This window comes from Pteropus alecto, unplaced genomic scaffold, assembly GCF_000325575.1.
Source record: "Pteropus alecto unplaced genomic scaffold, ASM32557v1 scaffold81, whole genome shotgun sequence".
Classification (NCBI taxonomy): Eukaryota; Metazoa; Chordata; class Mammalia; order Chiroptera; family Pteropodidae; genus Pteropus; species Pteropus alecto.
Window position 1 is genome coordinate 1,464,884 of NW_006433378.1, and position 72,089 is coordinate 1,536,972.

At 30.4% G+C, this 72,089-nt stretch overlaps 1 non-coding gene across 1 annotated transcript; it reads right to left on the reverse strand.

Annotated features, from left to right (window-relative positions):
- Positions 1-28,646: 28,646 nt before the first annotated feature.
- LOC112476921 lies at positions 28,647-28,772 on the reverse strand. Its single transcript, XR_003045253.1, has one exon. It is a non-coding gene; the product is annotated as a small nucleolar RNA SNORA25 (small nucleolar RNA).
- Positions 28,773-72,089: the final 43,317 nt, after the last annotated feature.

Consider the following 72,089-nt stretch of genomic DNA (forward strand, 5'->3'; position numbering starts at 1 on the left):
TTGGAGAAATACACTGGACACAAATAAATATCCATTAGGAAACATTTCCAACAGCCAAATGCTTTTGTTTAATTTTTTCTGGCTAATGACATTAAAATATTTGTAGAAATAAATCATTGTTGTTTTAAAATACAATTAAGGAATACAAAATAGTAGGGGGGAAAACACTTCTCAAATATTAATAATGCGATTTTCGCCATGTAATTTCATGTTTCTGTGCTTCAGAATTTTCAGGGTCATACTAGTGACAATAGTCAAGCAAATAAATTAACAGAATATAATTTGCCATCAAAAATTTTAAAGCTGTGTTGTCACTGTTTGTAAACTCAGAACAGCCCATGTTACCATTCCATCTGGGCTTTACAACTTTTAGGTCTGTTCTTCTTCTTTTCATGTAAATTTTGAGATTACCCTTCAGTGTCAATCAATGGAAATTTGGTGCCAAAGCATGAAACTCTAGGCTTATCTAAACTTCTGGTAAAATAAATCTAAACAAGAATAAGTTTCTTCTCTTTCCAAAGATACAGATAATAAGAAATTATTCAGTATAATTTAAAAAAAGATTTTCCTTGAAAATATTGAGGAAAAAACTGTACAATAATCTATACTTCGGAATTTATAGCTATATTCCTTGTGTATGTAACATATTATCTGTGTTAAAAATAAACAACAGGCCCAACATGGAGTCACTAGGGCTCCAATATATACCTAACTTAACTGCACTTTCAACATTACCCAGGAATGTAATCTTAATCAGACAGTCTGAAATGTCTTGGTCAGCATCCGTGAAGTAATACGCCTAAAAGACTGTTATTGTCCCAAAAGTAGGTGACCTTGCCTAAAATAATCCTTTTTTGTTGTTTATGACTTCTTTGTCCCACCCTGTCTTTGGCTTTAAAAATCTTTTCTTTCCCGTAGCATGTGGGAGCTCTTTTTATTTGTTAGATGGCATGCTGCCTGATATATGGATCACTAAATGAAGCCTATTTGATCTTTAAATTTACTCTTTAGTTGATTGTTTTGTTTTTTAACAGATTTGGTAGCAATTATGGTGGATCCAAAGCAAACTCAGATGGCATTTGGAGATGATAAAAACCACAGGCATGGTCCTTGAAAAACCTTTTTGAGTTCTCCTTCTCTCTATTTCAGAGGACCATGGATAAGTTTTTCTCAGTTCTGAGTTCTGCTCTTTTTGCATTGAGCTCCTGATCTAATTGGCTTTCCAATACAGGGCTGGTAAGCTTGAGTTGGTGGATGATTCTTCCCAGAGTTTCAAAGAATTGAGTGTTCCACCTTTAGGCACATCTGCTTATTTTATATCTAAGAATTGTGGTCCTGGAAGCTGTAGATATCTACAAAAATGGCAAAATCTTACTAAGACAATCTGTAATGACAATGGCTATTATGGAGACATTCCAATTAGACAAGGTTGTGCAGTTAAGAAGTAGTATTGAAAACAGGGTTCCTAAATCAACAAAGAGAATGGAATACTTATATTATTTGGCATGCAGAAGCCTCCAAAAGGCTTGAGAATTCCAAAATTGTTTCACTGAAAGATTCATTGAAAACGCTAATGAACCATTAAGTCAGAGAGGTATCTAAAGCAAAGACTGTAAGACTGATATGACTCCTACTTCTCTCCCTCCATCCTCCTTTACCTGAGTATTCATGGTCTACTAATCCTCTATTTGAATTGCCTTTACACTTTAAAAGAGTACAAGACTATTAACAAAAGTGTGACAATTTAGTGACCTTAACAACTGCAAAGTCCAAGGCCAGAAACCTAAAATAACACCAAGGCTTTCTCCTTTGCACCCTCCTAGAGGTCCATTATCAAAACACTGACCCAGAAATTGGTGTTCCATTTGCAAACAACTGGAAGTGGAAAAAAGACTGTTCGCAAAGGCTTTGTGCAAATCCTTATCTACTTTCAAAGGAGGACTCCTATATGGTCCTCTCCAAGGGTTGACAAGACTCTAAAAGATTCTTTAGTAAAAGTTAAATTGCTGAAGCCACTGAAAGTGAAATGGTTTTGATGTCCAGATGGAATGAGAAATTGAGAAGGACAATGAATGTCCAAATTCTAATTAAAAGAAAAAATTTGAAATCCAATTTTTAAAAAATACTAACTGAAACACAAACATGTATGTACACACGTACATAAACACATAAACACTCACACATCTTTACAGAAACAAGAACAAAGATGCCTAGTAATGCCTAGATGAAATAATGACTGCTGAAGCATTGAAAGCTACCATGTACTATGATGTGACTTTGAGATAGGAAGACAAACACTAGCAAAACAGCATAGGGTGATAGAAAGCATTTGAGTCCTTGGTAATGAGAAGATATTCTACCTAGTCATGTGGGGAAAATGTAAATTTGTTTAGTCACTGTTGAATTTGTTCCTATATATGGCAATACCTAAACCCAACCAAGCCACTGTCCTATCCTCTTTTCCTCTGTTACTCAGATTCTCCTTCTGAATTTCTGTGTAAATTTCAACATGCCCCCTCTTTGCATTTTAACCACTTTTTCTCAACTAGTTATTTCTTTTTTAAATGTAAGTACAATAAAGTCTTACATTTCAAAAAAAAGAAAAAAAAAGAAACAGAGATTCTTTTTTGTCATATGGATTGCTCATAAACAAGAAGATAAAACCTGAAGTAGAAAAATGGGTAAGTACAGGGTATAATTTATAAGGATTAGTCAATTAACTTTCAGAAATTGATCAGATATATTCATAAAACAAGAAATGGCTATAATAATAATAACAATAATAATAATAATAAAATACTATTTGATTTGTTAAAATATGGCAAAAAGTAATTAAAGAATAGTAATGTCTCATGTTGTTCTGGATGCAGAAAAATTGCAGGTTCATTGAATGTGAGTGATCAATTGGGTCATTTAGTAATATATTAAAAAAATAACTAAATAAATAATAATAGATAAATTTGCATTCCAAGGCAACAACTTACTTTTCTGTTAAGAAAAAGATTAAATATTTAATCTTAATTAAATAGTAATTAATCTTAATTAAATATACAATTGCTAGAATATACAATCATATATTTAGTATAATCTTAATTGTAATAACATTAATGTTCAACAATAAGATATTTGAAGAATGATTAATAATAAATTAGGTTTGTGGAAAGCTGGAATCATTAAGAAGCATTTTGAAAATGTATTTATAAACGCGAAAAGTTCACATATATTTGAAATATAGGAATAAGGCTATAGAAAAAGGTGCATATTAATTTCAATATATTCATATATATTCACAAAGTGGAAAACATTGGAAAAAGTTATATGAAATATTTCAAATATAATGGACTAATGTTCTGAATATTTTTTTTTCTCTTTTTAACTTCTCAATCTTATATTTTATGCATTAAAAAATGTTACATTGAAAGACAGGAAAACTATCAGTGACAGTACACCAAATAAATAATCAAAACAGTATGTTACAGTGATTTCCAAAATTCAAATCAATTTCTAAAGACCAATTATCATGAGAAAAAACTCCATTTCAACCACTTTTTTGCAACCACTTGTACATTTTGACCACTGCTATTTCTCCCAGTAGCTACTGGATAGAACAAGTGATGAAAAATAGATACTAGATACTTTTAATATAATTACTCTGATCAAGTCAACAAAACCAAAGAGTTTTTATGTATGTATATTCATGCCTGCATTGTCTTTAAGCCCTCAAATTCTCCTGTAATATCATTACATAGTCCCTCTCCAATTCCCAGGAAATATGTTCCTTAAGGACAAACTATTCTCTCTTTGCTTAAATTACACTAAAAATTCCATTGTTTTCTACATTCTTGTGGTCAAAAAACATAAATATTCTGAAATCTCTTTTGAATCTCATTTAGTTGAGTTATACCAGAAAAATCCTTAAAATTCTCAGTGTGATTCTGACTACACTATCATTTCATTACTCTTCACAAAGTTTCCTTCAAATACAATTGTAGCTTATATAAATCTTAATAACTTTTGGTAAATACTGTTAATAGTAGTTTTACTTAATAACAATATATTTACTTCCTTATTTTAAAAAATACCAAAACAAGATAAGTAGCTGCAATTTATCTGTAGTATAAGTACAAATAAGTATAAGGATATACTTATTTATACTTACTGTCATACTTAGAGAAATGGACATTAAGTGATAGGTGACCATGAACAAAGGGTGCACTGAAGGCTATTAATATGTTGAGGTTATTAGAAGAACTTTTAAAAAATAATTGAATAATCCAGTTTTATACCTAAGTTATAAGATTTTCAAATAGAAAAACTAATTGTATTAGTTTCAATACTGGTTTGATTATTTTATCCAATATATAGAATCAAAATGAAGTTTGAAAGTTCATTATTTGAAGGTGAAACATAACAATATCATTGTGCATGATATAATAAATTCAGTTTAAATGGTCAATATTAAATGCAAAATTAAAAGAGTACAAATTTTGGCAGAGCACATATTATAATGAAAACATATTATTAATGAATTGTGAAACTTATGTAGAACAAATTAGTTGAGATTGGTTACAATGCCCAGATAATTCATATTTATGTCTAAAATTCTACTAAGCAAAATAGAGTCTAGGGCTGACAAAACATATAAATGCTTTGACTATGTACAAGAAATGAGATAAAATTTTGTGACAACTAATATTGATTATTAAACTGTTTATTAAGAAAAAAATAAGTAAAATAAAAACACGGTACTTTAACACAGAAGTAAGTATTTTCTCTCTTGCTCTCTGTCATCAGTCCGGCTTTAAAAATATTTGAACCTTTGGATAACTACTTTGTAGATATAACTGTTTTACAATGAGATTAAAAGTTTTTGTAAATGAGTTATTCAAATTTTGGTAGCATTTTATTCAAAATTGTGAGAATTTCTATTCAAATTATTCTGCAAATGAAATGACAAAACTTCAACTTTTGAAGACTTTGAATTTCTATTTATTGAAAAAGCATTCATAAAAAATTTTTGAAATTCATCTCTATAGAAGAGAGAGGAATTAAACAAGTAAAATGATTAGATGTCAAAATTGTTATAGATTTAATTTTGAAATTACATTGTATTTTACACAATTTCATTTAGTAAAAAGAATTTTTATACTGTGCTCGTATTTAAAATTTAATAAATTTATATTCCAAATCAGACTGAAATAAATTTGAGAAGGTCTATGATTTCACAGTGACTAAATTTGCCAACATATTTTTGTTTAAAAGAGCTTTATGGATATACAACTGATACAAGAAAATCTGCATATATGTAATGTATACAATTTAATAAGTTTGGCTATATAAAAGATGAATTAGTTCTAGAGATCTTTTTCACAGCATAGTGCCTATGGTCAATGATACTGTATAATGCACTTTAACATTTTTAAGAGGATAGACCTCATTTTAAGTGTTCTTACCAAAAAAATTTTTTTTAAAAATTATAAAGACAGGCAAATTATTTGATGAGTTTGTATTGTAAACATATTTGTTGAGGAAAGATAATTTGAATGGAGACCAAAAAAAAAAAAAGTAGCAGAAAGAGTAAATATTATCTATAGAAAACTAGAATTTAAAAACATTCATTAATCAGAATTTGCCTTGAGTTTACCAGGTATCTCAGCATCTATAGAAAGATTATTTTCTTAGTTAAAAATGGGTATACAGAAAACAATTAGCTGAAAGTGTTAGCAATTATTTTTTTTTAGATTAATGAACCTTAAAACGACAAATAATATTGCAGGCAATTCCAATGAATAATTTAAAATAAAATCATAACTAAAGAATTATTCTTTAAAAATTATCAATAGCATAGATTTAGAAACATAGGAGGCTTAATAACCAAATTGAATATACAATATACATAATTATTTTCAACTTTTACTTTAATATATACTTGTGCTATTTAAAATTTTTAAAAATTATCTGAATAGGATTATTTTTATCAAATCACTTATATAAACAAATTTTAAAAACCGATAAGGTTATGCAGAAGAGAAGCTAGAAAGTACTATTATTGAAAACAAAAAGTCAAAGACATAAAATCTCAAGGTGACAAAATATTGCGAAATATTTTCTCTAATGAAAAGACTATAAATAAAGAACAAAAAGCAGTAATTGAAGCCATCATGGAATAAAGTTTTTCTTGCCTAATTAAGAAAAAGTATAACAATTGAGGGTGCTTATCCACTTACTCTTTTGATATGATTAATTGCAAATAGTCACAGGATCAAGCAAATCATAGTCACAAAACAAAACAAATGTTTACTATGAAATATATTTACGTTGTAGGTAAATATATATCCTCAATGCATGTACTGGCATAGGCCCTTGGATGTCCATGTCCAAAGTCACCTTGTATTAAAGATGGAGAAAAAACAATGTCATTGATTTCACCCTTCCATCCCTCACAATGTTCACCTCTACCTAAGTGAATCGTACCCACTCACCTGTTTACTCAATCTAAAACAATCACTGCAATTTATATGGATATGCAAACACAAATATTTATTCAACAGGTTATTAGTTACATAGCTTCATAGAATAGACTTTAGAATAAATCTGTCTGTGTTCAGATTTTGACATCATAACTTATTAGTAAGTTGAATCATCTTGGGTATGATATTAATTTTTTGTCACTTGTGTAAATTATAAATACCTTCTTTAAGTTTGAAACTTGTACTCTAAATTTCTTTAAGTTCCTTTATGAACAAATATTTTAATATAAAGAAACATCAACAATTTTATTTAGTCAATGTTTTTTGTCTTGATTTAGAAAAAGAAATCTGCCTATACCACTTTCTAATTGATAGTCCCCTTATATATTTTACTAGAGTTCAAATTTTTCAGTTTGATATTTAAGTATTTAATCTATCTGACAAAGATATTTATGTATAATGATAGGCAAGAAACCAATATTAGCTTTTTCTTTTATATAAACTGTTTTTTTGTTTTTTTTTTTCAGCTTTTGTTGTGGCAATATCCTCCCTTTCACTTTGTCAAAATTCTATCCAAGCATAGGTCTCACCTGGGGCTGTTTTCTCCCTTCCATTGTCATTTTGTTTATCCCTTCACAAATACTAAAATCTCTTCAAAGTATGTCCTTACATGATTTAGGGAAAATCTACCTTCCCTATTCTTCTTCACATATTTAGTGTTTATTTTTTGAGATGTTATTGAAGAATTTTAGTTTTATTTGAAAAGTAGAATGTACAGCAAGATTATTAAATTGTCCAGGCTCCTTCCAGTGCAGTGGGTCCATGTCATCTTTGATAAAAAGATCAAGAACTGAGTCACATGCTGAAGTTGCTCATTTTTGAGCTCATTGCTGCTGACAAAAATCTCATGAAGTTTAGCATTTTTATTTTGTCATGGGCATAACATATGGAAATGTTCAGGATTAGTACATTAATTTACTGTAAACATCACTTCCTATGATTGCTCTTCTCTCTTTTCATAGAATCATCCCCTCCCAGACTAGCTCCCCCTCTTTCATGTGTCCTTTGTGTCTGAGCAATTTTCCTTCAGTCTTTAAATTATATTAATCAGTCACTCAATTTTTCTTTAATGTTCATCTTCCATTATAGTATGATTGACTTGAGGATAGCCTATATAAGTCTGGTTCATAATATTCCCAGCAATAGCATAGTATTTGACACACAATAGATAATATATTTTGAAAATATCAACCAACTATCATTTTCTCTATATTTATTCATTTAATAAATATTTATTAAATGTCTGTTATGTCATACATTATCTAGGCATTTAAGACATATTAATGATCAGAACAAAAAAAATCCTTGTGTCAGGGAGGTTATGTTCTAGTTGTGTGAAACAGAAAAAAAATAAACAATAAATGTAATCAATTTAAGTCATATTTTATGTTGATAAGTGAGAAGTATTCAGAGCAGGGAAATAGAATTTGAGAATGAGGGGTGGGGATGAAGGTTATAGCTATTAATAGAAGAACTCTAACTGTAACTATAAATAGGAAGTAATGTTTTGATCAGTCTTGAAAAAAATAAAGGAGTTAGCTATGGAGATTCTTGGGGAAAACATTTCAGGTTTTCCTGAATAGCCAGTTAACAAACCCCAAAAAGGGAGCCAGCTTCGAGTGTTTGTGGAAAAGCGAGCAGACTAGTGTTGCTAGACCTGAATAAGCAAATGGCGGAAATGGTTATAGAGTGAATTATTTAATTAGCACATAGTTGAAGAGCATTATGGTAAAGATCAAAATTTTTTTACTTTAAGATTTATCCATTTGGATAAATTTCTCAGAGGATAAGAATAGACTGACATTATGTTTCTTCTACTGAATTCAGCAATTCTGGAGAATATTTGAACTGAAGAAATATAAAAGATAGAGATTATTTATTTTACTAAGCATAGCATCTATCTTACTGTTCTTGTAAATTTAATTTAAAAGAAATTTATAATTACTTTCATTATATGGTGCATAATTCAATATCTACTAATAATTGACATTCTACTTTTTTTGATCAAAAATATATTCACGTTTTACTAAATAAAAATTATATTTACAAAATAAAAATTATAGTTAATTTATTGAGTAAATAATCTAAGTTATGAAAGGTTGAATCATCAACAATAAACTGAAAATAAAATCTTCAAATTAGTAATAAAACCAAACAGAAGAGTATATGGTTCACAGACCATAGAGAAATAAAGTTAAAAGGTCAACATGTTACAGTTAGAACAAAGACAAATTTTAATAAACTCTATAACATGAAACTCAAATAATGCAGAGAAACTATGTTAGAAGGATTTCATATTTCTCTTCATATAATTTTTGTTTTGGTCAAGCAGATGTGAAATATAGCTAGACAGAAAAAAACGAAAAGCTCTCATCAACATTTTCTTTAAAACAATATTTATACAAAGGAATATAAATTGTTAACTTGATTAATCTACTGAATATTGCATGTCTACATATATATATTACTATACCAATTGATATTTTTGAGATATACTTGACAAATAATATTATATTAGTTATATAACCATGTTATGTAATTATAATATAACCATAATATTATAACACTTCTAAAAATATTTTATTCTTTGTGCTGGATTTTTATTACTTTAAATAAGAGAGGAATTATGTATATCTATAGAATTCTTAGAAAATTTAAGAGACTTGTAAAAACCCATTCCGATTCTGATTTTAAGGAAGTAGAATTTTTCTGACTCTAGTTCTATACTTAGATGGAAAAAATATATTAAAAAGTAGCATTATAAAGTGATTTGATTATTTCTTCATAAGTAAATTACCATTTTTATCTGCTACCATTTTCACAGATACATATTTAATAATATTCCAGGTTGTGAATTTTCTCTTACCACTGTGGCTATAGTTCACGTAGAATTGTATTGCTAATGAAAGCAAAAATACAAAAGATGCATGGTGTCAACACTAAATTATTTCACGGTCTTAACTATTCTTTACACAACACAAATCATTTGACTCGCAAATATTTGCAATTCTCTATAGTGATAAAATTTGCCATATCAAAAAAAATGTTACTTATACGGGTGATTTATATAACTAGTACCAAGAGAGAAAATAGTGCAAAATTCTGTGATGTGAGGGTGTGCACCAATATGAAAAAAAGTATCCATGTTTGCATTAAATCCTGTAACCATAAACTGATTTAATGTTTACTTTTCATAAAAAGAAAAGCCCTATATTAATCATACAATTTTGTGGTCATATTTGCTAAATTATTAACTTACAGAAAAAATATGTCAGTTTCTAATCTTGGATAAACTTATTTTCCAATCCAATAGCAATTCTCATTTCCTTGCTTTTCTTATAGTTGCTCTATGGTAAAGAAGTAAACAAAAAAACAGCCTCCAAACAAACCAGCAAAAGTAAAATGGTACAAATGGCTCACAGAAAGTGATGGTGAAGAGGAATTATACTGGGTATGATTGGAGGGAAAATACGGTAGTTTGATACTGCATGTCGAATCTTGTGCACAGGCTACTCTAAAGTCCTTATGTCTTTGGCCTTTTGGAAGCAGAGACTGATATACAGTTAGAATTGCAAAAGATTTATTGATGAGTAAATCTGTGAAAGATAGAGGACGAAGCAGGATTAGGCAGGGGAGGCCTTCACACCTAGAAGCAGATTTGACATCCATGTTAAGGAAAGGGGCAGGCGAGGATTTGGCAGGGAGTCTCTCATTTATAACATAGTGGTAAACTTAACTATTTCTAAGATATCTTCTATTACTAAATTATTGTTCTTTACTCTGTAAAAATTGTATGTGTGTGTGTTTATGTGTATCTGTATACATATGTGTGTTGCACTTAGTGCACTAATCTCTGCCACTCATTACAGACTCCCAATTTAATACTGTGGAATCTTTCCAAAATCTCAGAACCTTTCTGGAAACAAAATAGTTTTCCATAAGGATGAAATTGGATTTCTAAATTTATCCACTTAATTAGATTTAGGAAATTCAATGTCCTTCTCAATCTCTCATTCCATCTGAACATCAAAAACCATATCACTTTCTTTGGCTTCAGTAATTTAACTTTTTTTTACTAAAGAAAGTCAACCCTAGGAGAGACCATATAGAGGTCCTCCCTGTAAAGATAGGGTGTTTCAGGTAATGTCCAAGGATTTGCACCAAGCCTTTGAGGACGATCTTTTTCCAAGTGGACCTCTGTGTCTTTAACGGTTCATTATCCTTTCAATGAATCTTTCAGTGAAGTAATTTTGGAATTTTCTAGGCTTTTGGAGGCTTCTGCACCCCAATTAAAATAAGTATCCCATTTTTTGTTAATTTGGGAACTTTCGTTTTCAATAGTACTTCTTAAGTGAACAATCTTGTCTAATTGGAATGTTCCCTATAATGGCCATTGTAATTCTGGGTTGTCTTAGTAAGATTTTACCATTTGCATAGATATCTACAGTTTCCAAGACCATAATTCTTAGATATAAAATAAGCAGATGTGCCTAAGGGTGGAACACTCAATTCTTTAAAACTTGAGGATCACATGTCTTTATCTAAGCCTTGGGTCTCTTTGAGCCAAATTAATACCTAAGAGGGATGTGCTGTTGGGTTGGGAAATGTGTGTTTTACAGTGTACCTATACGGTTGCATGGAAATTTTCTTGAGATTTATAGGTGACCTGGTATTAATCGAACCTGTTCCATGGTCAACTTTTCATAGCATAGGCATCTTAGAATTAGGTGGCAAGAACTCTAACAGCTCTTAAGTGTTTGACCTTTGTCCCACCAATTTTGCAGTTTTGGCTCTGAGTTTCCCATTGACAATGGATTAATTATTCCTTTCAGGAGAAGATTTCTTTATAGTAGTGGATACCCTAATGGCATCTCCAAATCCCCGAGGGGTTTATGCTATGGACATACTTTGGGCTTTGTGAGAACTCTAATCTCTGCCACTCATTACAGACTCCCAATTTAATACTGTGGAATCTTTCCAAAATCTCAGAATCTTTCTGGAAACAAAATAGTTTTCCATAAGGATGAGAGAAACAGTAAACTCAAAGTGTTCAGTGGGTACTTCACCTGTGCATCTTATTGTCCCATAGGCCATTCTTTGTCACATAAAAAAAATGTTAAAAAATGATTAAAGACAATTTAGGTCATATAAACAAACTCTTTTGACATTTCATCAAGTGGACAGTCTCCTTTTGGAGAACTGCTAAATGGGGGTGGGGGTGGGGTGGGGAAGGCAAGAGCTTTTACAGAATAAAGAATAAAAAACAAGGAGGAGAAAAACTGAAAATATCTTATTGTCTGGCACCCCATGTAAGCTTTGCCTGAGGTGAGAAGGAACAGGAAGTAAGTATAATGTCCAGAGTTGGTTTGGCATTTGGGTATCGGCTGACTGGATATATTGCATTTCTGGTCAATCGGAGCATTTAAAGAGTCAGGTGGCAGGAGATCTAACAGCTTTTAAGTGCTTGACCTTTGTCCATTAATTTTGCAGGTTTGGCTCTGAGCTTCCCATTGACAATGGATCTGCTATTCCTGGATTTTTCAGGAGAAGATTTCTTTATAGTGATAGATGTCCTTTACAGCAGTTCATGCCAAACTGAAAATTCTTCAGGACAAAAGAAGGTGGCAAATACATACACACACATATATATACACACTCACAGATATACATATAAAATTCATAAACCATGAAAGCAGATTGATTATAACTATAATTTTTCCTGCCCATATTTTCTGTCTGTAAGATACCAATAAACCTTGTGGAAACTGAGAACAAGTAATCCTCTGTTCTTTGTTTAAACTAGGTTTCTGCTTTTAAGTTAACACACCAGTTTACAGACTAGTAATTAAATGAAATTAAAACAGAAGCAAAAGTATAGATTATAACAATTAAATGGATATTAAAAATATTACATATTAAAATAGAATATCTTTAAAAATAATAAATTTACCATTTTAAATTTGGACGAAATCTTGGGAAATTATTAGGAAATAAGTGTGAAGACAGTGTTGAGAGGTATAGAAACCAACAATGATTACAAACTCATATTCGAAGACATATTTACAGTTGAAAACTTGGAAACTAAAGGTTTAAGATTTTTAAAAATATATATTTTATTTTTTTTACTTTTCTTTTGGAGAACTAAGGTAAAAACCTGAAATCAGTCTCCATGTGTCTTCTTGGAGGATGAGAAGAGGTTCTAAAAATTAAAAGGTTTCTCAGTGTATGTTAGGTAATCCCTGCATACTTCCTCAAGCTAGTTCAAGAATAGAATTCTTTGATTATCCCACAGTGCTGTTGATAATAAAGAATTGAGAAAATCAGAGTTTGAGCCAGAAGCAAGTGTTCTAAGTATAAATGGCTTAAGTTGAAATATATGCCTTAGCACAGACAGCAAAGTCTGAGGGGTGTTAATATCATATGATCTTTGTAGTTGTCAATTCCAGGTAGGTTAGGTTATGGATAAAAACATTAGAGACGTATGAGCTGAAGGGCGAGTTGAACAGCTGAGTGTGCAGGAATCTGAGTAGGAGGATGTGGAGTGGGAGAATGGTAAATGCAGGAATTAGCAGAGGATAAAATTGACTTTTCACCCTATATGTTATCCAGACTGCTTTTCTCTGTCAACATATCGTTTATTGTTGCTATAGTGTTATAAATTGTATTTTCTCTACTGTTACTGTTAATTTGATTGAAAATGTCCCTCTTCTTTCCTTAAATAAGCCCTTTTCTTGTTGAGACAAATCTTATAAAGGAATTTTGAAATGTGAAATGAAATGACAAAGTTCTTTGATGCTTTACTCTTTGCACCTGAAAGTCCCATGAATTTTCTCCAAAGAACATTTTCTAAAGATATTTTGTTTGCTTGTTTTGTCATTCTTCAGTCTGACTAAGGATGCTGAAATCTATCCCAGTCTTGGAGGCAAGTATAATTTTAAGAGTTTGAAAAAAAAAGCCATATAGGAACCAAAGCCAAATTGTGCATATTTTCCTAAGTAACAGAAAGGAAAATGAAGAAAAGGGACCATACAGATCAAAATATAAAATAAACAGTAGATCTCACTTTGCTAGTGTGAAAATTGATAGAATATTTGCCATTACTGATAAGACTTTGTTTTAACAAACACTGTAGCATATTATAGAATTAGTATAATGTTATAAAGAATATAGATGATTATACTTTGGAGTCATACCTGTTTACAGAATATCTTTACACAAAGCAGATGGTATATGAATACTCAGAAATTCAGAAGGCAGAGTGTTATTTATATATTTTAGCAGAAATATGGTCCTTATTGTTGGCAATAATCCAGCTGAGGTCTGGATTAATTTATTTATTGCTTAAGTGCTTTACACTATGTTAAGTGATTAACAATTTGGAAAGTCATGTCACTGACAGACCCAACTAACACACAGGAGATGATTTCAGGAGATGATTCAGAATTATCACAAAACACTAACTTGTAAAGAGATTAGATGACTTTTTTTTTAGCTGCACAAAGCACATTGAAGAGAGTGTGAGATAGACCCCCCACTCAATATTTAGTTTAGAAGTGACACGAAGGATTTCACATATGTACCGGGAAAGGATGAAAACTTCTCCTACACACATAACGAGGCTTTCTGTGAAGAGCTGGCCAAGTTCCAATCTGGTCCAAAAATGGTTTGAGAGAACAGAGAAAGAGATTAGATTGGAATTTATGGTAGTTTTGGATTGGAGCCAGGGTAGAGCAGGAGGAGCCAGGGCTTTCTTAATTTGAACCTCTTACTAGCACCAAAGGAGGGAGCCTACAATATTCCCAGATGTAGGGCAGAAGAGAAAGAGGGAATTATGGGGCTTGAAATCTGTCAGCTATCAAACATCATATATGGAGTCAAATCCTTTATCACATACCCTCTGTTTAATTACGAAAACTCTGACAGAATTTCAAAAGGGTTTTTTGAACTTATAAGCAATATCATTTTTAAATGCCTATAATGGGAGATATGTGCAGCTTTTCTCAAATACATAGGTCAAGTGTGTTTTCTTCACATTTTTAAAGCTCTAATGTAGTGTAGGTGCAAAGAGAAGCTTAAGTCCAGATTCCTCTTACAATAGTAAAACATAAGACTCTACAGAAAAGGATGCTAACTGATTGTATCGAGTATTGAGGACAGTGCTAGTTCATAGACCTCTGTGATTTTTGACAAGCCTTGTAACCTAAGCCTCAGTTTCCCATTCTAATATGAAAATAATCTCTTGTCAGCACTTGCTTCACGGTATTATTTTGAGCTTCAAATATACATGTGAATATTTTTAAAATATAATGCGTAATATAAAGAAAAATGATGTTACCTTTGTACAATTTTATTATCTATACAACTTTGTCAAATGTTCATAAGTGAATAATGTCTTCAAAATATTTGCTAGAACTATGGAGAAAGAATAAAAGAAGAATTTGTTCATTCTGCAGTTACTCTACATTTACACTGTTTACCTTAAATGTACCCAGCAGAGAAAACATCTGAAAATACAGTGACCAGAAGTATATACCTAAATATTCCATCTTCTGGAACAAGAAGTATCACTGAAGCCGACAAACATAGACAAGTTCTCTCTAGGTATTTGGTTTTAGTGTTCCAAGAAAACAAATAAGTCTCAAAAGCTAGGCCCCCTTATATATACAACACTAAAGATGACTACCAAGAATTGTGGACTCATTTACTATCCTTGATTAGTTATTTTAACACTCAAAGGAGAGAATGTTATAATTTGAAAGAATAGGAAAATTGTATTTACTAACCCTCCCAGTTGAATAATTATCATTTTTATATGCTTTATAATATGTACCTGAATATTGTGCAAAGGGGAGACATGCTCCCTGGGAAGAGACTATTCAAAATATTTTACTTATTATCCAGATGGTGCTGTTTGTATGAGTTAAGTTATACATTAGGAAAAGTAATCTTTCATAAAACTGTCATATTCATCTTCTAATGAACTTGCTTTCATTTGTCCAACTTTGTCTACATACTTAAGTAAAAACAAATATATATTTCTGAATTAGTGTTATATCTGTGAAATCATAAAAGATAAAATTCAATAACTGACAACAGGTGTTAAAGTATATTATTAGTTCACTGCTAAAAGAACAAAATGCTTATTTGGAAGTGTTAGGCTTAAAAAGAATGATTTTAGACATTTTGAAGATTATGTAGCTTGAGGAGGATCCATTCTAATATGCCATTTCATGAAATCTTTCATTTTTACAATACACTTGCACTTAAAAAAAATTTTGAATAATTATTATTGAAAAGTTTACCATGTCATTATTATATGAATTTTACTTACAATACATTGTTATAGTACAGACTGCTATTGCAAATGTGCAGTTAAACATTCAGTGAAAATATCTACTCAACTCTTCAAATTACAAGTATAATTGATATTCAACTATCCATATATTTATACACCATATAGTCCATACATAGGTTTAAAGCAGCTGAATTGCTGTTGCTAAGCATTTCTCCCTATTTTTTTTGAAATTGATTTTCTTTGCAAAGGAGAAATGTAAAGCTCACTTAGAGAAAAATCTATGCTTTGGGGGCATTTTATAATGAATGACTTGGCTTTTTTTGTGTGAAAACGCTTGTACTATTTTGAGAAATGGATATACAATAGGGTGGTTACCAGCAGTTTGCTTTGTTGTAATTTCTGAAAAGCAGCTTCCTGTGTTTCAGAGAATAATTGATTTTTTAGAATAGTACTCAGCTATAGGCCTTATTTTATATCATTTTTCTTATTGCTTTTTTAAAACAGATGCTTAATTACCTATTGCAGCAGTATGAACAGTTATATTACACAGTTGTATTTTTTCATGTTTAATATTGTTAAAAAATTAAAAAATAGATGTTAATGATAAATATATTTAACATAGATTAGGAAAAAATATCAAGTCAAGTATTGTCAATTACAATGTTCCATAAACAGTGTTAATAAATATACGTGAAGTTGTGTCATAATAACATAATAAGTTTGGCATTATCACAATGTGAGAAGTTTTGGAATTTAGTAAATTTAAAACACTAAAGAATATTATCATATTGAATTGTGGAGATAATTTAAAGAAAAGGCTAAGTAGAAAAAATTTAATTAATGTCAACTGAACTAAAAGTTTAGATTTCTTTTTGCATTGTGTTTAATATTATTTAAAGGTGCCTATATCGATAGAGATGATAAAATATTTTCTGGCATTTCCAAGAGAGAAACGATGTCTTCTATGTGCATATATTATTTATTATTAAAAATATGAGTAGCTACACAAAATTAAGGGTAAAGTCAGGATGAAAATTCAAATGGGTTGTATATTAAACAAAAATAATTTCAGATCTTAAGGTACTCAGATTACAGTATGCAGGTCTGCATATATTATGTTGCTGTTCCACAGTCATTATCATTCTGCAAATATTCATAAATATTTTCCTGTCTACCTACATTAGATACTGCAGAACAGAGATTTAATTAATGATTCTTTTTACCATCACTGCCTCAATTTTTCCTATTTTTCCTCCTACCTCCTTATTTGTTTGTTTTTTCCTTTCTCATTCCCATTTATTTTTTTGATTTTTTAATTTATTTGTTTAACAGGTAAATCTTCATTTCTGTAGTATTTTCATCAATCCATATACCAAACCAAACAAAAGAAAACAGTGATTTTATCTAACCACTATTTACAAAAAAAAACACATTGGTTTAATTAGTAAAATGCATGTCCATAAAAATCACCAATTCATAGAATTAAAGCAATTCACTCACGTCATCTCTTTTCCTGAGGACTCCTATCTTCTTTACTCATAGTTAGTAATTTCACTTAGCTAACTTTCTATGCTAGGCTTTGTCTGTATTAGAGTCCTTGAAGAAATTCATATTATTTGTTTGTCCTTTATAAATATCTTTCCCTTATTTCATGCTTTCTATATGTTTACAGAAGTTGCTAATTTTGGTCATTATCCTATCATGTGTAAAATGTTCTCATTTATAATGTTTTCTATAATTCATAATGGATAAAATTACTAAAATTTTATAATATTTCCATTAATTATTATATCACTTCAGTGTCTAAACCAGAATTAGCCCTAATATGATGGTATATTAATACAATTAATAATTCTCTATTAGGTAGTTTTGTGAAACAACTGACAGAAAAACACTATAAAAATTTACATCATAACATTGCATTTCTCATGTTTAATTTTATTTATAGTCCTCCAAATATATTGATATTCTATACACACTAAATAAATGTTTTATTCACCTTGCCCCACTCAACTCCAATGTAGTTTATTCAATATAAGTCATTATATAATTAATTCTCAAATTATGCAATTACACAGATCAAAAGGATTTACTTCATTAATTAATATCCATAGGATTTTAGGAATCTTATAGGAAGAGTTCAAAGTAGTCCAATTAAGTCAAATTCAATGTTGTAATATAAGTAAAATGTTACAAATTACACATGAAATTATATAAATAATGTGGACTGTGATAAGTTAAAGAGGCATATTTTAAACTCAAGAGTATCTACTAATGAAAAAAAACTATAATTAGTAGGTCAGTTAAAGAGATAAAATGGAAAAATGGAAAACTAGTCAGCTAATATAAAATAGGGAATTAAGAAATAAAGAATATACAGGAGAGATAGGTGAATAAAAACAAATCAAAAGTTGACATATTTAAGGTCGGCCATATTGAGTATTACTTTATTTATCTTTGTATTAAATGTAAATTGACAAACCATTTAAAATTAAGAGATTTTCATAGTAGATAAAATAGCAAGACAATTATATTTTGTATACAAGTTAGTTCATAAGGCTGTTTAAGATTTCTATATCTCAATGCTTTTTTAACTGCTTCTTCAACTAGTTACTGAGAAAGGAATGATAAAATCACCAATTAGAATTTTACACATGTCATATTTTCCTTTAATTTGTGTCATTTTCACTTCTTTTATTTTTACTATATGTTTATAAGAGTATATATGTTTATGCACACATATATATGTTTCTTCTTCAAGAATGTACTTTTTTAGTACACAAAAAATTAACTTTATTTCTATCTACTAAGAATGAAAACATAGGAAATAAACTTTAAAAAAATCAACATTATCAAAAAATAGAAAATATTTAGGAATAAATATCAGAAAATAATGAATGATTATTACTTAGAAAATAACAAAACATAGCCAAAAAGTTAAAAAATACCTAAACAAATGGAAAGATATAACATATTCATGGATTAAAAGGCTAATTATCTTATTATTATTTTTATTATTTAATTTTATTATGAGTTTCAAGTATACAGTGCATTGGTTAGACATTTATATTGTTTATGAAATGATCCCCCTGATTACTCTATCTTCCCTCTGGCTCTACACGTAGCCATTACAGTATTTCTGTATTCTCTATATTGTGCTGCCCATCCCTGTGACTTTCTATCAACTATTAATTTGTACTTCTTTAACCCTTCGCCACTTTCTCCCAGTCCTTCACCAGTTTCCCCTCTGGCTATCACCAGATTGTCCTCTATATTTGTGAGTCTTTTCAATCAATATGTTCTTTTTGAGGAATGCACTTTTTGTTAAATGTAATTTCTCTGTTATTGTAATGTCTTGTCCAAAATATTACTTTGTTTAATGTTAATAGAGTCACTTCAGCTTTCTTATTACCATTTAATATTTGTATTTTTCCATGTTTCCATTTACCTATTTGCTTCTTTATAAGTTTGTCAAAATTAGTTTTATTAATTAACTTTATTGTTCTGTTAGAATTTTATTTCATTAAATTATTCTAATTTTTGCTTAACTCTCAATCTTTTTCCCCAATAAAAGCATTTGTCAAATGTATTGTGTTATTTTAAACTTATATCCCAAGACAAGACTAATGGCTTAAACATATGAAGAACTTTTACAATTAATAAAAATATATATGAACTGATATTCCATGGAAAATGCATGTATTTCTTTGAAAGAAAAAAAGTATTAAAAAATAACTACAGGAAAGGAATAACTTTATTAGCAATAAATTATATAAATTAAACAATAATGAGATGATAATCTCTCCCTATTTGACTTTTAGAAATAAATATCTATTAAGGACAGTACTCCAAGGAAATAAGCAATCTTTTAAATAGTTGGAGATACATACACACACGTGGTATTTATTGGCAATATATATTAAAAGATATAAAAGTGAACATGGACTTTATATTGATAATACCCATTTTTATATATCTAAAATGAAAAATAAGGCTGTGAACCAAAATAAATTCATTGTGGATTGTTTATATTAGCTAATTTGGACACAATCTAAATGGCTTACATCAGAAAACATGGTATATTTAAAATGATCTGTATATAATTTTCAAAATATTGTTTTAGTATAACTCTGAAATAAAATAATTTAAAGTCACCATTACAAAAATGGGACATTAATGTTTTACAACAGCCTTCCAGGAGATTCTAATTTTAGAAATATATTTGTATGTATGATCAGAAATAAAATGTATAATGTGATCACAATCAAAATATTAACAGAAGATTTTGTTTTTGTTGTTGGGGTTAAAATTAATTTTAATTTTCAGTTATTCACTGAAAAAATAGCTATTTAAATTTATTTAGCAAATGAAACCACCAAAATTGTTTTAAAATAATGAACAAAACATAATATTTGCATATTACAGTACAACCCATACACTATTTTAAATTAATTAATTTATTTTTTATGGTACATTGGTTAACGGAATCCGATGTTTCAGTTGTACATTTTAACAATAAGGCATAAATATATTTACATAGTGTGCTCACCTCCCATAGTTAGATTTCTTTCTGTTATCACATATTTGACCCCTTTTATCCCATCTACTTCTCCCCTTCCCACAATCCCCTACTCTGTTTCATTTGAATCAGCTGTAGTATACTCAAAAGGCAGAAATTTAAATCTGTACCCTAAAAATAATTCAGATGAGATACAAGTTCATTTTTAATCCTTCCAGATATAACAGTAGGATTTTGTTACTATCTTAACAATATTATCTATTCTTACAAGTCACTGACCTAAATATATTGGTATAATTTTTGAGCTTCTAATACTGATAATTTTAGTTTTACTATATGGTTTTATATTCTTGATATGAGCTATTAAACACTGTAACTTAGTTCAGTCTTTATTATCTTTTGTACAATAAATTTTCTACAAAGCTATATGGATATACTTAAGGAATATGAGCATTTGTTAGAAAATAGTGTTGCTCCATCTTTAAATTATTATAAGGATTATGAGTAACATGGTTATGAGCACTGAATTTAACTTGGAAAGACAAAGCTAATAGAAAACTTCTTATGTGATGTTGATCATGATAGTATACATTAAGTCAAATTCTGGGTAGATATTTAGGGATAGATAGTATGTGACTAGTACTCCTTAAATCCTTGAATTTTACATATTAAGATATCATATATTTCTGGCATAAATTTTTAAAAAGCTATATATAGAAAAATTCAAGTTAAAAATCAAAAGATTTGAAAACCTAATTAAATAAATAATTCTCATGTAAGGTTTTAATTATTAATATTTCTCCAATTGGCTATAAATTACCTTAAAAACACAAAGATTAAACATCTTTTTATACTTAGTATCTATGATAAATACTGATGAGTCTCAATATATGTATGTTGTAAAAGGAAATAATATATTTTGTTCAGTTCATTGAAATGCACGTTAGATGTGATTTACTTTGATAATATTAAATACAAATTATGTATAAAATCTTTATTAAATATTAATCAGTGTACAGATTCCCCTGATGTCATTAAAATAAATATATATAATTCTAATATATGTTTGATATAAGCATGTTACAAACATAACCTATTGATATTAACAAATGATAGCTTTTTCCTATACTTTTAGCTTTGAGAAAGTGTTAATGGCACATGTAAATTAGGTATAATTTTATTAGGTTTAGTTTTGGTGTGGTGAATTGAAAGGGTTTATCTTCAATGGAGGAAAATGATTTAGTTGTAGTCTTGTGTCTAACTTTTGCTATAATAATTTAAACTTTAGTTGTTTCAATTTCTTATTTCCTAAAATGAATGAGATAAGACATATGCTGGCTAAAACCCCTTTCAACCATCAGTTTTATCAATCTAAAGGTAGCTTTGAAACATTGCATAACAACATATTGCTATCAGTAGCAGTCAGGATTCAATTACTAAAGAAAATTCACAGAACCCCAAATGTTAATCCACACAAATCCATCTATTATTGCAGGAAAACGATACAATACAGCAGAAGCATATAAAGTAAGACTCTGCATAAATCTGAGTCTGCTACACAGAAGGGATCCAGAGAAGTCCCAGGTTGAATTCTCCTTCTTCTGAGAGTTTTACAAGCCTACGCATTTTCCCTTCAGATTAGGAATCACCAACATACACACAGAACACACTGAAACCAGGGAGCCCGAAAAGAAAACTTGGCCAGGGTTTCTATACTCTGCTGGTCATGCTGGCATATTTTTGCTGTATAACCAGTCCTCCAGGGGAACACTAAAAATAAGTGTAAATCGCCAGTTTCACTGTTACCAATAAATGATGCTGACAGGTTTCTGCACATAGCCCTAAAATTCCTTAAACGCAGTAAATTTCATGCCATGACCAGTGGTCAGTCCTCCGATGATACAGTTCTTCCTTTAGTAAGCAGCTCAACCAATTCCAAGCCTGCTGTATGAACCCTCACAAGACACATAATGACACATAGCAACATTGTATGTAGTGACAGGAAAAATTAAAAAGTGAAATATCAAAAGCATTAATCATAATTTCACAATTGTGTGTACAGCAAAGGAAGGAAATAAAGTTACAAAAAGAGTTTGGATCATTTATTCTATAGTTCATTTAAAAACATTGTTTATTGCTTCTCTACATTAGTTTAAAAGGCTTTTTGTAGATGGTAGGCTAAATGCTAATACTACATAAAATTTATAATTTATTACAATAGTGTAATACATATTTTAAAAAAATTTGAAACTACCTCGGCAGAAAATTAAAGAGCTTTTCTGATTCGAAATTATCTATACACATAACTATAACCAATTTACTAAGACTGTGAGCTGACAGAGCAAAAAGTCTTTTTTGATTAATGTTATTATAACAAACATCAACAACAAAACTAGTACTTGAACCCTGAGAAACAAAAATTAATATTTACTTCAATTTCAAAGTTTTGGATGCAAATGTTATTATTCTTTTACTTGAAAACTGTATCTATCTATGGACATACATGAATGAAAAATGCTAAAGAGTCAAGATAGTATTTTATGGTGATCGGAATTAATTAAAAATATTTCACATATGTACCATATGTCTGCCTACTAAACATATTAAATAGCATCCAGATATATTATATTGAATTCAGCTTTAATGAAATCTTTAAGCCACAGAGATTATCACAAAGTTTGATTTAGAAGTTCTCTTTACCAATAAATTCTTTATATGTTTGGAAGACAAATCAAATATGTTGCAATACTTTCCAATTGTTACTTCCAAGAACATTTTGGATTCTGTGTACTGCAAATTATTTTCTAACTAGGTAAACAAAGCCTCAATATCACAAAACTCACTGTTAGATGGTCAATCTCCTTAACAAAGAGCACCAGATTGAATTTCTACTATCAAATTTGGGAATACAGAAACTTAGTAAAGGATTCTCAAAACTTAAAATTATGAGTAAAAAAGCTATAGTTCTTTTTCAAATAAAATTACTTTGGAAATGATGTCATCCTTAATACGCATAAATGAAGACATCAACTAGATTTTTAAGAAAGAAGTAAAATATTTTTATGAAAGTGGCTCACATAAGCTTTGTGTAAAAATGACAATAGGATTTTTGACCACGAAGAAAACTGAATTATCTAAATATATACATTGAAAAATTGGAATAATGATATAATTTGGCATATGTTCTCTCATTAAATTCTATACAAATAGTCTGTATATTTATTTAGAACCATTTAATTCTCAGAATCAGACCTAATGCAGCCTCATATATTGGTGCATTTGGCCACTGTTCATCTATATAGTACCTGAATTGAATAATTTAATATTTTTTCAAAAAATATTATAATTTAAGTTAACTCACTTAAAAAATCCTATCATATTTGGCATCTTCAGTAATAATAATGTGCATATGGACAAGAATCTATGAATTATATCTTTAATCAATATGATATAACCTGGAGAATGGTTTACAATATGCTTTAATCTCAAAATTGCAAAATTCACATTTTAGCCATTAACTCATCGCTTCCTTTGGTGTTCTGACAATAACGAACGCTTGACTATTTAGCACTGATCACAAGGATGGTTATAATATAACTCCCTTTTTTGTCCATCCACCCCAATAGTCCTGTCATTGTGAGATTTGGATATAGCCAGTGAAAATGTAGGTATCTGAAATAGGCTGTCCCCATTTCTGGTTTCTCCTCCAGCATTTAAAGAGCTTGGATGACATCCCTCCCAAACTTGTAGTAAAAAAAAAGCTAAACAAACTAAAATTCAACTCTTATATACATCAGAGAATTGAGGTGACAGGGCTAATCGATGCTCTGAAACTAGAGAAATTTGAACACAGAGAATCACAGCATATCGTGAGCAGAAGCCAGTGAGGTCAGTAAGAAACTAGTAAGAAAACTTCAACAGTAATTGATTGATTTCTGGAGGCTGAGCATGGACTAGCTTGAGAGTTAAAAACTCCTGGGGGACCAGTCATATGCATGCTTCCACATCATTGTTTTTACATATAAGAACTGATAAGTTTCTCATAGTGATGATTGGAGAATAGTACCCTCTTGCATTTAGTAGGAAGAGAGGAAAAGTAACCATTTTGACTTTGCCTAGAACATTCTACTTTCAGCAGCCAAGTCCTGCCCTCAGAGATAAGTGCTTTACCAGAATCTAATATGTTGTAAGGGAAGGGCAATTACACAACTTGAGCCTTTCTACATTCTCTGTCATATGGCGGGGGTGGAGGGAGAGTGCTAAGAAACTCATCTGAAGGTCATGTCCAGGGACTTTTGCCTATTAAAAGCTAAGATTTAATCATGTGATTATAGAGTACTTCCCCTCCCCAATACTTTATCACCTTATCAACATGACTCCAGTATAATAACGGAACCCAGATGGGTGAGCTATTAGAAACAGACTATTTTTAAAATAAGTTTCTAGAAAAGCCCAAAGGCAACAGTGGAGACATAACAAAGACACTAGAGGAAATTGAGGGGTCTGACAACTACAGCTACACCAATTATTAAACACAGTCTAACTCCTACTAGGTAAATATAAAACCTTACACTAAAGGCCTATTTATCTTTTTCTATTAATGAGTACATTATATCTAGCTTTCGACAAAAAAATTACAAGGTATGCTAAAATCCAAGAAAAACACAGTCAGAAAAAACAAAGCAAGCAATGGAACCACAGTGATATATGGCAGATTTGGAATTTAAAATAACTATGATAACATGCTGTGTTCTCTATTGAAAAAAGTGAATGATATTCAAGAATAGCTATGCAATATGGGAAGAATAAGAAAAATTCTGAGAATGAATTAAAAAATGCTAGAAATAAAACATTGTAAAAGAAATGAACAACTTTGACATCTCAGTAGACTGGACATAGCTCAGGAAAGAATCAGTGAGTTTGAAGATGAATAAAAGCTTCCAAAACTGAAAGCCAAAAATAAAAATAAGAATAAGAAACAGAGTATAGAATATTCAAGGAGAGTGAGTACAATTACAAAATGTGTAACATACATATAATAGGAATACTAAAAGGAGAAGATAGAATATAGAATGAAGCAGTAGAAATATTTGTAGTAATAATGACTAGAATTTTCCAAAACTGGTGACAAATGTTAAACCACTAATCCGGGAACTCAGAGAAAAGAAGGATTAAGTAATAAAATATCTTTACTTGGACATATCATAATCAAACTACAGAAAAACCAAAGACGAAGAGAAAGTCTTGAAGGAAGTCGGTAGTGGTGGGATCTTACCTACAGACAAAAAAGGATAATAATTATGTTGGGATTCTTTTCCAAAGTCATGCAAGCAAGAAGAATGGAGTAAACTATTTAAAGTGGTGAAGAAAAATATTAACTTAGAATTATTTATCCAGTGAAATTATCTTTCAAAATTAAAGGAGAAAAAAAGACTAAAAATGCTGGAATTTGTTGCCAGTAGATTCATCTTATAAGAAATATTAAAATACGTTCTTCATAAAGAAAATATATCGGAAACTCATATCTGCATAAAGAAAGAACATTAAGGAAGGTATAAAAAAGTAAGATTTAAATTTTGTTCTTATTCTTAATAGTTCTAATAGATAACTTCAAAACAATAACAATACATAAGGCGATTATAGTTTATGAATAAGTGAAATGAGTGACATCAATTAAGTAAGGTATGGGAAGAAAGAATTAGGAATATTCGATTATAAGTTACCTAAGCTACATGTGAAGTAATATATTGTTATTTGAAAGTTGATTTAGATAGGTTGTAGACATACATTGCAAAATTTAGGACAATTATTAAAATTATTTTTAAAAGAAGTATAATTGATGTACGAAGAGAGAGGAGAAAATAGAATCATATAAAATATTCAGTTAAAACAGGAGAAAAAGAAAGAAAAGCAAAAAAAAAGAGGGAATTAAAAAAAGAAAATGAGCAATGGGTAAAAAACAGTTGCAAACATGGTAGGTAAATCCAATAAATCAACACTCAATCGCGAATGGTCTAAATTCACCAATTAAAAGACAAACAGTAGACAAAAGAACAAGACCCAATTATATGTACTCTATAGGATACTCATTTTAAATATAAAGACATAGACATATTAAAAGTAAAGAGATAGAGAAACATATATCATTCTATCATTAACCATAAGAAAGTTGGAGTTAGCTATATTAATTCAGACAAAGCAGAGAGACTTCAGAAAAATAAAAATTATCAGGGCAAAAGAGATATTACATAATTTTAAAAGGGTCAATTTTTCAAGACATCCCAATCCTTAATGTGTATGCATCGAACAACAGAACATTAAAGTATGTGAGGAAAAAACTGATAGAATTGTGTTGTGGTCTGAAATGAGTCCTTTCAAAATTTACATGTTGAAGTTCTAAACTCCAGTATTTTAGAAAATGACAATATTTGAAGATAAGGGTTAGGGTTAAGATTAAGGAGGTCATTAATGTGTGTCCTAATCTAATAAGACTGGTGTCACCATAAGAAGAGGAGATTAGGACACAGATACACACAGAGGAAAAACCATGTGAGATTACAAGAAAATAGCCAACTACGAGCCAAAGAAATATCTTGAGAAAAAAACAAACTTTCTGACACTTTGATCTCAGGCTGCTAGACTCCAGAATTTTGAGAAAATTTATTTCTATCATTTAAGCAACCCATTCTGTGGTACTTTATTATGGTAACCCTAGCAAACTAATGCAAACAGCAAAGAGAAATAGTCAAATCCACTATTATTGTTGAAGATTTCAACATCTCTCTCTCAGTAACTGACAGATTCAGGAGGCAGAAAATCGGTAAGGATATAGTTGAACTCAACAGCACTATCCATCAACTGGATCTAATTGACATTTATAGAACATTTTACCCAACATCAGCAGAATACACATTCTTCTCCAGTTCATATAAAACATTCACCAAGATTGACTACATTCTGAGCCTTAAAACACATTTTAACAAGTTTTAAAAATAGAAATCATACATAGAATGCTCTCAGACCACAACAGAATTAAACTAAAAATCAACGGCTGAAAAATAGCTGGAAAATCCCAAAATATTTGGAAAATATGCAACACACTTCCAGATAACATTTGGGTAAATGGAGTCTAAAGAAAAATTAAGAAATAGGCAGCCCTAGGTTTAAATTACCAGTTTTGTCAAGTGTGGCATGAATATTCAGCTTAAACTAGTGGGTCATCAGTTTCTATAATTGAATAGAAATGACATCTTTCTTTCAGGGTTGTAAAGATAATCAGAGATAATAAAAGCAATTCAAATTAAAGTTTGAGTTCTTTTTAGACAGTCAATCAATGGCAGCATTCATTAATGTAGCACCTTAAACACATTACACCACTTATTCTTTTACAGGAGTGAGGAGGGACTCATGCAACTTCCAATTTGTAGCATGTCAGACAAAAATGTGGGTAACCCAGGGGTCCACTTTTTGTGACTGGTATCTAAAATGGGATCTAGTCTTGTGGAACTGAGCCTTTAACCTGTGAGATCTGTTCCAACTCCAGGTAGTTAGTGCCATAATTGAATTGTAGGACATCCAATTGATGTCTGGAGAGTTAGAGCCTTGGTTGGTATGGAAAATTGAGCATTTGGTGTCAGAAGTAAAGTGTTCTCCTTATATAGAAGAAAGCTGACGCAGATTCTGTTTTCCTTTTAGTAACACAGTGTTTGGCAACAGTAGGTATTCAATAAATGTTGAAGGGATATTAAATGAATGAATCAAAATTATATTTCTTGTGTCTGAAGTTTCTTAAAAACTGAGAATTTAAAAAAATGTGACTTTCTATTATGATAATTGAAGAAATTCATCAAATTACTAATATATTAAACACTGTGCTGGCTTCAAACAATCTATCCATTTTAGGCATTTGGAGATAGAGCAGTGAACAAAATACTGAAATTTCTACCTTCATGAATCTTACATTTTCATATATAGACACACATCTAAGTCCCTAAACGATATAAAGTGTTATCATGTGCTATAGAAATGTTAATGCCTAAAGCAATTGTGCCTGACCCTTAGGCTGAAGTCTCTATTATATTCTCTCAAGTAATATTGCATTTCTTTTCTACTTAGATCTTACCAAAATTAAAGCTTTACTTGTGTAATTATTAAATAAAAATTAACAAATTATTTTACTAATATCTGCCTTACTTCAGAATCCATGAGACCAGAAATCAAAATGTCATTTTTTTCTTCTTCTTTTTTTTTTTTTAACTTGGGAGACATTTATTTACTTTCCCGCATTATTGATATGTAGCTAAATCATATCTCCTCAAAAAATATAACACTATTGAGTGACTATCATATCCTATGGAGAACTTTAATCTTTGGTCACAGTGTTAAGAGCTCCTGGTTTTGGTCCCACAAGCTCTCTTTGAAATGACCTATTTTTTTTTTTTTTCATTTTATGCTCATTACTTAGCAGTGTCTCTCATACAGTAACAATCAAAGAAACATTCACTCAAGAAGTAAATGAATGAATGAATAAATTAGTGGCTTTATCTAGTTTTCAACTCTGTGACCTTAGAATAATTAATGAAAGATTGTAATGATAGAGCTAATAGAAAGAATAATTAAACAACTTGTTCCAATCATTTGCATAACAGGACCAACAAGAAAACCTGGTTTTTCTGAATATTAATATGATTAATTTCCCATTCCACACAGACTCACTGTTAAAAAAATATACTAAAATTTAAATCAAATTCTACAAACTCTGTGTATTATATTATAGTTAAAGCAGTAGAAAAATAAAGAACTGTACTAAAAATCCCTGCTCTTTTACAAGAGTATCTCATGCTGTCAGGGTCCACCCTAAACTTTCTATCACAGTATTTCCTAAAGTGCATTGTGTTTATAGTCCTACTCTTTTGATCACATCGATAGGTTTGGAAATATTTACCTAGCAAAGCATACTTTAGTTCCCTCATCAAAATAGTGAAAAACTGTACAATGCTAATATAACTTGAAATTTCTAGTTTCACGTAAAATGTGATAATGGTATTGAAAATTTTATGTGTATACACCTTAAACAGATGAGATACAGTCTAAGACAGTTAAACACTTCTCTGTTTCCATTCCCTGAATTTGTGCTCTTTTCTGCCTTTTGTCATTGTAGGACATTGCCATTTTCTCCATTTTTCTCATGGTGTGTTGTTTGATCTGTTTTTTTTCTCTGGTCTTTTGCTGTCTCCAGCTTGTATTTTCTTGCGTACAAAGACTAAAAAGAGCTGAATATATTTATTATTTCTCTTGATTGAAAACATGACAATTAATTTCAATAATATTGGGCCCAAAAGATATTAGATTCATTAGTTATCTATCATTTACCAGACACATTCTTTATCTAAGAAACATAATAAGCATACTGTCAATATTCATAGAGACATGAACACAAATTCATTTTGAATTACATGAGGAATCTGGGCATTTGGGCAATATTTATGGTAACTATGGTCACTAACGAGTATAAAGGAAGGAAATGCACATAGTTCCTCTGAAAATTTGGCAAAGTAGGCTTTTTTTGTCCTTATTCCACCAGAGTGTAAACTACAGGAGAGCAAGAATATTTTCTGTTTAATGTATTCTTACAGCATTGAGAACAGTGTCAAGTGTGTAGGAGGTACTACACTTTTTGTTAATATAAAAGAACATTAGGTGGCTTCCTATGGCTTAGTTAACACTAGCAGTAATTCGTATAGCCATTGTTTTAGCTAAAACAAGCAAAATAATGATAGGTTACATTTCTTCAGAATTCATGATCGTATAGAATTAAGAAGGGAAATTTTGTAAAACCAGTTTTAATTCACCAAAGTTGAATGAAACAATGTGCTATGTGTTTTGGCAAGCTAAAATACAAGTATTTAAACTCAACTGCTATCTAATGACTCTGTTGCAAAGAAAGCAGCGGGATGCAGGATGTGTATTAACCAGTTAACCAATAAAAAGAGAACAATTTTTATTTTTTAATTAGATTGAGGTAAAGATATAAAGTGAGATTAATTTAGAATAAACTCTATTATTTATCATGAGTAACACATTTATTTTATTGTTTGCTGATGATACAATTTGAAAAGATAAAGTCTCTAGTTGTCACCATTTTACAATTGAGCTTGATTTACTCATCTGAAAAGTAACCCTTTTGTCTGAATATTTTGCCTTGAGAAACATAATTTATATAATTAAAAAAAATCATTAACTATGGCTAGCGTAGGTAAGAAAGAATTCCCATTAATTGTACCTAGTAGTGGATTTATTGCAAAGCTTGAGGTTTGGGGCCCTTCACCGGCTCCAGCCCCATTCAAGGCCTTAGGAGAGGCCCTAGCAATGTGCTCAAAAGTCATCTGCTTTTGTAGAATTAGGAAAGTAAACTCTTGTTTAATTCTTCTTATAAGGATGTCCTCTAATATTTTATAAATTCCGGAGTTTACAAAGTTTGTACTAGTCTATTGTTCATATTGCTCATCACTTCAGAAACAAAACAATTTACTATTTTCTAAGCTTTATACTTTTAAATTATTTTCTCACATAGAGTTAGGTCCTTTGTTTCACTCTCCATGAAAACCACAGTGCAACTAATATTGTTTGAGGTATTTGTTTATAATCTATCTGTTTACAATTTTTAATTAAATAGAAGTGCTTCACAATTTTGTAGATATGACACTTTCATAGGTGAAAACTATTTTAGTGTCTAAGAATATCCAATAGCAATGTTAAAATTTTCAAAATTAGTTGTGTTAATATGAGATTTTTGTCTAAATTAGTTATCCTCCCACTTTTGAAAAATAAATTTTCTGGGAAGGGCACATTAGATAGCACTTCACTGGCCCCGACATTTGGCACATAATATGAAAGTCGGCATATTTATTTGTGTTACTTCTATAAAAGGGAAAAAGTTACTTGTTTTTAACTTGTAGATTTAACATCATTGCAGTAATAGTCTGATAACTTCTATAAGGTAAAAGAAATTCCAAGATCACTTTCTATCACATTAAAATTAGAATGAAGATTCCACTATTTATATAATACATAAGCAACTGCACTAGTATAATAATCTAAAAGAGAAAAAAATGTACTTAACTATTGATTCTCCTACCATACTGTGGAACTCCTGCTTATCCTTTATGATTTTGTGTGTATTGTATGATGAGCTGACACACAAAGTTAACCTGTATGTTAAATATATTTTGACTTTGAATGGCAGCTCATGAGATACAATACACATAGAATCCTATGTATGTGTGTGTGTGTTTGTATCATATAAATTTGTCTTTCAATATCTTAACTGTAGATCTTGCTTGTGTTCTTTTTGGAAGTGGACACCACAATTTACAGATTCCTGTCATTTTCACATTTGATCCTCACAGGCTTTAAATAAAATTATGTATAGTTTTCAAATTTGAAAATATCTGCACAAATCTAGTTGTACATACGAGGTTTCAAACAAGATTTTTTTTCCATCTATCTGGAATCCTTGGCAGAGATGAGCTTTCTTTTTCCCTGTGCTATTACTGAAGATTTTTTTTTCAAATCCCTCTCTTTTGCTGAGAAAGTAGCCCTCCAGGATACCTGCTGAAGAGAGAGTCTCACTTCTACTTCTCTTCTTCACATGAGACATTGCCATGTTTCTTAGTCTTTTTTTCTCTATTTGGGTCTATTTTGGTTGATTTTGTCTTCTGATAATTGATAGAATTCAAATGAGTCAATGGAATATAAATGCAAACTTAAAATTCACTTTCTATTTGGCAAAACAAGCAACATTTTTTAGATGTAAGGGACATTTTTATGTGTGTTTGATACACAGTTTTTCAGTGTAGCATTTGCAAACATGATCAAAGATTTCAGAGTTTTGAAAATAAAAGTCTGACTTTGGGTTGTTTTAGATCAAAGACTTGATTTACATTTAATGGTAAGCTATTTTTCTATCCTTTATACAAACATATATTATACTTTCAAAGGAAACTGTAGAGAAAAAGTGTACAAAATCCTTAACATCTCTCTCAGTTAAGAAGAAATAGTAGAAAGAAATATCTATTTATTATTGGTATTACAAATAAAACCATCTGTGATAAGATATATTACTTTTGTTGACTGAGACTAAATATATGAAGAGCAGTGCCATTTATAAAATGAAAACAAAGCTTAACTATGTGTTTCTTAGCTCCAGAAATGCTACCTTCAAGTAATAATATTTAATTTTTAATTTTTCATGGAAACAACACTTAATATCCACTCTTAACAAAGCAGCTTGTAGAATTATTTTATATGTTTAAAATCCATGAATTTTCCTTGAACAATGGTTTTCCATGGAAGGGCTATTAGAAAGTGGAAAACGTACAGAGAATCAGAGAATATTTGGAGAAGAATTCTAAGTGTCATAAGTAATTTGTCAAATAGAAACAGTCCTTGGAAAGCTAGGGATGACTTGAACTTGTCTGTCATTCCTTCCTTATTTATATCTTTTTTACTGTTTTCCCCATGGATCAGTCCTTAGACTGTCTTCACCCTCTGATCTGCACTGTCAAAATGTACTCCATTCCCCAGTATGTATTCCTCTTATTATCGTTCGCCACAGTCTGTCCTGTATCACAGTCCTTCAGGCCTTGTAAAATAGCAGGCTGCTTAACCTGATAAAACTGAGAAAATTACAAAGTTATATTTAACAAACTTGGCAACCAAATTTATTTTTAAATGATAAATTCAGGTTTCATAAACTGAATGACACACACCCCCTTCTAAACTAATCAACAGCAAAGAGAACGAGATTGCCACAGGTGCCTGTCCAGTCACGATTCACTTTATACACATATGTTTGAGACCTACCCTACCTGAAATCTATGACAGGTATCTGAACAAAATTGGGATTACTTTACTAAAAAGAGTAAGGAGAATAGATACATTGTTAGCTAAGCAATCATGATTTTTTTTTTCTTTGTTCTAGAGGAACCTCTGGTATCCTTTATCTTTCCTCCTTTTTAATACTAAAAATACAAGCAAGGAAGCAAACAAAAATAGATGTCCTATTTCTTAGCTGTTCTTTACTTTTAGCCTCTGTCCATTTAAATAGTAGAAAACTATGAAACAAAATATTTCTGCCCAACTGACCAGGCATGCCCGAAAATATGTAAATTTACTCAAATGTTGTTATAAGTGATGTGATTATAGAGATCCTTTCTTTGATTGTGGTTCCAAGGTTATTATAGACTGAACCAACGGTTGTTTCATATATGCTACATAGAAGTTTCATTCTGGATAAAATTGTGACAAAATCAAAATGCCCTACATACAAACTAGATATTCCTTTCCCTTCTCTCCCTGTCTCATTTAAATTATCAAGCAAAAGTTTAATGAATACATTGTTGATAAAATCTACATTCACTCTGTTATCTCCAATATTTTAATTAATAAGAACTCTATGGTGTCAAAAATGTACTACTCTTCACAATTGATTTTAATTCAATTAAAATAAATTCACAGAACAGCTACAGATTAAAATGAGTCACAGTTAACATTTTTCACTCTATACCTATTATAGAATATGCTGCATTGAAGAGGAAACATGTACACATACTAATAAATATAAATGTAAACCTTTTAAATTATATAGTCTAATAAAAGTTGAGATATGTGCAAAGGAAAAAACTTAGCAATTTTAACTAAAGAAATTTAGGAATGCCTAGTGGAAAATATGTAAATTTGATTACAACATTAGAGTTAAGCTACATAAAGAAATATATTAGTGAGGATATTTCATACATTTTTAAGTATATGTGAGCACATTGATTTTGCAAAGCATATTGATTTTGCATAGTTCTCATGTAACTACATATATGTGATACCGCCAAGAAAATCTTGCTCTTTGACAACATATTTTCTTTGTTTAATTCTCTTACAGTAATATACACAAAAGTTATTCTGAAAAGATTAAAATAAAGTTAGTGCATTTAGATCACTTTTTACTAATTCAATTAGTACCCTTTTTTAGTTTGATAAATTTTCAACAATTTTAAAATATTGGTGGATGGAAAGGGAGAGATAGGATCTCAGCATTCTAGGCATAAGCTTAGGTGAAAAAAATGAACATAGAGATACGAAACTTCTCTAATATACATGCAGATAAAAATGGTAAGACATGCTGATGTACCAGGATTCGAGTGTTATTAAAAGAAAAGAAAATTAAGTCCAAGTTCTGGATTTAGCAACTGAGTGGATGATGGTGCCATTTAACTGAGACTTGGAAAGCCTGAGATTGGGGACTAAATGAGGAGTTTTATTTACTAAATATGACAAATAGGGAGTTCAATCAAATGACTGGTGCTTAGAGAAGAGTTTTGGAATACAAATATAAATTCAATACTCTTTTTGTGTGGTGATCTGTAAGGCTATGGGAGTAAATAAGATCATTTAGAGAAAAAAGTGTGAAAAGACAAATTTAGGAACTCAAGAAACAAACCTTATGAAGAACTAATATACAGATGTTAGATAGAAGATTTTAAAAATGACCGGAAGTTTAAGGTAATACAGAAGCCAAGAAGAGAGACTGTTTTAAGGAGAGTGGCCAACTCTGTAGAAAGAAAATTGTTTTTCAAGTGAATAAAATAGAGCATAAAAATGGGATTAAGTTACTAATGGGACTAAAAAAAGGGAGGGGCAGACAAGGCATTAATAAATAAAACAAAATTCTAAACAAAATAACACTATAGACAAACAATGATTAAATGTGATCATGAATACATAGAAAAACTATAAGGTAATAAATTTGAAACGTTAGATGAAATGCATAAATTTCTGGAAAAATATAAACTGCCACAGGTGGCGCAAGAGTAAATAGCAAACTTGAATAGACTTATAACTATTCATGAAAATGAAAGTCTAATAAAAGATCTCCATCTCGAAAAAACTCTAGGTAAGGTCTACTAAACTTTCAATAAACTGAAAATCCCTGTATTATAGGATTTGCGTGTTAAGACAGTGAAACAAGAAAAGCTTTCCAAGTCATTTCAAGAGGTTAGGACAGCCATGATTCGGAATCAACCAAGAGCAATATAAACTAAGATGACTATAGTTCATTTAATGTATGAGCAGGGATTCAAAAAGTCTAAGAACAGCATTTATCCAAATTTAATAGTGTACTAAAAATATCTATATAATGATTAAGTTAGTTTATACTAAGAATTTAAGGAGACTTCAACCTCACGAAATCAATTATTATGGATTTATTCTTTATATTAATACATTAAAGGAGAAAACGAATAATTCTCAATGGCTCTTAAGAAAGCATTTCATAATGTTAAATATTAATTTATAATAAAATATTTCAAGATAACTTCATAAAGACTATTAAACCAAAAAGTCATTGTAAACTTTTTGAAGATAATTTCATTAGGAGTCTTGTGCTCCTATGTATCTTGATGCACATGTAAGAAAGTCAAGGTTTCTTTAAATTCTCTTTATCTGGACCATTTTAGGATGTTAGATTGCAGCAAGCAATCCTGAGAGTTGGGATAATGTCTCATTCTCTTGCTTACTTCCTTTAAAATGATGTGTTCCCCAAGCTTGGTGTTCCTCTACTATAAAGCAATCCAGGCCTTCTCTGTTGATCTGTAAAAACTGGGCTCAGAAAACCAGTGCAAAAGTGTTAATGCTCTTGCTAGAGATACTACTGTGTGTCTGATCCAGGACTGTTGGGTCTTCAAGAATTCTGGATGAAATTATGATGTAGAAACAGTGAATAAGGTGGTAAAATACTTGATAAAAGTGGCAAGGATATTGGTAGCTGATAAGAAATATGAAGTAGAAAGAATGAAAACGATGTGAACTACAAGGGAGCAAGGTAAGAGGGAAATAATTGCACAAATTACAGATATTACAGCACAGATTTTGGATTCCAACTTTACCCACCTCCTGAAGTATATTTTGCCTTTCCCTAAATCATATTTAAATCTCTTAAATATTTTTACTAAATTACTATTTGTTTCAAGTTGCATTCAAAATGATTAATTAATTATAGTACTATCCATTTTGCCAATATTCCAAAATAGTAGGAATGGAAATCATATCTTAAGAACAGTTTTTTTAAGAATGACTCCCTATCTCCAAAATAACTGTTTACTGGATTAAGAAATAAAAAATGCAAAACTCCAATATCTAAAGCTTTTAGAAGAAGGCATATGAATACAAAATTAATAGAGAAGCACAATATAATATACTGATAGACCTTGGCTGGCAGTGGGAGTCAAATGGTGGAATTTAGAATTTATTAAATGTTGAATAATTAGCAAATATTACTGATGATAAAATTAATAGTGGACTATGGTTGGTAGGTATTTTACTTTAGAAAATGGTAGAGTTATTAGAAGGAGGTTAGGTCTGAACATTAGGAAGAAAAGATTGCTATGAATAACCTGAGAGGTCTGGAAGGATGATAGATAGGGCTTGAACTTCCAATACATGAAGAAATTAATATTGGTTGCATACATCTAACAGAATCAGGGTTCTACCTAACAGCTTTATAAATTAACAAAATCCATCTGTTTTCTCAAGAAAAAGAAGCCTCCTAAGGTTCAAGAGGCATATTAACTCCTTTTGAGTGCTAAAAAAATAATAATTCATATACAAATAGCTTTAAAATTATTACATTTGAGAGAGGAAATTGACTAATTATGGCAAACTTGATAACTCCAATTATAAGTTTTACTGGCATTTAAACGACAACTATCATTTATAGTTCCTTATGCATTAATTTCTCCTGACATTAAATGATTTTCTGTTTTAACTTGTGTTCCATCAATTTTTCTCTAATAATGTCCAGACTTTTAAAAAGAAACAAAAAATTTTTGAGAAAAGCCTGTTTTGACCTTTTCTTTCTGCAACCTGAATTTCACTTATCTGTGCAATGTGGAAAGGCTATAGTAGTATATTACTTCTGCTTTTTTTAAAAAATAAATTTCTAATAAATTTCTAATTTCTATCACAAATATTATTAATTTAAATGCTAACATGAAAGTCTGGGATTTTATGACTTTAAAACATTTTGCTTTCTTTCATCTCTTTTAGTGTAAATTTGAGATAGTTGGCATTTTAATGTATGCTCGTAAGAACTGTGGAATTAAAGAATGTGAAAGATATGTGCTCAAACTTAATTTTATGAATGTATTTTGGGGCTTGTGGTGGTGGTGGCATTATCCTTAAAAGCTAAGTTCCCTTTTGCAATAATGATCTACACTGAAGAGATACTCTGTCCAAGCTGTTTGAAAATTTCCAGGGTTCTCATTTATAGTGGTCATATCTGAGTACATGAGAAGGATAATCATGAGAAAAATAAGTAAGCTATATGAATATACAATTACAAATGTTAAATTGAGTCATTTCATTACTGCCAACAAGGTAGTCCTTAATGTCTCAACTCAGATGAAATACTGGGTACAGATATTAACAGTAAAGAGCATTGCTTCTCTGCAAGAATTAAGTTGAGGCAGACATTCCTTGTGATAGGTTCGGTCTCACCATTTTGCCTTACCTGGAACATGTCCTGTCTGACCAAACTTCCCTTCCAGTGTTTCTAATCACATTCTTTTGGGGGGAAAACTCCTCACATTTAAAAACATTTCCAAAGAGATCTTGTCCACTTTCAAACTCTGCTGACATTGACTCCAGACTAATACCCATTCTTCAGTCCTGTACCTAGAAATGTCTCCAAAGAACACTTTCTCTTCTCACATTTTCATACTCCTTAAAATGCTTAATACAAGGGAGAGTATTTGATATATATCTTCTTATCTCATGTGTATTTAATACCATACGTCTGATACCAATTTACCAATTGCAATCTGCTTAGACCACTCTCTCCCAATTCATCTATCCTTGAAAACAGTCTTCTTGATGTCAGAAAATCATTTGCGTATCTCTCTTCATCAAATTCCATGGTATTATATTCACATGTATAAATCTGACATCAATGATAAATGGGTATTTTAATGCGGTCCCTGACATTTTGAACCCCATTGGGATCTATTCTTCAATACTCTTTAACCTCCTTTAAAGATTTTCAAATTTCTTTTCCCACTTATGTACTAGAGTCACATCTTCTAACAGAATCTTGACCCCAAAGCTAGACTTTTTTAAATGATGAATTCTGATCTATTCTGAGTCACTGAATAGGGTCAGAAGATAATATAGTACGTCCACTGTCTGCTGCAGCTGGTTTTCTACCTAGTGTCTTTTAGTGTCATTCATTCCAACTTGAGCACTGGTGTCTGGTTCTGTTTTTCAAAGATTTATCCTTTAATCCCTGCTCAAATGGTGTCATTTTATTGCATCTTTTGAATAGAACAGTTTCACTGATTTAGTCTCATAGATTTTAACCTCTTTTGTAGACTTTACATTTTTCTTCATACACAAAAATTAAGTATATATTTCTTCTTCTTTTTGTTATATTTAAAAGTATTTAGGTATAGGTCTAAAATTTTACCTAACATATATTAACAATCTGTAAATTTACTGAAATAATAGAAATTCTAACTTGAGAAGAATATCTACAATGAGAAAGATAAAAAGAAAACTGGTTTTGAATCATTTAAAGAATTTTTACGTGGTTGGGATAGAATAAAATGAGGAGGGCACACATTTAGACACAAAATTTAAGGGGGCATGGAAACATCCACAGTCATGTTCAATTATACATTACAAACCAAATGTGAAGTAAGAATCCATGATTAACAAATATAAAAATTTTAAATACAGTTAAGGTTATTGATTTTTTCCTTTGCCTTTATGTCCAACATGACTTAATATGGCACTGGATGAGAATGAGGAGACCATAGGCTAAATATCCAAGAACAGTGATCAAACAAAATAGGTACCATAACAAGTAAAAAGTATAAAAATATAACAACCATGAAAAGGAAAGAACAAATGTTACACGATTTACTTTCCTCTTGATTTTGCTAATTTGAGCACCTCTCATTGTAAGAGAACAAACAGAGTGATTTTACTTTTTTTGATGCTATTTTGAAAGAAACAGAGAAAGTAAGTCTGTGACAGAACAAAATCAGTTTTACACCAACACAGAGTTTGGAAAATGTGGAGAAAAGTTCCTTAGGGTCAATAATATTCGTTTGGAAAATCTTTTTCCATTTTGTTACTACAGATTTGATATACTTCACCCATCTAAACATAACCTCTCAAAATGTTCAAAGTTCAATGCTTTTTTCTGTAGCTGTTTTTGATTAATCACATTTCTAGGAAGCCATGAGCATGTAGTAAAAAAAAAAAAAAAAGTTCATGTAGTTGGAATGGATGTTTTCTTTAGTCCTAAAATAGCAAAGTCATTAGAGCAGTTTGTTAATGGTATGTAGTAAGATATTCTTTCTTCTCCTTTGACTAATGTGTTCTCACTTTACTCTCTCATTTTTGGGAAGTGAACCAGACATTAGAGCAGTTTATGTATTGCATTTACAGTTCATAAACTACTCAGTAATGTGTGTGAAAACTAGAAGATATTATTTTAATTTTACAACACTTCAATTCCTAGTGATTAGGAAATTATCATTGCTTCCTCTTATTAGGGTAGAATTTCTGAAAAGATCATAAAATTATAGTCCCTCATTTGAATTGCTGGGTTCTATAATGGTTTATTATAATATCAAATATGTTGTACCAGGGAGATATACTTGTTTTAGAGCCAGGAGACATGGATTATGACTGGTTCTGTTTATATGTGATTGTGGATAATTTCAGTTTTCTTACCTATAAAATGACAGTTTTGGAATACCTCACGTCTAATTTTCTAAGAACTATATAACATTTTTATAAAGCTAGGCAATGTTACTTTTCTCCAAAATTCCAGATATACAATCATTTATATGTTTGAAGAAGTTAAAAAATAATAATTGATAACTAAATAAATATATTATGCAATTTTTAGATTCTTTAGCTTTGTGTAGTTAGTGCTATATCACCAGAGCATGTAAACTGACTTAATCAATTATCTTCCTAAACAAGGATCAACTTCTTTTTCGTAGTGGAAACAATTAAGATCTAGTCTCTTAACAACTTTGAAGTTTATAATACGGTATCATTGACTATAATCACTATGCTGTGCATTAGAACTCCAGGATATATTTATCTATTAGTTCCCTATTTGTACCCTTAAACAACATCTCTCCAATTCTTCCATTCCCCAGCCCCTGGTAACAACTCATAAAAACTGTTTTTACAAATTCAGCTTTTTAAATTCCACATGTATTTTATGTCATACAGTATTTGTTTTCTTCTGACTGACTGATCTTACTTAGCATAATGCCCTCAAGGTCCATCCATGCTATTGCAAATGACAAGATTTCCTTCTTTCTCATGGCTGAATAATATTCCATTGCATACACACATATACACACATACACAGACATATCACAACTTCTTTATTCATTCATCCATTGACAGACACTTGGATGGTTTTCATATCTCGTCTATTATGAATAATGCTGCAATGAACATGGGAGTACAGACATCTCTTTGAACTCCTTTGGATATATATCCAGAAGTGGACTTGCTGGATCATATGGTAGATCTATTTTTTAACTTTTTGAAAAACCTCTGTACTGTTTTCTATAGTGGCTAAACTAGGGCTCTTTTTATTGTCATTAAATTTATTAGGGTGTCATTGGTTAATAAAATTATATAGGTTTCAAGTGTACGATTCAATAATACATCATGTGTATATTGCATTGTGTGTTCACCATCCAAAGTCAAATCTCCTTCCATCACCATATATTTGACCCCCTTTACCCTTACCTACCTCTCCTCCACCCCCCTTTCCTTTTGGTAACCTTGAAACTGTTGTCTGTGTCTATGAGGTTTTTTTGTTTGTCATTTGTTGCTTTCAGTTTTAAGTCCCACATATGAGTGAAATTTTTTCTCATTTTTTTCTGTCTGACTTATTTCACTAAGCATGATTATCTCAAGATTCATTCATGTTGTTGCAAATAGCAATATTTCATCTTTCTTATGGCTAAGTAATATTCCATTGTATATACGTACCACATTTTCTTTATCCAATCATCTACTGAAGGACACTCAGTTGTTTCCATGTCTTGGTCAGCATAAATAATGTTGCAATGAACATCAGGGTTTCTATATCTTTATAGACAAATGTTTTGACGTTTTGGAAATCTAGCCCCTCATTATGTCCTGATACCCAGAAAAGGGATCGCTGGGTCATGTGGTAAATAGTATGGAGGTTCTTCAAAAAATTAATAATAGAATTACCATATGAACCAGGATTCTTTTATTGAATATTCTTTCTTACTCTGCAAAAATATGTAGTCCTATACAGTTATCTACATTATCTCTCCTCTTCCTACATCTGTATTTTATTAATTCTTGGAAATCATATAAAGTTTATTCCTAACATTTTTGGAGGCTTATTACAATTAATGATCTATGATAGATCTTGGATGCAAAAAAAAAAAAAAAAAAGAGGTAATGACATTTTCTCTTTTATCAAAGAGCTTATAGTCCACTAAAATATCTGTTTATCTTTTTATTATAGCATTCTTCCCCATAACACTTATCAATGTGAAATGAAAGATACATATCTATTTGTAGATAAGGTATAAATGTCTCAACTTTTCACAAATAGTTTACTCATTTTGATTTAGTTCCTAAATCAGAAAGTTTCATCTCTTTTTTCAACAGAAAATTATGTTATCTTATTAAAGTTTTCAAATAATTATTTATCTTTTTTTATTTTTCATCATTTGGAGTTTATTTTTGACTGGAGCAGTACTTGAGAGGGCTGTTGCTATGTGGTAAATTTGTCTATTATGAAAATCAGGATGACACTTTAATTTCCAGTGAGTCCTTTCAGCTTTAAGTTCTTGTTAATGAAATCTAGCCCCTCATTATGTCCTGATTATCCATAATCACATAATGTAAAAGATCACTTTACTTTCTATCAAAGGCTTTGTGAATTTTCTATCCCTTTTGTCACTCTGCATTTTACAAAACAGGATATTTATTTGTTTTCTCACAAATAACCAGTTTTCTCACTAGGGTTTTAATTCATACCTTACAAAACATTCTTAAGTTGTATAACTTTAGAATCAAGATAAAATTTATTTATTCTTTGCAAAAAAATTTAAAAATCTGTTCTGCTTATAGTAACTCTCAATGTTGCTAACCAAAAGTTTATTCTTGTAATTATTTTTTATAGAGTCTCTCTTAGTAATATGCTATCATCCTGCAGTACCAAATGGTTTCGGAAATGAGCCAGGTTAAAAAAATGTGGTGTTCTGTAGATTCTAATTGTTATAATTAAAAAGGTGATGTTCTGGATATGCAAAAATAAAAGTAAGACCTGGCACTCAACTGATTGCACATGGAAGTACATTTACCTAATGAAAAAAAAATTCATTTTACCTTAATGCATATGCATATTATACTGCACTGTATAATTTTCAGCGACAACCCTTGGGCTTCAAACAAATCGTCTTGATGTACATGTGTATCCAAATGATTCTGTTCGGAATGAGATCATGATTCAGTGACCTCATTTTATACACAGTTTGTGGATTCCACAGCTCACAGCTTGACTGGTTCTTATGCTTAGAACAGTTTGCTTTTTTCTGGTGGCTTAGCAACTCACTGGTGCAGTTATTGGCTTGCCTTATATTATCTGCTTAAATATAAAAATCTCAGCCTGTTCGTAAAATCTCAGCATGCATAGGAGCTTTAAATGCAAGAATGGGAATGGAGTATTTACAAAACCTTCAATTTCTGGTAACCTACTTTATACATCTTTCTGTAAAACATCATTTTTGAAACATAAAATTTACCCTGAATAGACAGATTAGTGCAGAAATATCATAAGCACTTAATACTTTAACCACATGACTGGTAAAGAAACACATGAATTATAATCACTAAGAAAGCCGTGTACATTTGTGTACAAAATTTTTCAACTTGCAGTATTGAAAAACAGTAACTCTAGGTTCAGTAATGGAGAAATTTCAAATTTAAATATTATAATTTATTTTAATGTCTTACCTATAATTACTATGCATACATGGTAGGGAATTATATCACCCCTGAATAATTTTCATTTTGATAGTGGATAAACCATGAAAAGAAGATTATATAATCAAGATATAAGATTATTCAGAAACTATGTTACAACAAGGGATGTAATCAAATCTTTCACTGAATTTCTTGCTGCTTTCTCATTTCACTGAAGCAATTCAGTGCACTGAGTGTCATTAAGTAAAATGGAGCTCAAAAGTCAGAGCAATTACAAGAGGGATGTTGAGAAGATTTAAATATGTCCTAAAATAAGACCCTGGTCCTGATGTTACACTATATGTTAATTTAATATCTTCATTTTAGCAGTTGCCCCACAGCAAACACAAAATATAAAATCAACTGGTTTGCCCTTAGGTTTTAGCACAACTCCTGATAATCATTTACTTCATCTGTGTGTTGAGCTAAAGAGACTTTAAGATTGTACATTGAAGTCCAGAGCCACTTGGAGTTTATTCACATGTATTTTAAGCATCCAATTGAGGGTCTAGCATCTAATCTTCTAAATCAGTAGTTTACCCTGAAGACTTTACCTCAAGCATCACAATTAACCCGAAGTTTGGGTGTCTATTCCAATTCTCCACATGAGCTCCTATTAAACTAGTTCTTTGTATGTGTCTAAGTGTAAGTATGTGTGTATATTATAAACAGTAAATTGTTCTCAGCAGTTGTGAACAGGTGGTAAGAAATTCAAAGGATAGGGCTACTGGGACATTAGCCTTTAATGGAACTTCAAAGACAATTGCTACTGAAAATTACCTAGAGGAACCAAAGAGAATTCTCATCCTCTTCGCTCATCTTGGCATCGATCAAGACTATTAAGGTTATTCAGAGGTATTCACTGTTCTACTATTTCTTTAATTAGTTTTATACTAGTTATAGTTGCTTAGATTTCTGGTTCTAAATTTGGCTGCCCATAAGTTTCTTTTCAATTGCATTTTGAAATGCAGTTATCTTATGCTTATCCTCAGAGGTTTTGCTTCAGTACTGGAAATTATCAGCATAGCATACCATGCAAATAAGGCATATAGTTTTCATTTTGAACTTTACAGACTGGAATTCTCAAATACTTATTTTTTTAATATGACCTACTCTTTTAACAGACATTTCACATGTGTTAACCTTGAAAGTGTACACTCATTCTTCAAGTACTAGGTCAAACACGTTTTTACTAAAAAGAATTTCCCGAATTTCCATGGGAAATTTAGACATTTATTTTATGCTTTCACTTACTTGAAACACACTGGCTTTATGATTATTGTTTTAGTATATTATAAATACACATATATTTATCTTAGAACAAGATCATATAGAAGAGATTCTGTGTGTGTGTGTGTGTTTTACAATACCAGAATCCAGTGTTCTGCTTGATAAATAATCTTTGAATTAATCAGCAAATTATGACAAGAAAACATTCACTCACCATGAACCTCCATTCCAGAAATATGTACCTCTATTCTCTAAATGGCTATAATTTGATTATAGGTAACATACCAATTCTATCACCACCTTTGAATAAATATAAAATAAATGGTGCACTATACTCAATGTGAATGAGTAGATACTTAGGCAGATACAATGTGACAAGTTATTACTTTTGTATTAGATTACACGGAAGTCATGTAGTCATTGTGAACACAGTACCATCACCACTGATCCCCTTATGAATCAAAGTTCCCATGACTACAACAGTCTGAACCTCATTATCATGATTAATTTCACATTGTTTCTATTGGTTAAATGATGCTACCTGGTCATTCTGAAATTCTAGGAAGCTTTTCCAATGGCCATATCTCCTGTAAACCTCCACCTACAGAGGACAGCCACCACTGAGATTCTCAAATAAACTGGTGTGCATCTCACTAGTTGGTTTTTACTGCTTTCGTAAAAGGTGTACTCTAGTATAATCTAACATGGTATGATCTCCTGGGGACTATGGCCCAGTGTGCTTTCTCTGGCCTCAAAAAATAAAACCATGCTAACTCTTCAGTCTTTCCTCCTAGACCTTCTTACTTCTTCCTAAACACTCATCAAAAGCAATACCAAAAATCCCCACCTCACCTATTGGCTCTCTTTGTTTTTAACCTTCGAGGAACCATTTTCAGCAACAGATCAGTATTAATTACAGAAGTCCTGTCAGGGTATTGAAACTCTAGGCACGAGAGTGCTCTCATGTCAATAATTTACCTGCTATCCAGCATATTATTAATGATCAAAAAACAAAACAAAACAATTTCATAATCAACTCCAAACATATACACAAGTTCCTATTGAGCTATATTAGCCAAGCCTAGCAATCCTTTCAACATGTACTCTCTCTTCTCAGAGTATAGAATACAAACTCTATTGAGACTTGATCATTGGCCTGTAGAAAATGGAGGAAATAATAACAAATTTGGCCTAACATTACATGCAACAAAAAATTCACATGTACATCCCAATATATACAAATATATAGCATTAGATGAAGATGGCATCTCAAATTACTAGAGCAAAAATGGACACTAAAAAATGATTTAAGAAAAACTATAGCCATTTGAGGAAAAAAAATGCATATCTCACACCATACATCAAAATAATCTAAATACATTAGAAATTTAAATACAAAAAAAAAAAAAATTATGCAATTACTAGAAGAAAACGTTGAGAAAAGGCATTTTTAGTATGATTCAATATTTTGATGAATTAAAAGAAAGGGAGTGATAAACAGGACTAAATAAAATTAAATTAAGTTTTTTTTTTTTACTAGAAACACCAAGAATCCAAAGGCAGATGATAAAGTGGAATACACTATTTATAACATATCACAAAGGGTTAATATTCCTAAAATCTTAACAATCTAAGAAAAAATGATTAAAAAAAAAAATACCTGGTCACAAATGATGTGAAATTAATTGAAAAACATATACAAATAAGATTAAATTTAACCATAAGCGAAATGTAAACTTTAAAATAAAACGACACAGAAGTTTTATTTCTTTTCAATTAAACAAACAAAAATTCAAAAGTTTAACAATATATGTGTTTTTCAGACTGCAGGTAAAAGGTATTCACATGCAGTGCTGAAAAGAATAAAGAAGATATAAAATAAGTGTGTGTATGTGTGTGTGTGTGTGTGTGTGTTAATAAAGATACACCAGAGAGTTACTTTCAGTATAAATCAAGTAAAAAAAGCTCATGGAGAAGATTGTCTACAGTAAGCACTTCTTTGTGTAAAAATAAAACAAACAAACAAACAAATAAATAAGCAAAAAGGGAATTGTAGTAGTTTAAAAATGCATTTGTTTGCTTATGTTGTCATAAGAATAATCAGAAACTAATGCATATATTTACTTAAACATGGGGCGAGTAGAAGTAGGTTGAAGGAGATAAGAAAAGAGATACTACTTGAAGGTAATCTGTTGGTATGGTTTTAACTTTTGAAATCATAATATTGTTTAAATATTTAAACAAATTTACAAGAATAAGAAAAAAGAAAACCTCATATTAAATATAAAAAGGTATTTGAATATAATTTCATTTAAAATTTTAGCATAACCACAGATTTTTTATAAAAGAATCGATTAAAGACATTTAATAATTTACCATAATATATTAACTACATATCCTTAGCAGGACATCTTCTGAAGATAAAAAAGGTGTTGAACTTCAGTAAGTTTGTTTTTGGTAATGGTGTAGCAATTCTGAAACTATTTCTTGCCTATTATAGGATTGAACAAATGAGTATTAAATTAATGTCTGGAGGAATCAGGTGTTTAATAATGGCAAAAACAAGACACAAATATGAAATGGGAATAGATTTTAAAAACTTTATATTTTTGGATTGAATAAGAGGTATTATTAGCTCACAAAAGCATAACATGATATAATCTATATCCTAATAGCAATGAAACCTAGCATCAATAATGACAGGTTCCAAATCGGTGCAGAGGAAGTATAAAGAACACATGAAACATTTTGTTGTGTAAGTAAGTAAGTGACTAAAAAGATGGGGCGATATCTACAGCACACAAGAGTTAGCTTGAAGGGTTTCTTATTGGACAAAATTATAAATATGGGTGAAATGTACATAAATTTTCATTTTATTATTCATGCAAAGTTTCTGTATGTCTGAAAATTTTCAAAATCAAAATGTTGAAAATTAAAAAATTCTTACTAAATGAATTAAGACAATTCATTTACTGATGGAAGTAATGATTCATCACCATTATTGCATATCATTATAATTAATCTATTTTTAATCTGTCTCACATTTGTCTTTCCCTTGCTTCTTATAGATTCTGATAGAATTTTTTGGTTTATTTTTTTCTTCTAGTGGTTAGCTTTACATTATCTTCTATAATGCTTGTAATACATTTTTGTCATTATATACATTCCTAATTGATTTTTATATGTATTTTACTTTCTTCTATTAACTATGCAAAAATAATGTTTCTTTCACTTGCTCTATTCTCTCTTCATTTTCTTTTTAGTTGTCTTATTTCTACCTTGCAAATATATATCTCCATGTCATTCTCCTACACATTTAACAAGTTTCATTTTTGTCTTTATTTAAAACAAATACATTCATGCTCACCATCATATAGTCAGCCACTAAGAAGTTGCTCAAAGCATATCTTGTAGTATTTTCATATGAAAGGGCTCATGACTACATGTCCCCCTGAGTTATTTGTGTGTGTGTGTGTGTGTGTGTGTTTAAAAACTTTTTTGATCAGTTTTAGATTCACAATAAAATTCAAAGGAAAGTATAAGAGATTTCCTGTATATCCTCTGCCACAGCACATGTACAGTCTTCCTCATTATCAACAACATTCACCACCAGAATGGTCTATTTGTTACCAAGGATAAACCTGCTCTTGTGCTGGTTGGAAAATTACTGTTTGGCTATCGCCCATGGGAACATAGGCTATCACCCATGGGAACATAACATTCTAACAATAAACTTTCTGCTTCTGTACCCACCACTTGCACAACCAACCTGAGGGTTGACAGTTAGTAAAAAGAAGAAAAATAGACTTGTGTGTTCAAACAGGATGAAGAATGGGGTTTAGGGCTTAAAAAACCTGTACCTCTACATTTCGGAGTTGCTTAATTTGGGGTCTGCGTACCCCTGGTAGACCCAGCTAGCTGAATAAAGAGCGTGTTTCCTATAATTCACTGGTTTCTGGTGGTCTGTGTGTCTATCGGGGGCTGGCGGCTACAACACACTGACATATCAAAATCACCCAAAGTCCATAGTTTACTTTAAGGTTCACTCTTGGTGCTGTACACTCTATGGGTTTGGATAAATGTATAATGACTTGCATCCACTATTATAGCATCATACAGATTAGTTTCACTGCCCTAATAACCCTCTGTGCTCTCCCTATTCATTTTGAGCCCTCCCTATCCCTGGCAACTACTGCTTGTTTTACTATCTCCACAGTTTTGCCTTTTACAGAATGTCATATAGTTGTAATCATATAGCGTGTAGACTTTCCAGATTGGCTTCTTTCACTCTGTAATATGCATTTAAGATTTTTAAATGTATTTTCATGGCTTGATAGTTCCTGTCACTCAACATCCTTACCAGCATTTAGTGTTGTCAGTGTTCTGGATTTTGGTTATTCTAATATGCATGTAGTGGTATCTCTATTATTTTAATTTCCGTTTCCTTGATATATGATGTAAAGTACCTTTTTTTTTTTAATGTTTATATGTTTATACTTTTGGTGAGGTGTCTGTTAAAGTATTTGGCTCATTTTTAATCAGACTGTTTTCTAATGGTTGAATGTTAAGAGTTCTTGGTATATTTTGGATTGCCGTCCTTTATTGGCTGTGTCTTTTGCAAATATTTCCTCCCAGTCTGGGACTTGGCTTGTAAGTGTCTTAACATTGTATTTTTCAGATCAGAAATTTTTAATTTATGAAGTTTAGCTTATCAATTTTTTTTTTCATGGATTATGTCTTTTATGTTTTGTCTAAAAAGACATTATTATACCCAAAGTCATCTAGGTTTTTCCTAGGTTATTTCTAGAAGTTTTATAGTTTTGCATTTTATATTTAGGTCTGTTATCCATTTTGAATTCATTTTTGTGAAGGGTGTAAGGTCTCTGTCCAGATTCTTTTTTTTTTTTGCATGTGGATGTCTAGTTGTTCTAAAATCATTTGTTGAAAACACTGTCTTTGTTTTATTGTATTGCATTTGCTCCTTTTGTAAAAGATGAGCTGACTATATTAATGGGGAGCTATTTCTAGGCTCTCTAGTCTGTTCCATAGATCTCTTTGTCTATTCTTTTACCAATACTACACTGTCTTGATTGTAGAACTGTTTATTAAAACAAACAAAAACAAAAACATGACATCAGAAAAGTGAAAATGAAGGCCACAAAATGGGAGAAGGCATTTATTTGGAATACAATAATAGAATTCATATATATAAATACAAAAATGCTAACTCATCAACAGGCAAAGACTATCCAATAGAAAAATAGAGGGGATTTTAAACAGACACTTCATAATATAGGATATTCAAGTAGCCAAAAGCTTATAGAAATGTGATCAATCTTGATGGCAGCAGTAAAATGCAAATTAAAATGATAATGAGATGTTTCACATCCTATAGGAGTTCTTAAAATTAAAAGGCAGTAAATTTTAAAAGAATATTCTACTCATAGATTTCTGGTGGGAGTGTACATCAATGCAAACTATTTCTGGACACAGCAGATTTTGTGACACAGAAATGTCATTACCTGGTACATAATCAACAAAAGTAGGAAACCATACAAATTTACTAAAACAAATGTACAAGAATTCCTATAGTATTCCTAAATAGGAAATAGCCATCAACACTACAACAGACAAACTGAGATATATCAATACAATGGACAACAAGCAAAACATGAGTGAATATTAAAATTGTAAGATTGGAAAAAGTTGCTAAAAATAAAAAGTCCATATGTTTGATTTTATTCATGTAAAGTTCAAAAATAGGTGAAGCGACCTTAGAATTATAAGTCAGGATAATGGATACCTTTATGGGAAGAAAAAAATGCAGATAAGGAGGAAATGGGAGGGTTTCTGAGATGTTGCTAGTATTCTACGTCTCAATTTGTTTGGTGGCTAACCTGGTATTTTCACATTGTTATGATTTACCTATGTCTACACTTATGAATTGTGTACATTCCTGTATTTTTCTTATATTTCAAGATAATATGTATTTAAAATTATTATTTAAAATTATTATGTAAAATTATTATTTACATAGCAACATTTAAATTAGAGTTAGTGGATAGATATGAAATAATCTGTTTTGAAGATTTTTTTTTTTGTAAGAGGATCTATAATGCTCTTATTTAAAAATGTATTACAATCATTTAAATAACATTAAAATAATGCCAATAGAATATATAATTTCAACCAGCAGTGGAAAATGATGAAGCAAAACAAACTATGTAATATCCTCATTTTTAATGCATACAGAATGAAGTATTTTCAGTAAACAGATAAGGAGAAAAACAAGTAGTTTTGTAGAAAGCAATAAATCTCTATTAGTAAATAGTGAAAATTTTTAAAAGTTCATTAAAATTGACTGTTAAGACAGATCGTCAGATTGAATTCACAAACATCCAAGTACTTCTTAACAGACATACCCAAAATATAAATACTTTAAAAAAATATATGGAAAAAAGAAACATTTATTCTAGGAAGATCTTTTCAATAAATGGGGCTGGGGAAAAATGAATCTAGACACAGACCTTACACCTTTCACAAAAAAATTAATTCAGAATGGATCACAGACCTATATATAAAATGCAAAACTATTAAACTTTCAGAAAATAATATAGGAGAAAATGTAATTGATCTTGGATTTGGCATTAAATTTTTAGATATAACACCAAAAGCATAATCTATGAAGGGAAAAATTAATTACTTGGATTTCATTAAAATTAAAAACTTCTTTGTGAAAGGCACTATTAAGAGAATGAAATGCAAAATGGTACAACTACTTTGGAAGACAGTTTGGCAATTTCTTACAAAACTAAACATATTCATAGCATAAAATCCAATCATCACACTCTCTGGTATTTACATAAATGAGTTGAAAATGTACTTTCAACAAAAACTTGCACATGGATGTTGATAGTGGCTTATTCATAATTGCCAAAATGTGGAAGCTACCAAGATGTCCTTCAGTAGGTAAATGGATAAACTGTAGTATATCTAGACAATGGAATATTATTCAAAACTAAAAAGAAATGAATTATCAAGCCATAAAAAGACATACAGGAAACTTAAAATGTGTCTTGCTAAGAGAAAGCAGCCATCTGAAAATGCTGCATATGATATAATTACAACTATATGACATTCTGGAAAAAGCAAACGTATGTAGACAGTAAAAAAAAAAAGTTGGGAAGAGGGAAGGATGAGTAAGTGAGCACAGATGATTTTATGGCAATAAAATCACGTTTTATGATGCTGTAATATAGGACACATGTCATTATATATTTGTTAAACATAGAATGTACAACACAAAGAGAGAACTCTAATGTAAATTATAAACTTTAGTTAATAATAATGTATCAATATTGGCTTATTGATTGGTAACAAATATACCACACTACTGCGAGTTTGAATAATAGGGAAAATTGTGTGAAGAGAGCAAGTGAGAAAGTGTATGAGAACTTTCTGTACTTTCTTCCCAATTGTTTTGTAAATATAAAACTACTCTGACAATAATAAAGTCCACAAATTAAAAAAATAAACAAATACACGCGAGAGGAATATAATAGAAAACAAAGCTGGTTTAACTTTAAAAATGTCAGACAAAATGAGATTTTAAAATACAAAGCATTCTTAGGGATAGAAAGATTCAATACATAATGATAAAATTTTAATTTACTTTCTAAAGTTATTTGTGCTTAAAATTTCCTTGACATATGAAATAATCATTGTTGTAACATAAAGACTTTACGTATCCAGTATTTTAAAGGAAGATTTAAAATCAGGTTTTTAATCTGTTGATACATTTACAGGCAAAAGTTGATAACCATAGGTAAGATATGAGCAACACATAAATTAAATATAATTTTTAGAAATATGTAGATTCTGGTACCCCCAATATTAAAGAAAATCTATAATTTAAAAGCCCACCTGGAATATTTTAACAAAATACTTATAAGACCAGAAAACGAGGCTCTACCATTTTCAAAGACCAAGTAGTATACACAAGGTGTTCTAGATCGAAGAGCAAGAGCACACAATAGAATATACAAAAATGTATTATTATAAAGTTGTATACCTGAAACTTACATAATGTTATTAACCAATGTTACCCAATAAATTTAATTAAAAGAAATAAATTAGAAAAAAAAGTGCCCATTTGTCTGCAGATTAAACAAGTCACTCTAACTCATCAGTGTAAGGAAAATATCATAATTAAAATTTTAAAAGTCCTGTCATAAAAATATTAGGCCAAAATAAATAATATTTAAAAAGACATTAGGATTAAATTATATCAGAGAGTTAAGCTTTAGCAAAAGAATGCTATAAACACTTATGCTTACAAATTTGGATTCATAATCTAAATTTTAGCAATATTTACTCAATCAGAAAGAAATACAAAATATTTTTTTTATAATCACTAAATAGAAAAATCAGCAGTTCCCACAAAGAATACTGCAGGCTAAAATTGCTTCTCAGGGAAATTATTGTAAATTTTCAAAGAAGTTAAATCATTCCATTCAAATATAAATTATGCAGCATGTTACAAGAAGAAGATTATTTTCTATAACTCTTTTAAGAGACAAATATAATATTGATATCATTACCATAAAATGATAGGATGAAAAAGAAAATTTCAGGCTATAAAGGTATTTAAAAAAATATTAATATAATATTAACAAGACATCTTGCTAAAGATTACATGTATTTCTATATGTCTATATCTATATGGCAATATAGCCAATTCAGTTTTATTCTAGAATTGGGGGAGTAGTTTAGCATGAAAATATTTTACAAATTTTATTTGGTTGTTCAACAGATAAATGGAAAATAATGTAGTTATTTCAAAATGATAGAGAAAAGTTATTTGCTAAAATTCATCTCAAAGAACATTTGGGAAATGATGAATAAAGGAAACTTGTGAATATGACAAAAAACACATTTACAACAAATCGATAACAAATACTATTCTTAAAATTGTAATGTTAGAAGCATTCCATTTGAAATTAGGAGCAATACTTGTATTTGAGACTGCACAATGGGAACTAGACAATCCCTATACAAGAATACACCAGAAGGACTAGATAAAAAGAACCAGAATAGCTAGTATGTTCCGACTGCATAATTAAGTTCAAATAATCTAAAATTAATATACAAATAAAGTGACTTTGTAATTACTACCCAGAACAATTAAAACTATATATTAACATGACAATATCTGTAATACTACTGACAGTTAAGGTAGTTAGTGATATATAGAAAATGTGTACATACTTATTGGAAAACTTTTAAAAGTATAATTCAAATCAGTAAAAAAGGCCTAAGTAATGAGACATATAATATCCATTGATATTTATTTCAAATCCATGATCGACTTATAGATTCACTGTGATTTCAAGAAAAACCTCAAATCTCAATAGGTTTTTTTAAAAAAAATCTTAACAATGAATTCTAAAAGGTGTATTAAAAAAAAAGATCAAGAATAAATGAAGAGTTCTGAGAAAAACAATGTTTAGTTGGAGGTGGGGAAGGACCATTTCTACCTGTTGTTAGGACTTATTGACTAAAGGTAATTTAGACCAAGTGGTATTGAGCCAAAGACAGCCAACTGACCAGTGGAACTAATAACCCAGAAACAAACCCAGAAAATTGGTTTAAGATAAAGACGGCAATGCAGATCACTGGGAAAAGGAGAAAATAATTGACAGATATTCTGAGACAATTGGTTATCCATAGAGAAAGGTAAAATTGGAGACCTATCTCACACTACACATAAGTCAATTTTCAATGGCTAAGCAATTACAAATAAAAGGCAAACTAAAGAAAATAATAAAACACCCTTAAAGTAAGTGTATATGAAAGTGTTTTTAAGACTCCCAAAGCCATAATCATAAAAAAAATAAATTATTAAAACTAATTGAAATGAAAAACAACTTTTAATTAAAACACATTTTTAAGAGAATTAAAAGATAATTTACATACTGAGAGAAGATATTTGCAACATATATGACTAACATTAGTCTAGTACATTGAGCTTATTATTAAATTATAATTAGACAATACATAAAAGACAACCAAATAGAAAAACAAGTACATAATACGAACAAGCATTTTACAAATAGAACTAGGAAAGTACTTACATGAAAAAATGCTCAACTACATTGGTAATCATAGAAATGCAAATTTAGATCGCAATTAGATAACATTATATTTCCACCAGGCTGGCTAAAATTTAAATCTGTTAATGATACATATTGATGAGGATCTGGGTCAACTATTATACACTCATAATGGGAACGTTAAACTGACATAACTTTAAAAAATGTCGTCACTTAAACTATGCCCCCATCAATTCCTTTTTTACCTATATAATCGGGGGAAACCTATGAAGACTTTTTCCAGAAGGCATGTATAATAATGCTTATAGTAGCAAAATAGGAAGAAAAACTTCATTTACTAGTAAATAAATAAATAAATAAATACTATATATTAGTAAAAATACATAGACCATAGATCTGTGGCAATACCTCAAAGAATAAAAATGTCCAAGGTAAAATTGGAAGCCACAAAATACTACATAAATTATACTACTAAAAAATTTTAAAAACACAAAACAATACATTACACAATGATACAATCACAGATTGTTTTATAAGCTATTATAGAAAAACAAAAAAAATAGGAAACATAAAATTCTGTATATACTTGATCTCAACAAGGTCAGGAAAATGGAAGAGAGAATGAGGGTGGATTCAAGATTATTTGTAGCACTAATCTTTCTAATTTTAGTGGTTCATTCATGTGTTTTGTTTTTTCGTTTGTCCATTTTACATTCATAACTTACAAATATGTTACCAGTTTTTCCTTTGAATGTATTAATAGTACAAAATAAATGCACATGAATTTTCAAATTTCAACACATGCCTTGTCTTTAAAGGTCTTCACGTGCATTAAAAAGGATCAGGCCAATATGTAAAGCCTATAGTGCTTAGTAAAAAGTGATAAATACCATAAAAGAGTAGCAACGATTTTACTGTAAAATCTTAGGAAGGGGAAAGTTAATAACAGCCAGAATATCTTTTTGGAAGAGGTAGTGATATTAAAGTTGGTCTTGAAAAGGATGTGATTTACATATTTGAAAATGAAGATGCCAAATGTGTGAGTTACAGTCGCAGGAGTGTCTCAAGGAGTGTTTTCTGCTCATCATAATACATTATTTATTAGGCCATGTTGTAAATTGGGTTATAGTTGAAAAAGGAGCAAAATTAATTAAATTGGAAATTGATTGAATATTTTTATGTAAACTTATTCTCTTGGAAAAACAGTTTGTTTCCTTTCAGTTCATCTTTTTTAAAAACATATTTCCATAATGATGTTGAGAAGTATCTATGTAGATGAACGAATCAGTGAAAATTGTCTGAATTTTTCAAAAATTAAAGACTCAGATTTCATTATTCTAATTTACTTCCCTCTTCCTAAAATGTATCTTTAAAAGCAACAAACCTTATTTCTTCATTATTGCTATTCAGTAATCTCAGATTTGTTCTGCCCTTTGAAATACTACTTTTGGCTGCTTTGTCATTTAGCACAATGAACCACAGACATCTTTTCATTATTTAAATGTACTTCTTAATTATTGAATCTACTATCACTAGGTTAGTATAAAGCAATTATAGTACATTGCTTTAAGTATTTCTGTTAAGTGTTTTGATAAACTTCCTAGAAAATCTATACATTTTATTCACCAGGTGACATTTATAAGAATTGTCTCACTGAGTTATAGCTTGATCTTTTCTCATCAATTAATTTTAAAAGTTTCAAAATAGTCACATCATACCTTAAAATAATTATTGCCTGTTATATGTTTAAAACAGATTTGTGACATTATTCTTAAATATTTTTAAATTTTCTATGATGTTTTAAGTTTTAAATATTCACTTAGTAAATATATTGCATTAAAAATTAATCTAGAAGGAAAAAAATTTCTAGCCATACATTTTATTACTTTTGTGTAAATAGCATAATTTTCCAGCAAAGAAATAACTTTAATATCTTCAGATAAGCCTATATATTTCTGTAATGATAGAACCAATCAAATTACCTTTTAGTTGATAAAATCATTCTATTTCTTTTGTGCTTACACTCAGAAGTACTTGATTTTCTGACATTTGTTAGAAGATTTTGCAAACTGCTACAAAACAATTTTATCATCAGTGATGAAAACATCATAGGAGCTAACATGTATTTAAAATTACTTTATTTGAAAAACCAAAATGTGCTTTTACAGATTCAAGATGAACTTTTCCCTCTCACTGACTTAAAACTTTTGAATGCCACATCTCATTTTTGAAATGTCAGTTACTTATCAGATATAGCATATCTCAATAAACTGCCTTTTAAATAAATTTAACAATAGGTAGAATTCTCCTTTGCACTGTTCACTAAGAGTAATTCATATATACTATAATCTAGATTCTTCAATTATGCATGTGCATGGTACTTCAATACTCTGCTGATTCTCCAGTATTTTCCTGTGTTCTTCTCAGGAAACACTCCTATGTAAAGCAACCCCTAGCTCTTTTAGCTATTTAAAAGCATATTTTTGTCTTGTCATGAAATATATTTGAAATAGTTATGTCTATTATGGTGCTTGTGATGTAGATCCACTTTAGAATAATTTGTTACCATATTAATTGACTTTAGAGTGAATATGTATTCCATCCTTTTTTTTTTTTAAATTATTTATGCCTACAGCACTTGGTCTTCCTAGGTGGTCTCCCATCCAAGTACTAACCAGGCCCGACCCTGCCTAGCTTCTGAGATCAGACATGGGGCTTGTTCAGGGTGGCATAGCCATAGATCATAGACTGTGGCTCCACTGGGGCATGAACCCAGGACCTTCTGCATGTAAAGCAGACATGCTAACTGCTACACTATGGAACCACATCCTCTATTCTATCTTAAACCACATTCTCCTCACCCAGGGCAACACTACCCTCTGTCAATTTTATTTCATTTGTCACTTTAGTATTTGTTGTATTTTTTTTTTTTTTTTGAGGGGGAGTATTATGTTGTCCTTACTCTGATTGTGGCTTACAGACATTTAGAATGAGACATTTATATCACTAGAACTACTATAATCTAAATGTCTATTGATTTCTGAGGGAAAAGTTACTAAAGATACCAAAGGATTAGATACTCACATCATGCTTAATCTCTCTTGCATGTTCCATTTTTTTTCCCAAAGATTTATCAACTTCATATATACTATATATTTTGCTAACTTTTTATGTTTAGTGTTCATTGCCTTTCTCCTCTTGCAATCTGTCTGTTTCCTCATCATGGAAGATGAAAGGGATCTTTACTTGCTTTGCTCATAGATGTAACCAAGCATCAAGATGGGTGTAGGCTGAATAAATACGTGATAAATTAATGCAGGAATGTTTGGGGCAAAGAAATATAGTCTCAGTTGATGTATTCAGACTCTTATTATCTCAGATGTCATAAAAACCTATTAGTTTATCTGAAAATAAATTCATACACATACTTTGGAGGAGAGATGGAGGAACGTATTTCAAAGAAAAGGTTCCTGGCATCTTTTTTCTTTACTTCAATTAAACAAATACAAATAGTTTCATTAAAAGAGACATTGAGACTTCCTTTTATCTTGCAAATGGTATATCTGTGCTTCTCCATTGTTCTTTTATTTTTCTTTTATTTTTGTTAAGTGCACTAAAATGCTGAGATGTGTATTATTTACGAAATTCAGAAACACATTCAGGATATTCTTAAACATTCTCTCCACACAAAATACAATGTTATACTCTCAATAGATTTTATAGTTTTCAATTCTCTTTCACAAGTCCTAAGTAATCTCCATTTCTCAAGGCATAATGTATTTCAGTGTATGCCATGTGTAACTCAATTTCTCCTTCTTTAAAACTGCTGAAGTCTACTTAAATCTCAATATCTTTGTAACTGCTATAAATTTTTCTTCAATTTTGCTATCATTTTAAGCTCACAATTTCCATCCTAAAAAGAATATATGCTTCAGCCAAAATATACTGTGACTCCTGACACTGTTGTAATTGTGTTTCAGAGTCTGTTTGTTCCCCCATTTTATCTCAATTTTATCAACTATATAAATAGATGAAAAGCCATACAGAATACATCTTAAATTTCTAAGTATCTAAACCACTCCCCACATATAGTTTTTGTTAAAGTGTGTCCCCAAATTCTTATTTTTTGGGTTTAATTTAAAAAATAAGCCAGATAAGGGAAGAATCTTCAGAGGCAGGAAAAATTAGAAATCAGATTTTCATTGTCTCATATACAAAGAAACAATGCTTTTTAACCCACGTGTTAAGCAGAATTATCACTTCAGATAGATCTTAGTATGTATTTTGAAATCTGAAATAAAACTTCATTTTCACAATTTAATTAATGAAAAGAAAAATACTTTTTTCTGGTTTTGCTACCTGGTCCTCTCTGCTAAATCATTAAAGTACTCTTAATTAAGAGGACACATACTTGAGATAATATTCAATAAAGAAATAAAAGTTATTTATAGTAGTAAATTATAGAAACAAAACAACAGTGATTAATCTCTACTATATTGATGCTAATTTTTAATAGAGTTGAATGAAAACCAAATTTGCCAAGATAAACAACTGTGTGAACTGAAATTCTTGTTTGATGGTAATTCAAAGTTTTGAAGAAAAGCACAGGACATCGTTAATACACCCTACTCCTTGAAAAGCAGAGCACTCACCTCAAACTGAGCACTAAGACAAATAAGGTAGAGAAAGACAAATACCATATGATCTCACTTACATGTGGAATCTGAAGAACAAAGTGAATAAACAAAACAAAAAACAGACTCATATATACAGAGAGCAAACTGATGGTGAAATAGGTGCTAATACAATATAATATTAAATGTCAACTGTAATTTAAAATAAAAAATAATACAAAAATTAAAAAACAACTGAGCACTAAGATATCTCAATGGAAACAGTATTGATAATTTAAGGAAGTTTATTATAAATTTCACAGGAAACTGATATCTCTTAAGACCCTTAGTTTTATTAAAGTCACAGTATCCTTTAAACTTATATCTATAAATGTGAACGTATACAAAGAGAAGGTAGTTGTAATTATAAACTGTATTATTTAATACTATCTTTGGCTATAATACAAGTAACATATATTCAACTTCCAGGACTTAAGCAAATAGCGATGTTTTCTTTTCACAAAATGTGTCTTGATGTAGGTAGTGCAGAGCTAGAGGGAAGTTTCTCAGTGTTGCAAATATTGCAGCCTCCTACTTTTTGCTCCAATATACTTAACTGTGCCATTTATTTCTAGGGTATTATAATGGTTCCTTGTGGCTTCAGTCTTCTCATTTCCAACGTGCAATGTTGGTAAAATGTAAAATGTTAAAAAAAAGTCTTTAGCTTTTTCACAGACATTTAAAACAACAAAATTAGACAACAACAATAAAAATTATATCTTGGAAATCCTATACAGAATTGCCATTTAACCTACTTGCCAGTATTGGATCACATGGTCACCACTAGGTCCAAGACATTATGGGGAAATGAAGGATGAAAGTGAGAACAGATGTGGGTTAGGCAACCGGCACTGTTTGCCACAAATGGTACTTTCTTTCTCTTGCTAAGAAGGTTGATTCTCAAATATCAGAAGTAAAGTTTGAAATAAAGCCATTACATCTATTTTATTATGTTTAGGTCCTTTATACACTTGCTTAACTGTAATTATTGTTCAATGATTTTTCATGTACTAATTCTCCTAGTCTTTCTACATATGTTAATGTTACATTGCATCTTTTATAGCCTTTCCTACATGGAGATAATTTCTGGGTAATTTAGTCAAAATACATCGATGAGTATTAAGTTTTCATTGTGAATGATAACTTTTAGTATTAAAATGTACTTTTAACGCTTAATACTTTTTTGACTTAAAGTAATTCTTTTAATATAAAGATCACTACCCTGATTTTTTTCTTGTTTCCAGTTTTCAGGTATACCTTTGGCCATCTTACTTTATGAGCCCAGGTGTAAATCTATTTCTTTTTAGTTGTGACCTACAGAAATTAATGTTTACTGATATAACTGATAAATTTGGTCTCCACTCCATCATACTATTTTATAATTATACATAATATAGTACATGTGCCTTCTTTCTTTACCAGATGTATATTATTTTCTTTTAAGAAGGTTTGCATTTTTGTTCCAGTGGTTACCTTTATAACTATACCTTAAAAAGCTAAGTTCTGTTTTGTTTTAAACTATTTTGTCATTTTTAAAATATTACACTTTAAATATTACCTATTTTCCTTGCAAAAATCAATGAAATTGTTCCTTTCCTCTGCTTTTCTCTCTGTTATCATTTCTTATTTACATTATTTTGTCAGAGCACATACATTTGTGCATTAGTTTTCCTCCTTCATAACTGTTTTACATTTAGCCTAAGATATATTAATATATAAATGTTAAATGTTCCCAAGAGTTCTTTTGCTAAAGTTTGCCCAGTCTTTGTTATATAAAGACTATCCTATAGTAGATTTCCCAAAAAAGTCTTAGAGGTATAGAATTTTTTAAGCTTTTGTATGTTTAATGAAATTCTAATTATTTTATCTTTTTATGTTATTTGAACTTTGCCTGGAAGTATGAGAATCATTTTTTCTTAATTAATATTTTTTTCTAGGATATCTATCACAGATGATTGTTCTAGAATAATATTCCCAGGTGACTCTTGAGTCTTTTCAATATCAAGATTCAAATCTTTTATTTATTTATTGTAAGTTTTCTTGGATTATAGTGTCAGACATTAGTTCTAGTCTATTGTTTAGCTCTTGCTCCCTCTCCCACTGACATTGATTATAAAATGTTACACTCTCTTCGTCTCTCTTCCTTCTCTAATTTTCAGAAACTTTTAACTCTTTATTTCGCTTTACTCTCTCTCTCTCTTTTACCTTTATCTAATACCCCTCATACAATTTTAATTCCTCCTTTGTCACTTTTTATTTGTCTTTTTCTTTTATTATTGTTTGAGTTCAATAAACCTTTGTTTTTTGTGTATATTTTGTCCATTTGTTATGAGTTTAAAATAATTCCTGTATCAGTGTGTTTTTTATATCCACAAATTTGAGTATACTTAGTGTGTTATCCTAATGAGTTTTTCTGCTTCTTCAGAGATTTTAGCAAAATATTTTTATCAGATAAAGTATGTTGGTCTCATATTCTAATTTTTAAAAAGAAATTTTTCAAATTTTTGGCATCAAATCATACATAATTCTCTTCCCATCACTATTCCTCAATAGCAGCACTATTGCTATTTTGGATGGTATTATTCTTTGTTGGAGAAGCCTGCCTTATGCAATGTAGGATGTTTATCAGTATCTCTGGCTTTACCCACTAGATACCAATAGAAAGCACCTATCCAGTGTGACAACTAAAAATATCTTCAGACATTGCCCGGTGTCTTCTGAGGGGGAAAATGTCTCTAGTTGAGAATCACTGCTATAGTCAGTGCTCTGGTTTACCAGGACGCTTTTAAAAATATTTTACACTTGGGGTAAACTTAAAGACTGGAGTTTTGGATAAACCTGGATTTCCTTCACTCACTTCCATTAAGTTTTTATAAGACTTTGTTTATCACAAAAGTTTGCAGTGGGGCTGAGAACAAGAGATTGTTCATTGGGATCTGATGTTTTCTCTTTTGTTATCTATATTTTAAGTTTAAGAAGGTTGTGTGTATATATTTTGTACAGTTTTATTTCCTCTTCTTATTTTGCGATGTTTGGAGGAAATATTAGTTATTTTTCTTCTGTATAAATATAAGAATAGGATGTTTTATGTATTATCAATATAAAAAGTTTATTAATTCTTTGAAAAACTACAACTTATTGAAGAGTAGTTTCTTTTTTCAAGGATAGTTTTTACTGTTAATGGAATTTTATATACAAATTTGGAAACTGGAGCTCCACATACAGCTAAGGAATAATAAAAACTTTGTTGAGGAAGAACAGTAATAAAACTATCAATGCATTATTATAATAGACAAACTAACTTCATTGTGATGAAATTTCTCAAAACAAAATTCTTGTCATTGCAAGTTTTCTAGATTTTCTGGGCTCTAAGAAAATGTGTCCTATTAGGAAGTGTCCTAATAGGACACTTTCTATCAAGTGTCCTATTATCTTGGTTTACATTTGAGGGATTTAATTGTTTTTAAATAGGATAGTTTCACCACTTTACTAATTAATTTTCAAACTAGAAGAGAAAAATACCTCTTTATTTTTCTCTCCACATGATAGGCTATTTCACTCCTATGTAATCCCAATCTGACATCAAGTGTTTATTGACTAACGGCATATGTAAGTTATGTTATGGTTAGAAAATATCAAATAATTTTCAGTCCAGGAGTCAGGAATAAAAAGTATAATTTTAAAACAAGCCCAAAGCACAATACATTAAACAGTGTGAGACCAAAATGTTTAAACAAAGAATCATTTTCTTACAAAAATGTAAGTGATAATAAAAATAAAAGGAAAGTAGGTTATAAAATATGCATGTAAAGAAATAAAAGTTAAATATAAAATATAAGAAAACCTCTTGATTTATCTTAAATGTAAAATATGAGAAATATCTTGGTAATGATGATAATTATAGTACTACTGCTTTCTATTAATACAATGAATTATATGTAACATGTACCAGACACTATAACGAGCATTTAATTCTCACAAATACCCTTATGAATGATGGCACATTATACCAATTTATAGATAAACAAATACCCAAAGGAAGAGTAAGTAGAGTTCCCAAGTTCACTTATCTAATAAATGATGGAGCCTGGTTTTTAATTAATGCAGGCTAACATCCAAACTCATGTTTTAAAGAGCCTTTCTAATTTCTAATTCTCTGTCTTCAGTTTACCAAAACATTTTATCTAGAATTTAAATTGGAGACCATTGTGTGGGGGTTCCTTGACATTTAAAAAAAACTAACGCTTTTCTAGACAACACTCATTATTTACTGTTTAGAGAAAAAAATAATTTTAGTTAGAGCAGATATTATTCTGCAAAACCATGGGTCATGTTACTTAGGAAAATAAAATGAAATAAATATTAATACATTTCTAAACTTTCTTCTGTTTTTGAAATCCATATTTCAGAATGTGGCTAGCCTACTCACATCTCTAAGGAATTTTCCTTCATTTTCACTTCTCTACCAGAAGATATTTATTTATCTTTACCATTTTCTTTTACTTCTTTGTAATTCAATGACTCTGAAGATATAAGCATTAAAGTAATTTTAATAAAAATGCAGCATTATCTGAGTGAACATAGTTACTTCAAATTTCTACACAAGAAAAGAATGAACACTGAATTTATTTTCTTTAAAAAGCTATTATTGTGTGGATTTTCATTAAAAATATCAGTATTTAGCACATAATATCAAATGAGTCACATATATCTTTATATGTAACAAAATATAGTAATGATCTTCATTCTAAATATTTCTTTTGAATTTTATTTGAATTGTATTCTTCAGCTTATATCTATCTAAATGATATTTCCTGTCATTTCGCGGAGTGTATATTCATATAGTTCTTTTGGAAGAAACATGTTTACTTGTGTACAATATCTATTTGAATACCAACTATCTGTGTATATTGTGTATTATACAAAAGGTGCCATATCTATTGAATGTATAATATCTTTTTTACATTATCTGGTTGATGCTATGTTAAGTGCTGTGTGTGTGTGTGTGTGTGTGTGTGTGTGTGTGTGTGCGTGCACTCATGTGTATGCGCAAGCGCATGTCTGTCTATTTAGCAGTTGGTTCTGCTATCTCAAATATTCACCGTTATACTTTATCAGCTATAATTTGGCTCGCACTTTGGAAATGATGTTTTACAGTTCAATTCGTAGATTCTAGAAAACGCAGTGATCTATAATATGAAATAAATCTCATAAATATATTCTGTGAATTTGAATTTTATGCCTTGTAAACAAAGAGGAAATTTATTTATAAGAAAAATAGGCATCGCAGCCTTGTTTTAAAGTGTAATACTAAGATTTCCTCCATGTTAACTTTAATATTAAATTCTCAGAAGATCTCATACTGCCAAACACATGTATTAAATATTCAGTAAAATTATGATTTGTTCCACTGGTTTTCTAGATATAAGATTTTGACTTGTTAAAAGGTTTGTAGAGATTTTATGAAAGAATATCACATGAGTGATTTGCTAAATAAAAGTATTAACCAGAGTATACAAATTTATTTTAAAAACATAGATTATGAGGTTGCTTGTTTTATTATAAAAAGCTACAAATGTGAAAATTGTCAGAGTGGAGAATAAAATGTAGTATTTAGTTATTTTAGTCCTTTCCAGAAAGGAATGTTGTAAAGTTTTATAACACAGACACACTACGACTGCAACTTCTGGCTGAACAGGCTGAGCTTCAACACTTAGGCATAACCCATTATTCCATAAAATTAAACACATTGCCAAAAAAAGTCATACTATAGTGATTTTAAAACTACTCCTACAGTTCTCCAAACCTATTTCAACATTTTATTGCTTTATTTAAAAATGTTAGTATTATATCTTTCAATCTTCCATAAGTCAACTTATAAAAGTTTTTTTTATAACTTAATATTTCATTCATATGTATAATCATACTCTCATAAATGATCCATATAAAAATAGAGCAGAGTATATTAAAATGTTAAAGTATTACTTAACTTGTTGGTTAGTGATATAGTAATAACTTTAATAAAAGGATACAAAATATATTTTTATATGTACATATATAGGTAGATAGATACAAAATGTATCAAATAAGGCCAAATCATTATGCCAAATGTTTATATATTAAGTGTTATCATAGTATGCCCACTCCACCCCCCAAATATAGTCACATCTTAATTCTCGGAACCTGTGATTATATTACTTAATATAATTAAGTTAAGGATCTTGTCATGAGGAAATTACTACAGGGTTATTCATGACAAAGGCAAGTGAGTGAGACATAGAGTGAGACAAAGAGATATGATGACAGGACTAGAGAGCAAGAGAGAGAGAGGTTTGAAGATGCTCTACTAGAGGAAAGGGCCATGAGCCAAGGAATGTGGGTGGCTTCAGAAGCTGACATTAATTATCTCCTACATTCTCTAGAAGAAACTCTGACAACATGTTGAATTTAACTTCTGACTTCCAGAACTGCAAGATAATAATTTTGTGTCTTAATCTACTAAATTTGTGGTAATTGGTTATAGCAGCAATAGAAAATTAAGTTATTTCTGTTTAAAGTTACTTTTACAAGTCTAATAAAGTTATATGTTTTCCCCAAGGTATCATAACTAAGTGGTAAACACAGAATTAGAACCTGTGTCTGACATTTCCTGAAACCATATGCTTTCTATGGACTCATGACTTTTAAGAAGTACTAATATTTGTGTTCTAGATCTTAGAACATATTAAAATAAAAAGTTCAGTAAACCATACTTCATTAATTACAACTTATTATTATATGACAAGTAAATGTTGACTATTGAACATCTACTTTATGTCATGTACTATGTTAGTTAGGTGCTTGAGATTGACTATATAAAATAGCTAATCTAAGGAAGACCATACACCTCTCCTGAATAGTTTCTTTCCCTCACCCAAGGCAACGTTTTATAGAAAGAATAGTTTTAATTGTAACAAGAACTAATAAACACAACTACCTTTAAGTTAAATAGTCTTTTGTAGGAGGCTTAGTTTTTCCCTAAACAAGGTAATGGTAAATTCATAAGCATGATGAACTGGTTTATCATCGTAGGTTTACTTACATGTTCTTGAGCTAAGAAATCAAAATTAGTTTTTCTCCTTTTGCACAAATATGAAATTGGAATATTTGTTTTCACTGTTCATGTAGAAAACTATTTTCTTTGAAAAAATATAATTTATTTTTATTCCAATGTATCTAGAAAGAGGTTAATTTCTTTGACAAATTCTTTGTAAACATATATAACCTTTAATTTTTAATCTATTTTTGTCTAGTTATCAAGTAAATAGAAAAATTAGAATATATGAATTTCATTTCCATGGTTTTATACATGCTGCAATTCTCAAATAATTTAATCATGGATAGAAATGCTACAGACATATGTTAAAGCAACCATTTAACCACAGAAGGAAAAAGAGGAGAGAGGTTATTTCTTTCATTAAAATGTGTTTTTTTTTTTTAAATTCATAATGATGAATCTGTGACAACAACAAAAAAAGTTTAAATGGATTTTACTCAAAACAAACATTTATACCAATGTTCCCACCATTCTTCAGAGTGACTCATTCGAACACTTCTTCCATTTCTCACGTTTTAAAATATTTCCCTTAGTAAAGGTTAAGTACGCCTAAGAGACTCAGACTAGGAAGTGGGAAAATAAATCAATGGTATATATGGGTGAGTAGGTAATTATATAGAATTTTTGAGAGTTGATTTTTTGATTATGTAGAACATTTTCAAGATAGTTTTCACATCAGGTTAGATCTCATATGGAAAATAAATTACGTATTTGCCTTTTAATAAAATATATACAGAGAATTTTAAAATATTTTTATTTTTAACAATTATAGATATGATTAATATTTTTCAACATTATTAATTCATAAAATGTTCACAACAAATATAAACTTGTCTATTTAAAAAATCTCAGTTTTTCTAAAGTTAAGGCTAAAAAAATGCCACTTGTTAGTAGGCACTTGGTGGAAGCATCTGGTTAATTGCTTATGTTCTCTTTTAAATTTAAATTTTTTGTTTTCAGTTGTGGACACAGTCAACAACACCTGTACAAGAAGGAAAAAATACCGCTCATCATCTTAGTTTATTTTTTAAAGTCTATTTTATTCTTTAAGTCTCTAAGTCCCATTAAGGTCACGTGCCTATGTTTTGATGGTCTGCAGCACCTAGGTGAGTACCAGACACATGGTAGTCAATCAAAATTTTATTTTTTGAAACCAAAATAGATCTATAAAATGTAAATGCTTGGAGCTAAAGGAAGAGCTTAAGAGTTCTAGGTCATTAGGCTGGTGAGGTTAGAAAGAAATTTATAAACAGAGTTTTTAAATTTCATGATTTTTAAACTTTAAGAGAATTACAAGCTATTGGAGGGTTTCAAGCAAATGAGAAACTTGTAAAGATTTCAGTATTTTAATTATCATTTGGATGCAAAGTAGTGAATAATTGGAGCAGTATTAGAAGAATTGCAGATCAAAAGGTTAAGAGGCTGTTGATTAATTTCAGGGAGGAGAGATGGTGGACAGTGACAATGGAGAGAAGTGGATACGAGATGCACAGGGGTTATAATAATAGACTCCTGACTGATTAGAAGATTTGGGAAGAATAATAAGAAAGAAGAGTCTGGATGATTGCAAAGTTTCTCGACTGTGGGTAGAGAAATGGGGTGACATTTATTATCATAGGAATGCTATAAAGAAGCAGACACACTTTTGAGGTATTACAAAAATTCAAATGTACTACAGATATAGATGGGCAGCTGAAGTAGATCTTAGGAGAAGGGATTGTGTTGTATATGTAAGATCTTTACATATAGGGGATATTTAAAGCCTTGAAAATATTTGATATGTATAGTAAGAGTCAAAATGATCCTTTAACTGGTTTCCAAAGAACTAAAAAGAAAATAATTCACCCTAAAAAATAAGAATATAAAGAAATCAGTAATGCTTTGAATTATTATAGCTACTTTCTGGAGAAGAAAAGGCAGTCAACAAAATCAAATGGTATTGTCAGGTCAATTAAGATAAAGATTAGTAAATGCCTATTAAATTCAATAACGCAGAGAAGATTGCTGGCTTTAGAAAGACTTTTGGAGCTTATGGGGTTGGAAAGCAAAAATACATGTGGTGAGGATTAAGAGAGAAGGAAATAAATAGTGAGACTGTAGAGAATTCACTGCAAATTTGGGCTATGAAGGTAAAAGAAAAAAGAGAATGAAGGATCTAACAGGTCTCGTGGGCAAAAGAAAGATTGTTTCACCGGTTTTGTTGCAAGTATTTTACATATGAGTTTATGAAATACACATAGACATAATTAAATGTTGATGATAGGACGAAGTGCAAAGATGATGAAGGAGAATGCCTAGACAATCTGAGAAAGGTGCAAGGTGTTTAAGAAGAAAGATCAGGCTGAAACTAATAATATGTAGAAGGATGTATTTGTACAAACTATTTGAGTGCAAGGAAAGGTAGGGACTGAGAATATTGGAAGAATAAGAGATCCTGTGGGGGAGGGCAGGGATGTGAGTATTTTGAGGAGAGTAGAAATGGTTGAACTAGACCTTATAATATTTGAAGAGTGGGCTTATTATGGAAATATTTGAGTGTTGAACAGTGCCTTTGGGTCTATTTGAAGTGTCGAATTCAATGCTACCAATTTTGTTAATCCTGTGATTTTCTTCTGCAATGATCAGCAGCTTGGGTATTATCAGATATCGTAAAGAACAGCAGCTACAATGATCCAGTGCTGACATATTGCTGGATCAAGAAAGCAATGAAAATTTGAATGCAAGTAGTTTGTTTGGTAGGTAATCTCAGGACATGCTGTCATAGATTGAAAAAAAGAGACAGATAGGGATGAAAACCAATAAAAAGTAAATTATTTAGTAAGTTACCCCTGTTCCAATTGGAGATTAACCATGCTGGGAACTGTGCAAGACCATGTAGGACATCCCTCATAGTTTACATGCCTGAGAAACAAAGGAGTTGGGGTCTTTATCTACTCTTACTGCCTTTCCTTGGTTAGCTTTCCCTGAATGGTAGTCAGAAAAATTCTTTAGGCAAATAGGTACTAGCATCTGGAAGTCAGGCCACCTTGCATGGGAAAGTTAAGTGCCAAGAAGTTATGGTGAGCCACTGACAGCTTCTCTTAAAAGTATTCTCTAGATTCATAATGGATACCTGAGGACTATTTCATTAATGGGTGTCACTTTTTTCTTTCCTGATGTTTTCTTCTTGTAAAGTAAGATTAAGTAGTATAGGTTTAGGCATACTCCACCATTTTAACTCATTCAGCATTAGGGAGATCATTATGGTGTGAATGTTTGTATCCCTCCAAAACTCATATGTTGAAATCCTAGTCCCCAAGGTAATGATATTAGAATGTCTGTCTTTGGAAGGTAATTAAGTCATAAGGGCAGAGGCCTCATGAATGGGATTAGTGCCATTATAAAAGAGGCCTGAGAAAGCTCTCTAGTCCCTTTCACATATTGGGACAGAACAAAAAGTTAGCAGTCTGGAACCTAGAAGACAACTTCACAAGAAGCCAGCCATGCCGGCACCCTCATCTTAGACTTCTAGCCTCCAGAACTATAAGAATAAGCTCCTGTTGTTTATAAGCAACCCAGTCTGTTGTATTTTGTTATAGCAGCCTGAGGACTAACAGAGAGATAGAATGACTTTTTTTCATAGGTGTATTAAGATAATGGATGTGCCTAGCTTAGCTCTGTGCTTCTTGGGCGCACATCTGACTATAAAGACCAAGCTTTCTCTTAATCTTCTCCATGTTATAAAGTGTGCAGAGATTCTGATCTAGTTCTGCATGAGCTGAGTCGGGTGCCTCTGTCTAAATCTAGAATTCAGGTAGCAGGACCATTTGGCTTTTACACTAAACACCTTCCAACTTAGATTTAACTGGCAATAAAGATGATGACTTTATTTTTTATATTGATTCTATCTGAAATTAATTTACATTTAAACAGTATCACCACACATGCCTAGAAGCTAGCATATAATTGTACAGCACATATTTAAGGCTCCTATAAAAGTTAAATAAAAGGGGTAAAAGTGAGCCTCTTTGACTGTTTCACGGTCTCAAGGATGAAAGCTTTCAATAATTTATGGTTAAATACAATGTTTGCTATAAGTTTTTTAAAAATGCATTAATCTGATTAACATTAATTCCCTACAATTCATAATTATATCCAGAGTTTATAATTGTTATGAACAGAAGGATTAGTATGAATATAAACTACTCTAGCTTTCCTGGAACTATTTTACCAATAGTATTAAAAGATAATTTTACAAAACGTCAAAACCTAGGCAGCTAGGCTATTGAAAACAAACTAGGCCCTTTTAATTGAGAAATCAGCCATCAATCTACTTTGAATTTTTTTTTTTTAATCATCTGCCTTTCTTTTGGACTTTGCTTTTAAGATGTTTTCTATGGTTTTTCTGTTCTTCATTTTACTATTATATGTCTATTTACAGATTTATCATTTTTTTTTAGCTTTTCAGAACTGAGATGTTTTTTCAGCAGTTATAAAAAACCCTCAATTATTATTGCTTTATTTTCTCTTTCACAATTCTTCATGATATTCTTCTGGTAATAAAATAAAATAAAAGTTAAATCTTTTAATTCTAATTGCAATATGTCTTAATCTTTCCCATTTCCCATTTCTTTGTCCTTCTAAATTAGCTTTTTGTTCATTGCTTCATATCTAATATATAGCAGACCAGTTAGCAATTCAGCTTGGTCTCATGTGGTTTAATTCATTCATTAATATATAATTTCAGTTATTAACTTTTTAAGTTTTAAATTTTCTAACTTTTCAAAATTTCTTGATTTTTTTTTATGGAGTCTTCTTTTTCTTACATATTAATTCCATTAATTCTTTCTTATAACAAATTAAATAACATTTATTCTGTCTTATAATTCCCATATTGGAAGTCCTTTGGGCTTTTATTCTGCTCACACTTGTTTCTCCTAGCTCAGCCTAATAATGTTTCTTTCTTTGTGGTTTTGAGTTTTTGTTGAACAATTCACTGAAATTATTACAGATGAGCTGAAATTTTCACTCCTAGAGTATCTGCTTTTGTCTCTGCCAAATGGTAACAGAAACTATTCTAGATAGTACTAAATTAAAATTATCTGCTTGGGTTCCCCATCACACTTCTTCCCTGCCCCACGGTAATGTGAAATTGTGTGTGGGCCTGCTTATGATCATGGATTCTTGGTAGAGAATTATTTCTCTTAACCCAGTATTAAGGTCAAAGTAAGCAAGTTGCTTCCTGATACCTTCTTTTAACCCATAAAACTAAGGTATATCTTTTTTGGAATTTTTGCTTTATTCTGGAATGTTCCAGTACCCTTCTCTCTTGGGCTGCATACCATATTTTATCACATGTCTCCCATCACTTCAATATGATAAAGATTCACTAATATAGCCAGGGTGAAATCAGGTTTTACATTTCACTAATTCCCAGGACTTTCACTTTCATTTCACTTTTGGCCTCTTATTTTCTTGGTTGCTCAGTGATTTAACAAATTTAAAAATCCGGGCAGCATTTAAGTTTTAATTGATAGGTTTGTTCTGAACATTTGGTACAC